This window comes from Loxodonta africana, chromosome 5 (assembly GCF_030014295.1).
Source record: "Loxodonta africana isolate mLoxAfr1 chromosome 5, mLoxAfr1.hap2, whole genome shotgun sequence".
In the NCBI taxonomy this organism is placed as follows: domain Eukaryota; kingdom Metazoa; phylum Chordata; class Mammalia; order Proboscidea; family Elephantidae; genus Loxodonta; species Loxodonta africana.
The window spans coordinates 106,889,419-106,961,507 of NC_087346.1; the positions used below are offsets into that span (position 1 = coordinate 106,889,419).

Below are 72,089 nucleotides of genomic sequence, written 5' to 3' on the forward strand. Positions count from 1 at the left end.
CTTGCCCCACAGCTGTCTGCGTTAACATCTTGAGTCTTTGGATCAGGGCCTATATTATTATTTAAGAAAGTCTTTTAGCCTTTGCTGACCCACTTGCATGGAAAAAAAGAAAAAAAGCATCGCGGTCAAGTCTGACTCATAGCATCCCTATAGGGAAGAGTTGGCCTGCCCCATAGGATTTCCAAGGAGTGCCTGATGGATTCAAACTGCCACCCTTTTGGTTAGCAGCTGTAGCTTTTAATCACTATGCCACCAGGGTTTCATTTAAATACAGTCTCTATCAGTGGTGTTGCTAAGGTACTTTGTCTGCACTTGTCAGGAGCAAAATGCTAGCTGCTTGATGAGTACCCCAAAACAGCTTCTTTGTCCGTTTACTCAATGTTGTCTAAACCCAGTGCTGTATGCTCTCATTTTATGAGCTTCATTTTGTCCTTTGTTTTGTTCAGGACTTGGCACAAACACAGAAATAGTAACATATGTTCCCTGCTTTGTAAAGAACTTGAAGCCTAATCAGGAGTAAAGTATATGTGCATGAAAAATAAAATAACACAAGGTAGTGTGTAATTCGCCATCTGCTTCTGAAAGGTCACGGCCTTGAAAGCCGTATGGAGCAGTTCATTATCAAATGGGTGTCAAATCAAATCAGTGTAATAACAGGTGAAAAGAGAGAGTAAGAACAAGTTATAATGATCAGGAGGAGATGGGACTGAAATTGGTTCTTAAAGATTGGTAGAATTTGGAGAGATGAATTCGCAGACATGTAAGGCAGATGAGCAAGTAAATAAACAATTTCAGTGTAGTGTGATACATATGATCCTCATGCAAAATGTGCTTGAGAATCACAGAGAGGGGCGCAGAAGCCAGAAATCTGTGATATGGAGAAGGATCAAGAAAGACTTCTCAGTGGAGATATCCCTTGAATGAGTTGTTAGTGGACAAGCAGGAGAATAGCTGGATTAAAAAAGGAAATGTTATCCACATAATGCCTGCAAAGGTACAGAGGCATTATGAACTCGATGGGTTCAGGCAAAAAGATGGGAACTGCGAATTTTGCACATGGCTAGAATGAAGGATAAATTCATGTGAGGGGCCGGGAAAACATGGCTTAAAGGATGTAGACTGGAACCAGAAGGTAAAGGGCCTTATGTGCTAATATAAGGAATTTGAATTTTATCCTGGAAAGGATTGGAGAATTTTAAGTATCAGGATGGTGAATGACATGATCAGATTTGTATTTTAGAAAGATCACAGTAGAAACTGAGGAAACAATGTAGGGTGCCTGAGAGGTTTCTGGCTGGGTGATGTATGATTCACTGAGGGAACACATGAGAAGCAGACTGGGAGTAGAGTCTGAGTTTGATTTTTTGATGTGTTGAGCTTGAAGTGAATGAAAGTCTTCGTAATCTGACTAGTACTCCAGTCTTGGAGGCTCTGCTTTGTACTTCTAAGTGCTAATGATATGCAACAGGCAAAAGGAAGTGGAGAATTAAAGATTATGCCATATGGTAGAAAGAGCAAAGACTTTAATCAGATGGACTTAGGTTCACTCTTGGTTTTTTGTTCGTTGAAAACTTTGTCAACTATTTAACCTCTGTTAGCCTTGATTTCTTCATTTGTCAAAAGGGGTAATATGACCTATTTTATAAGACTGTTGGGAGAATTAAAGACACATTGCCAGGCATGCAGTGGACTCTAAATATCATTATTTTAGAAAACAAGTTTGAAGATAATACATTTGGGAATGATCCACAATAGATAGTCACGTAAGTTTTTTTTGAAGAGTACGCTAAACGGCATCAAGGAGAATAATGGGGTGTCCTCTTAGAGAGACGGAAACCAGCTATGGGTTATCCAGGAGAAGGTGATAGCCAGGACCATTTGACTTCAGGAAAATCAGTTACCAGGTATCTCACCACTTAAGTGGGAGGGAAGTTGGCAAAATCAAAGGCGAGGCTTCTCTTCCTAGAAACTGTGGTATCAGGCAGATTTCTAAGACATTTATGAAGTCTCACTACTGTGCCAAGCATTGGAGATAAAACAATGAGCAAGATATAGACCTTCCAAATAGAGCTCATTATCTTTTAGATGAAGTCAGATAGGTAAACAGATAAAATGTGGTTCCAACATTGGGGAAAGAAGATATGCAGGTTAAGGTTCAGCTAGGTACTGACGTTAGCCAAAATCAGGGAAGAGAAAAGATTACTAGGGGTTTTGGGTTTTTACTAAGTGCCAAACGAAAACGAACCTGTTGTGTCCAGTCAATTCTAACTCATAGTGACCCTGTAGAACAGAGCAGAACTGCCCCCATGGGGTTTCCGAAGCTGTAATCTCTACAGAGCAGACCGACACATCTTTCTCCCTCGGAGCAGCTAGTGGGTTCCAGCTGTCAACCTTCGGGTTAGCAGCAGAGTGCCTTAACCACTGTGTCACTAGGGCTCCTTTACTATGTGCCAGATTATCCAGTTTAAGCTTCACAGCAATCCTCTGACATAAAGTAGGCAGAGTAGCGAGAAAACTGTTTCAGTTACCAAAAAGCGACACCTAATTCCTAGAGAAAGGAAATCTTGGCCAGCTGGTCCCCTTGGTGCTTCCGGCGGACTTGGACAGCTCTAGGGCCCATAGGGGAAACCCTGATGGAGGAGTGGTTAAGTGCAACGGCTGCTCACCAAGGGGTTGGCAGTTCAAATCCGCCAGGCGCTCCTTGGAAACTCTACGGGGCAGTTCTCTGTTCTGTAGGGTCGCTATGAGTCGGAATCGACTCCACGGCACTGGGTTTGGTTTAGGGCCCATAGGTGTTTACTAGGAGTGATTTCAGCTCGATGAGGAACACTAGCACCTTGGTTGCTACTGCCTTCACTGCATTTTTTTTTTTCTAAAAAAAAAAAAGAAGATTAGTCTATTGTATTGACAACAAGCAGCAACTAAGCTGTATTCGAGCGACTAGTACAGCTGAGTGGCTTCCTGGTGTGCAGTATATACCTGATAAATTAGGTTCCCAAGGATATACATTGTCAACACTACTTCCAACACCAAATGGTAATCTCGCCCCCAATACCACGGAAAACAGAAAAAGACTTCATAGTCCCTTCAAAGTTAAGAGGGATTCAATCTCCTTCTTGAGGACTCTTTCAAGATCTTAGCTGCCTAATTTGCAATTTGTTAACTTCTGTCCACGTTATCACCACCCCCGTCCTTGACCACAGGTATTCTCCATAACGCCCCTTCTCACCCTAGCCTGGGAGACCCTGGCCCGTGAGGCAAGGAGGGCGCTACTGCTCCGGACGGCATCAGCCCTCAGTGATGGGGGCTGGAAGAGAAAGGGAGAGATGTCCTCTGTATTTTGAGGGCTCCCTTTCGGGAGAATTCCGAGGCGGCCTGAGCTCGCGTGGAATCCTCATCAGGCCCCTTCGGCAAGACGCACCCCGAGGCCACGGTCCTGGGCCCAGAAGCCGTGACGGAGCCTGAGCCCGCACTCCTCACTGGCTCCGAACCTCCTTCCCGAGGGCAGGGGGGCGTGAGCGGCCGGTGTTCCCCTCCCCCCCGTGTCCCCCACCCCACCCCCACCCCGCCACACCACCGGGGCGCAGGCGCAGGCGCGCGGGCACTGCCCCGCGGGGAGGGCGCGGCGCTGCGGGCGCGGGAAGATGGCGGCAGCGGCGGTGGCTGCGGCGGCCGAGCAGGTCTGTGAGCCTCGCTGTACTCGGGATTAGAGGAACCGGGGAGACCCGGGTCCTGCCCCTACTGGCGCGGTACGGCCGGCCGACCGGCCAGGCCAAGAGGGCAGGCCGAGGCCAAGCTGCTCTGAGCCGGCGGGCCGGGAGGTACCGTTAGCTGTCAGCAGCCCGAGATGCTGTCAAAGCCCGCGGATCCTGGGCAGGGGGCCGGCCGGGGGCCGGGGCGGGTGAGGGGGAGCATGCCCCGGTCCTCCGCCTGGCCTAGCTGCCCCCTTGACGAGGGTGAGGAGGGGTCGCCGTTCTCAGAGGCTGGGTGGTGGCTGTGCCAACCCGGAGCCTGCTCCAGGACGTGTCGGGGACATGCAGGGCTGGGCGGCCAGCGCAGATGCCTGTAAAAATAACCTCAGCCCCCTGAGCCAGGAGGCTCCCCTGACACCAGCCAAGAAATGACCAGCTGTTGCCTTTTCTTGTCTCTGTCGTTCCTGATGCCCAGTCATCCCATGTTCCCCCTCCCTGTTTGGTTTTGGAGATTTAGTCACTAGTATAAAACTGTCTCCTGTTCTGTGGTTTAAAATCATTTTTTAAAAATGCTTTAATCAAGTATCTCCTGATTTGCATTGTAAACTTCTAATTTAGAATACAGGCATCCCTCAGGTTACTGACATCCGACTTACAGGACAACTCAGACTTAAGAACGACTGCCTTAATACCTATTAAAAATTTCAGTTAAATATAATGGTTCGCTATAACAATCACATATACTACTTTGACGCTTGTGAAAACATTACTGGCTTGGAAGTGTTTCTTAAGGGTTTATATGCAGTAAATTTTTTTTTTAAGTTCCCTTCGAGTTGATTCTGACTCATAGTGACCTTACAGAACAGAGTAGAACTCCCCCAGAGGGTTTCCAAGGAGCAGCTGGTGGATTCGAACTGCCAATCTTTTGGTTAGCATCCAAGCTATTTAACCACTATGCCACCAGGATTCCATAGAAATGTAAAATATATGCTATGTACTAAGACAAACATTTGACTAATTGACACTAAATGAGAAACATATGTACCTGTTCCAATTTACCTATGAATTCGACTTAAAGATAGACTTAGGAATGGATCTTGTTGATAACCCGGGGACTGCCTATAGTTTAAAAGGCTTTTCCCTCCAAATCAAGCTTTCAAAAAACCTTTTGCAGTGGTCAAGTGGATTCCGACTCATAGTGACCCTATAAGGACAGAGTAGAACTGCCCCCATAGGGTTTCCAAGGAGCGGCTGGTGGATTTGAACTGCCGACCTTTTGGTTAGCAGCCAAGCTCTTAACCAGTACACCACCAGGGTTTCAAGCAAGCTGTACATGTGCATGTATGTGTCTGTAAATATGAATGTACATAAAGTTGCTATTTTTATTACAATAAAAATGGTTTGCGGTCACTTACTTGTTTAAAAAAAAACTATGATAGTTTCTCTAGAAAAAGTCTAATTCTTCAACATTGCTGAAAAAATAAATATCTGATTCAAGTTGCCAAAATTGTTTGACCTTTGGAAAGGTTTTCTTAGATAATTATAAAGACTATTAAATCAATGTCACTGGAGAAGTCATTCTAAGGGGCATAAAAAGTAGAAGACATGAAATCTGCCCTCAAGAAGCTTAAAATCAAACTGCCAAATAAAGGCAGAAAAACCAGCTAAAGATAATAGGCAAGCTGCAGATTCATAACATTAAGGTAAATTGTAAAGGAGCAAGTGAAAATGAAGAAGGCAATGCTCCTTGGAGTTGTTGAGATAATACTTGTTCTTGGCTTTCCTGACTTCCCTCTGATTTATCAGCTTCAGTTTTAGACAGGTTCTTTTTCCATCTACTTCATACATATTAATGTTCCTTGATGTTTTTATCCTGTAGTGTGGAGCCGTTGGGTGAGTTTGAACCTTTCGGTTAGCAGCCAAGTGCTTAACCATTTCCACCACCCTGTTAAAACAGTTACAACCATCCATTCACTTGGTTAACCTAGCCTGAAACTTGGGAGCAGAGCAAGCTTAACATGCATGTGACCTGTCTAGTCCACCTGCCCCATGCTCAGATGAGAACGGTGCTATGTGGTCCCAGTCTTGATATTTGAACAAGGGGCCCCATATTTTCTTTTCGCTCAGGATCCTGCAAATTATGGAGCCAATCCTGTCTAGAGTCATCTTAGACCCCTCTGTATCATCTTTACATCTAATCACTAGGTCCTGTCAGGTCCATGTAACAGGCCTGTCCCCCATATTCTCTTCATCTCCAACACCATAGTTCAGTCAGGCCCTGCTGTCGATATCTTGGTCTCTAAGCTGTTCTACTCCAGTTCATTTCTTTTTGGTAATTTTGCTGCAATGCAAATCTGATTGTATCACTAACCTCTTTGAAATCTTCAGTAGTTCATCATTGCCTTCAGGATAATGTCCATTGCTCTTGAGATGATAGTTGTGCCCAGTCATTTACTGGCCCTTAATCACATCTCACATTTTTTTCCCCCATTCTTATATCTATCCTCCTCACCGCTCACATAAAGCTACTAGAATAAGTTCCCCTAGAAGATAACTTGTGCTCTGCCTAGAATATCGTTCAGCTTTTTTGCCTGTCTACTTCCTATCTATCCTCCAAGATTCAACTCAACCCTCAGCCTTTCTCAGAAGCCTTCACTGATGCCCCTTGCCTGCTAAATGAAGCCATGTTCCTCTTTGGTACTCTTTCAGTATTGTATCCATAGCTGTACTATAGAACCTACCATATTGTACTGCAATTGTTAGTGACTTATCTACCCTACTGGGCTGTAAGTAAGCTCCTTGAGGGTTAGCAATTAAAATTGAGAAATTTTTAGACAAGCACATGTTCCATTAGCCATTAGAGTGATGACATCATCACATGTAGTCATGTAGCCTCTGGAAAACTCCACGGCACATTGATGAGAGAATGAGAGTAAAAACAAATGTCTTGGTATTATTTTGGAGATATTTTTGACCTTCCAAACCCCTGAAAGGTTCAGAGGGTCCCCCAGGGCTCCCCAGCCTATACTTTAAGAACTGCTAGTCTATCTATCTATATATGTATAATAAGAGCTCTGGTGGCACAGTGGTTAAGGTGATCAACTGCTAACCAAAAGGTCAGCAGTTTGAAACCACCAGTGGCTCCATGAGAGAAAGATGTGGCAGTCTGCTTCTGTAGAGATCTACAGCCTTGGAAACCCTATGGCGTCACTGTGAGTCGGAATCAACTTGACGGTAGTCTGAGATGGTGTTAGTTTTAGTCAATAGGAGTGATAAACAACAAAGTATGTCAGCCTTCCAAATCCTTTTCATGTAAATGAAAAAAATATATAAGTAAACAAATGAGTAAATAATTAATAAAAAGATTACTTATTGTAGAATGTGCATGTCAACTGTGACAAGAAATGAGCTGTACACTTTGCTGACAATAGGACTACTGGAAGCAGAGCAGGAAGATATGTGATCAAATAGTCACACTGACGGTTCTTCTGTCCTACGCCCTCTAAGGACAGTAATGTCCTTACTTGGATCCTGCAAGTCAGTATGACAGGTAGTTTCCATGACTTCCAGTTTATTAGTGGAAAATATTATCACTAACCAATTCAGTTTTCTTTTGTTATGAATTAGCACTTAATAAATAAATGCATCAAAAGGCGAGGGGGTGGCTGTTTCACTGTGCTGTGTTTTGTTTTTAGCAAAGTTCCAATGGGCCTATAAAGAAGTCTATGCGGGAGAAGGCTGTTGAGAGACGGAATGTTAATAAAGAGCACAATAGTAACTTTAAAGCTGGATATATTCCAATCGATGAAGACCGTCTCCATAAAACAGGACTAAGAGGAAGAAAGGGCAATTTAGCCATCTGTGTGATTATCCTCCTCTTTATCCTGGCCGTCATCAATTTAATTGTGAGTAGATGATATAGAACATCCTTTTTTAAATTACCATGGGCGGTTTTTCATCTGCTTTACAGTAAAATCATGAACTTTGTTTCTATGATTTCTCTCACTACTGTCTTACTTTCTGCTTTCCTACACATATGTTATACCTTTGATTAAACTTTGATAATTATTTTTTATGTAAAAAATCTAATGTACTAATATTTCCATGTGTTACTTCATCTGGGAGAGAAATGTTCATGGATTTTTCCATTTAAAAAACTTACTTTTAATAAGGGTAGTGTGAACTCAATAGAAGAGACATTTGTCAGAATGATTTTATCGCTTTCACCTTTCCTGGAAAGATACAATGCTTTCTGTTTTCATTTAGCTTTTCCTGCACTTAGTCTTGCCTCCTCAGCTAGATTTTAAAATTGGGCAGTGAATGGTTATATTTTGTAGTCCTAAGTTCCTACTGTTAAAGTATGAAAGGATCCGGTAGACTAATTCACACTAAGGTATTGAGGACCTGGTATGTTGCCTTTTCCAAAGAAAGTTGCTTTTTTTAAAAAAGTAAGGCTTTTTTTTTTTTTTTTAATAATTTTTATTGTGCTTTAAGTGAAAGGTTACAAATCAAGTCAGTCTCTCACACAAAAACCCATATACACCTTGCTACACACTCCCAATTACTCTCCCCCTAATGAGACAGCCTGCTCTCTCCCTCCACTCTCTCTTTTCGTGTCCAAAAAGTAAGGCTTTTTAATCTAAGGTCGTGACTATCAGAGGGTTAAATTTGAAAGCCTCTGGCATGTGCATGGCTATATTCAGGGTAACTACTGATATACCTATGACTGATCATGAAAATGGTCTGCAGAATTTCTAAAATGATGACATTTATGTTATTTTGGCTTCTAATATTCTCACAAGGATCCCTGGTGGCACAATGTTTACATGCTCAGCTGCTAACCAGAAGGTCAGCAATTCAAACCCACCAGCTGCTCCCTGGGAGAAGAGACCTGGCAATCTGCTCCCCTAAAGATTACAGCTTAGAAAACCTATGGGGCCATTCTACTCTGTCCTATGGGGTCACTATGAGTTGGATTCGACTTGATGGCACACAACAACAATAACAATACTCTCAAACCAATCCTTTGCATTTTATTTGCACCCAAAAGATTTGTCTAATTCCTCCCTTAAAATTAGAAAGAGCTGATACTATTCATTTTATAGTAGTACTGTAAATAGCTTTACTAGGAGCACATATCTCAAATGTATTTTATACATTTATTTTATTGGAGACTTCCTGTTTTAAGATGGCAGAATAAAGTAATTTTCTTTTTCTTCTTTCAAAAGCTCATCCCAAAACACCAAGGTCAAGAAACAAAACTATCATTGAGGAAACTGGGAGACAACTGAAATTGAACCATAAAATATGGAGACAAAATGTAGGAGGAATGGCAAATAATTTATCAGAGAGGACAGAGTTTAGCTCTAATTGCTTGTGGGTGTGTTGGTGGAAGTGCCTCACACAATCCTGAAAAGCCTTGGGAACTGGAAGTACCAGTACTTTGGAAAGCAGGGGTGAGGCTGAACTGAAAAGAGAGAGCTTGTGTGAAAACTCTCTAAGGAACAGTGAGATCCTCAGGCCTTCCTTCCCTTCCAGTCAGCAGCTGGGCAACTGTTCCTCCAAACCCCTATGCAGAACTAGAGGTCTCTTCTCTAGACACGCTGAACCAGGAGGTTTCTGCATGAGGATATTGCACAGAGGGTGGAGGTGGGTTTCCATGTGGAAAGCAGGGAAGTCTGGGTACTGAGCAGTGAGACGGCCTTTCCGGTGCTCCCTTGTCCCATCCTCCAGCTCCAGACCCTGGCAGGCAGGTTTATGTCCCCCAGGCAAGAGCTAGGTGAGCCTTCTCTGGAAAACTGAAGCACCAGAGGGAAAAACTCTCCGAGGCTATTGACATTTGGCAGGTCCCAGTGAAAAAGCCATCTAATCTGCTTACCACAAAGTCACAAACCTAACCTTACACAGAGAACTTTCCATGGACTTTTTGTAGCCTCACTGTTAAATATGAACACCAAGCCAGGGATCCATAGATTTTTGAGGAAAACTGTCAGAATTAAAGAATGATAGAAACCAAAACACTCACACCAGGGGAGGGAAAGTAGGAATTCCAAGAGAGAAAATGAATGGGAGAAAATGCGGGGAAAAAAACACTAAACTGAACTAAATATCCTCAGAAAGTAAGAGGATATAGTATCCATGAAATAAAAATAACATGCTATTATAAAAGAACAATTAAAGAATAGGATGAACTCATGGAAAAAGTATATATGTATATGTGTGTGTGTGTGTGTGTGTGTGTGTGTATTTATATATGTATATATAACCAGTGGAGCCCTGGTAGTATTAAGTGTTCAGCAATTCAGATCCACCAGCCACTCCTTGGAAACCCTGTGGGGCAGTTCTACTGTGTCATATAGGGTTGCTATGAGTCAGAATTGACTCGCCAGCAATGGGTTTGTTTTGGTTTTGGTTTTATGTAACCAGTTGCCATTGAGTCAGCTTCGACACATGGTGACCCTGTATGTGTTTGAGTAGAACTGTGTTCTGTAGGGTTTGGCTGATTTTTTGGAACTAGATTGCTAGGTCTTCCTTTTGAGGCACCTCTGGGTGGACTCGAACTGCCAACCTCTGGGTGGACTCGAACTGCCATCCTTTGGTTAGCAGCCAAAAACATTAAACATTTGCACCACCCAGGGACTCCATATGAATGTGTATATGTGTGTATATATATATATATATATATACACACACACATATACTATATACACAATACTGCATACATACATACATATATAGGGACTAGAAGATAAAGAAAAGGAACTCTTTCTGAAAGTTCAACAAAATTAAATTAATTTCAAATCTAGAAATGAATACCAAGCCAGACATAAAGGATTATAAAGACAATTTTAATCAGGCACACTCTCAAAAGAACTTACTTCCGTATGGGCTCTGCCCAAAGAAAACACTAAACCAAGAAAGTTGAAGACAAGGATCCAGGACACTGGGTATCTAGCACAGGAAAGAGACAAAAGGAAATTCTCAGCGTGAAAGCAGGTTCAGAGAGTGACCAGCCCAGATGGGAGCAGGAAGTTAGGGGTTCCAGAAAGATTTCCTAGGGGAGAAATACAAAATTACGATATTACCTGAGAGGTTTGGCCTTACAAAACAATTTACAGAAATGTTGGAGAGTTTGAAAAGATTTAGTCAAAATTTCAAAGAAACTAAGGAGATTAAAAAAAAAAAAAAAGATGAATACTAAACTCTATGAAACAAAAAAGTTCGAGAAAGGAACTGTAATCATAGCACACCATTTGGCTTAGCAGCGAACAATGTTTACGTCACCATAACACTGAAAATATTGAGCATGGATTTAACCAAACTTGAGGTTGGAGTTGGGGGAGAGAAGAGGTATAAATACGCTAAAATTTTTATCTGCCAAAATAGGAAATTAGTAGATAGAACTTGAAATTTATGAATGAAGAAATAACGAAGTATATGTATTATTTAGAAATATGGAGATAAATTCTAGACAAAAAAAGCTACAATTGTCAAGATGTGGAGGAGGGTAGAAGAAATAAGGGACTGCTCCTTTTTTTTTATTATAGACCATTTAGCACTTCTTGACTTTTAGCTATTTGCATATAATAAATGCTTTGATAGAAATAAGATTGGTTTTGTTGGTATGTCCCATTGATAGGTCATCGAGATGATGAAACATGTTAGAAGCCTTTAATCCCTCTGACTGTGATGCCCCCGCTTCCCAATGGGCTTGTTTTGTTTTCTAGATCACACTTATTATCTGGGTTGTGATTCGCATTGGACCAAATGGCTGTGACAGCATGGAGTTTCATGAAAGTGGTCTGCTTCGATTTAAGCAAGTATCTGACATGGGAGTTATACATCCTCTTTATAAGAGCACAGTAGGAGGAAGGCGAAATGAAAATTTGATCATCACTGGTAACAACCAACCTGTAAGTTACCACGTTAATTAAAATACAGTAGGAATGGGAGAGGGATAATAGAGGAGAATTCTTTGCAAAACCAACATATTTATTTTATAAGAAAGATAAGTGTTCATTTTTGGAAGTCAGTTATTTTCCTTTACAGAAAATTTATAAATATATTTAACAGTATAGCTGGACTTGTCACCTGTTAAGGTTAGATATGATTGTTAATCATCTAGATTTTGTTCAGTGATAGCATTTTCTGTGACAAATATAATTTGTGTGGGAACACACTGTTTACTCATTTCACCTTCCTACTAAAACTAGTCGCCTTGAGTCAGCTCCGACTTATGGCCACCCATGTGTGTCATAGTAGAACTCTGCTCCATAGGGTTTTCAATGACTGATTTTTTGGAGGTTGATCTCCAGGCCTTTTTTTCTGAGGCAATTCTGGGTGAACTTGAACCTCTATCCTTCCAGTTAGCAGCCAAGTGCGTTAACCATTTGCACCATCCAGGGACTCCACCTTCATACTAGGAAGCCATTGATAAAGCACCTTCCCAGGTAGAATACCCTGTGCTTTCTGGGAGTCTGGCAGAAAATAGGCCAGTCTACTCAGTGGCAGCCCAGGCTCAAGTGGCTCCTATGACACAGGTTTCAATTGAACAGAAGCTCAAGGAGATAGTCTTACTTGCTGCTCATCTTAGACCTTGGGCCATGTGTCATGTGACCCATGCAGAGCAGTATAAGCAAACAAGTCTATAAGCCTTCATTTTAAAGAACTCTTCTCCCTAGAGGGAAACCCTGGTGGCGTAGTGGTTAAGAGCTACAGCTGCTAACCAAAAGGTTGGCAGTTAGAATCCACTAGGTGCTCCTTGGTAACCCTATGGGGCAGTTCTACTCTGTCCTATAGGGTCATTATGAGTCAGAATCGACTCAACAGCAGTGGGTTTTGGTTTCTGCTTTTCTCCCTAGAGAGTGAAGAGGGGACGAATGCTGTTAAAAGTATTTGAAGTTGGTCTGTTGTTATAGAATGTTTTGATAATGTTCTCCATGAATTTTGGTTGCAGTATTCTTTGAAAACATACTCACAATAAAGTCTTTTTCTGAAGGTTGTTTTTCAGCAAGGGACAACGAAGCTCAGCGTAGAGAAGAACAAAACTTCCATTACTAGTGACATTGGTATGCAGTTTTTCGACCCAAGGACTCAGAATATTTTATTCAGCACAGACTATGAAACTCATGAGTTTCATTTGCCAAGTGGAGTGAAAAGTTTGAATGTTCAGAAAGCATCTACTGAAAGGGTATGATTTATTTTCTTTGCCTTTCCTTGGAATAACATTTTAATGTTAGAAAGTTATTGTCCAGAGTCGTGCTGGGTGGGAAGTTTCACTGTCTTATAGTGAAGTGAAAGGATATATTCCAGAACAGTGGAAAGGGTTAGTTCTGGGTCTGTCATCACCAGATCACACTAATCTGTGATTATTATCAAGCCATTTCTCTTTGTCTCAATTTCCACAGCTATAAAATATAAACAAGAAACACTTGCCTCTCATATCTCATAGTTGAAACTCTTATTTCTCTTAATCTGTGCTAATAATTCTCATATTAATTTAGAAACCCTTTCGGCACTTTTTTTTTTTTTAATATTTCAGATTACCAGCAATGCTACTAGTGATTTAAATATAAAAGTTGATGGACGTGCTATCGTGCGTGGAAATGAGGGAGTATTCATTATGGGCAAAACCATTGAATTTCGTATGGGTGGTAATATGGAATTAAAGGCTGTGAGTATTAAGAGTTTGAGAGAATTTAATATGTATATTCATATAATAATGCATTATTGGATAGATAAGCAAATCTAAAACATTTTTATGTTTTAAGCAAATCTATATAGTTCAATAGTTTGCAATTTTTTTTATATAGTTCAATAGTTTGCAATTATTAAAATGATGGTATAGTTGCATATTTTTTGACATGGAAAGAAGCTCATAATAGGTTGTTAAGTGAAAGAAAGTTACGAAACAATTTGTGAAATACCCCATTTTTATTTTAAAAACACACGTATGTTTATAAAAACATTGAAGAGTATGCCAAATGTCAACACCAGTTAGCTATGAATAGCAGGATAACGGATTATTTTAATTTTATTTTTATTTCTGCTTGCCAGTATTTTCTAATTTTTTCCTGTAATGATCACATGTATAATTTAAAAAGGAAAAAGAATCCATCTAAAACAGAATTCTGGAAGATCAAAGTTAAGTATCTATGCCCTGAATTTTTTTTTTTTTGATTGAAGATTTTCATATCCCTTCTTGGATTTCATAGCCAGTGTTGTGAAAAAAAAAATAATTAGCAAATGGATAACATGTATTTTTATTTATAGTTCTGTTATTAATTGTAAAGGAAAAAGGTTTTGCCTTTATTTTGGCTATTAAGAAGTGAACATTTTTTTGTGCTTCAGAGATTATATTTGAACCTTAATGAGTATCATATTTCATATAAAGGAGCCACAAGTCCCAAATACTTTGTATCTGTTTACAATTCTGATCAAAGCATAATTATTCAAATACATTTTGGGCACCTGTGGTACAAAGGGTTTGCACTTGACTGCTAACCTAAAGGTTGGTGGTTCAAACCCACCCAGTGGTAATGCAGAAGAAAAAGGCCTGGTGATCTGTTTCCATTAAGATTATAGCCAAGAAAACCCCATAGAGGAGGTCTACTGTGTAACACATGGGGTCGTCATGAGCTGGAATCGGCCTGATAGCAACAAGCAACAACACTATGTGCTATTATCTAAAGCTAATTAGATTAGTCCTACCAAGCATTAAATGACAAAAGTGAACTTAAACCTTAAAGCTTATAAATAATTCTTTTCCTTTTTAAACACTTAATTTCATAATTTTTAGAAAAATAAGCTTTAAAAATTAATTAATTCCTATATTTTCATAAACAGCTTTTCCCCTAAAGTATGTATTCCCATCTCTCAGTGAGAAAGATCATAAGTGTGATTCTTGTAGAAACTTAGCAGCAATGCAGGATAAACTTTACATGGATTGTGTTAAGAAGCCATTCCTCTGAGAGTTATACTAAAGAATGGCCGCAGTGGGCTGTTGTCCTCCGCACCAGGAAGTTAAAAAAGCAAGAGACATGAGTGATTTTCACAGAGACCGTTAGCAGGTTACCTAAACTTTTTTTTTTCTACCTGAAATTTTTGGACTCATAATTCTTGCCCCTTCCTACCTTGTTGTTAATATAGCAAATATTAGAATACTTTAAAACGCACACACGCACACATAACCGTTTCTCCATAGTTGAATTTTCAATATTGAAAAGATAATTAATTTTATAATTCAGTTAATATCAGTGGTAAATTTTAAAGTATATAAGCTAATTATTACGAAGAATTTTGTTAATTAAACTGCTTTTAAAAAACAGACTGCTTTAGAGTGTAATTTGAAGAGAGTTAAGATTAAACAACCACAAGATGGCAGCATAGGAACAAAACCAGAAAATTAGTCTCCCAAGAATTATGTTTATTCTCCATACTACCACTACATAATCAATCAGCTGTTTTTATTACTTTGTAACCAACTGTTTCTCATTGCTTTAAATGCCCTCTTTAAGCTTATGACTCCCAGATTCGTAACTCCTGCTCTAACCTCTCCTCTGAACTAAGCCTTGAAATTTCCAGCTGCCTACTCACCTTCTCCCCTTGAATATCTAATAGAACGAATCTAAAATGAGGCTCTGAATATTCACCACCTCCTGCTTACCTGCATTTCTTTCAGTCTTCCCATCTTATTAAGTAATACCCACCAGTTCATCAGCAAAGCCCTCTGGCTCTACCTGTAGATGATGTAGAGCCTGGCTGCTTCTAACCACCTCTACCACCACCACCATGGTGTAAACCACCATCATTTCCTGCCTGAACTGTTGGAACAGCCTCCCAACTGGTCTCCCTGCTTCCACGGTTTCACCCCATAGTCATTTCTCCACACAGCTGCCAAGGTGATCCTTTTAAAAAGATCATGTCACTTCTCCATTCAAAGCCCTTCAAATGTTTTCCCATTTAATTTGAAACAAATTTGAAAGCCCTTTCCCTGGTCATAGCACTCTAGCCCCTGGTTATTTCTCTGACTCCTCTCCTACCAATTTTCCCCATCACTAACGCTGCTTCTGTCGCACTGGCCTCCCAACTGTTCCTAGAACTCCAAGCATGTCTTTACCTTGGAGCCTTTGCATGTCTTATTTCATCTGCCAGTGCTCTTCCCAGTTACCTATGGCTTACTCCCTCACTTCATCCGGGTTTTTCTTTGAGTGTCACATTATTGGAAGGCCTTCCCTGACTACCCTATGTAAAACAGAATCCTCATCTGGTCACACTGTCTCTACTTACCCTGCTTTATTTTTCCTCATAGCTTTTATCCCACCTAATGTCCTGTACGTCTCATTCATTTGTTTATTTTCTGCCTGCTACCCCATTAAGGGAGCCTTGGTGGCACAGTAGTTAAGAATTCGGTTGCTAACCAAAAAGGTCAGCAGTTCAAATCCACCAGATGCTCCTTGGAAACCCTATGGAGCTGTTCTACTCTGCCCTATAGGGTTGCTACGAGTCAGAATTGACTCAACTGCAATGGGTTAACCCCATTAAGATGTCAACTCTGTGAAAACATGGACTTGGCCTGTTTGTTTACTGCTATGTCCCCAGCAACTAGAATAGTGCCTAACACAGTAACACAGTAGGCACTTAATAATTATTTGTCGAATGAATGTAAGGTAGAAAGAAAGAGGAAGGGAGGGAGAAAGAGGTTTTGGTGTTGCTCTCTGTTGTGGAGTCAGCCCCCAGCTCATGGTGGCCCCATGCACAACCAAACAAGAGAGACACTGCCTGGTCCTGTGCCATGTCCATGATCAGTTGTGGACTGGACCAGAGAGAGGTTTAGCAGTCTCTGAAAAGAAAGAGTTTTATGGACGTACCCTACAAGAATTTCCTGGAGCTATGGGCTTGAAGAAGAGAACCTCTATAAGCAGTTTTCTTTGGGTGCCTAGTCTTCAAAATTATATGGTTTGAGTCTTTTCATTTATGGTAAGGTAAATACATTGAAAATTCAAATTCTTTCTAGGGGAAAAACATTTCCCTTATGATCATCAGGAACTTATTAATCAGTAATTTTGTATATTGAGATGCTTAGGAGTTAACAAATGAAAATGATCTGAGACTTTATTGAAATCAGTTGTATCATATAGTTAGGAATTTTGAGTCATTTTAACTAACAATTGAAAAATAAATTCTGTTGCAAGTTTGTTGACATACATTGTGGATGAAATAAGCTAAGAGGTCACTAGTTGAATCTTGACATTGGTTTTATTTTTTTGGTCATGACTTTGCACTTTCTTGTTGCTCTATTTTCTTGTTAATTTTCCATCAAGTTTTGTTTATTAACCTTTGTTCTAGCCCTACTTGCGGAGGTAAATAAATTGTATTATTATTCTCCTAATAGGAAAATAGCATCATCCTAAATGGAACTGTCGTGGTCAGCACAACTCGCCTGCCCAGCTCGTCCACTGGAGACCAGTTCACTAATGGTGACTGGGTACGCTACAAGCTCTGTATGTGTGCTGATGGGACTCTCTTCAAAGTACAAGTAACAAGCCAGAACATGGGCTGCCAAATCTCAGACAACCCCTGTGGAAACACTCATTAGAAGAGCCCCAGAGGTCATCAATATGTTCATATCTTGACTTAGTTTTTTTTAAGAGTATGCATGCCAGTCATTGTTTTTCCAGAGTTTGTAATAACTCAGTGTAATTATTTTGTCTGCAGAACACTACTTTATCTACTATGTTATCTCCATACTTAAAGTATTCTGAGAGCCAAAATTCCAATACATTTTATTAAGTTGCACTGATCTTGAAATTACAGTTCTCTAAAATAGTTGAGAGAAGTGAGTAAAAAAAGAAAATCATTTAAAGAGGTGTTTTTAAAATTCCACTATTGCTTGCCCAAAGGATACAGGGCTGAGAACTGTTTCAACTCACTATAAGTAAGCTCTTGGTAGCTGTAATGGGGATAGACCCACTTAAGATGTTTAAAAGGTACTCCGTCAATAAGTGTTACATGCTGTCTTTTGGCTTCTGAAAGGAAAGACAGATTTTGAGTGCATTAGCTTTGAACCATACTCTCTTACACACAAGTAAAGTCACTACAGACCTTTACATACTGAGGTAGTAAGAAATTGGTTCCTTAGCTTTGCACTAGGGAGAAAATATAATAGACTGTTTACTTGAAATAATGATAACTTTTTATTAAGTGTTCACGATGTGGTAGACATTAAAACACAACCTCAGCTTTAACTTTTAAATAATAATAATGATAGCTGTCGTTTATGGAGCGTCTTATGCATCCTAGGCATTGTCCTAGGCCTTGCGTGTTTAGTATCTCTAATTCTCACCACAACTCTGTATTATTGTCCCAGTTTTACCTATTAGGAAACTGAGGATCAGAGACGTAAAGAAACTTGCCTGAGTTCACATAGTAAGTGGCAGAGTTGGGATTAGAATCCAGGTGCTATTCAAGCCTAGGGTATCTGATTCCAAATATCTTCTTTTCACTGTCTGCACTGAATTTTTAATTATTTAAAACTCTAGAAAGATGAACAAAAACTAATTCAAACTTCCCTAAGCAGATAAGAATAAAACAAAGCAAGTGTGCTTACTCAACCCAAAACCAAGTTAAAATAAATCTCATGTCAGCACAGAATGACCCATCACTGTCAGATTTTAAAATGTCTTAAGCCAATTCCAAAATATTATACGTTACAGAGGTCAAATTCGCCTAGCTGTGGGTTACCCCAATTTCCCAACTGATGGGTCTTGGCACACTGGAGTACCTGAATGGGTAACAATATGCCAAGATACCCTTGGGGTACCACAGTGGGAAGTGGGGAGACCATAGTTGCTGGGTACATCCTGCTGGCTAGGAGTGGCCTGGTGGGGTTAGTCCATTGTGCCATACAAATATTAAGCATGCCTTGAAAAAAGTAGGGAAGCACTGGACTAAAAGGTGCTAATGCAGGAGATAATACAAGTAATTTTTAAGTATGAGAATTTATCTCTGCTCCTAATATCACCATCCCATTGTACTTATTTACAACCCTCCACCTTTTTTTTTTACCCAGTGGATTTTTAATGTATTTTATAGTTGACTTGAGAGAAACTCTGGTATTTATTATTAATACACACACATCCTCAGAGACAGGGACCCTAAAGTAGTTTGCTATGAAATGGCAGTAGAAATAATCATAGGCCCCACCCTGCATTCGAGCACAGCAATATTCTACCATGGTCACTTTGAACTGTGTAGATAAGAAAATAAATTCAGAAAACTAATGGTATTCAATATTGTTACAGTTCTCTCTGACAGAAAAACCAAATACCTTAGAGATTATGACGAATCATTAAATTATACTGAAATAGGATTGATTTCCCACCTCATACTGAGTGTAGTTTTTAAATGAAAAAAAAAAAGAGATTTATGACCTCTGAGTGTTATTAGTTGTAATGATATTGAGAATCCATTTGAATATATCCACTGTCATAAAGTGTCTGAATGATATTTAGAACCAATCCATTGGAATTTTCATTTAGATGTTCAGTATCTTTTTAAATTGTACACTCATTACTTGTCTGCGCTGTGTCGATTTGTTTTGAAAGTTTCTTTAAATATTTTTGCAAAAACCCCAGAACACTATATTACAAAGTATTATTTATTGAATGTAATTCATGAAATAATCTATTTTTACTCCTCTTTGACCCATACTTGGGTTTTTGATACATTTCCATTAAGTACTTTTGACACGAGAGAATATTTTGATGCTTTTATAGAGTTGATTATTAAGGTGACAGGTAATAGCATTTTAGGACACCTAACAGGCAGGGCTAGCTTTTTCACTGCAACGTAGTCCTGGAAAATACGTTGGAAAGCAGAAGAACAAACCGCCCATTTTACCTGTGACCTATTTTGATTAACATAAAGCTTCAGTTACTCATCTTGCCACCAGGTGGTGCTTTTCTACAAACTGAACCCCTAACTTTGTCTCTTCCAGCTGAAAGTTCATCCCTTCAGTGAGCATTGATAGGACAAGCAGCTGACTTGGGGATGGTGGATGGTGAAGGCAGGTTCCCAGGAGGGGGAAGACACATGCTTGTTAAAATAGTTGTAGTATTTTAGAGGTGGATTGCAGTGACGAAGGGGACAAATAAAGAAATGCAAAATATTTTTAGAGACTGTCTAATGAACAGATAGGAAAAATGCAAAACAACACAATGTGGGAGCTGCCCATACACGGTCTACAATATTTAAACATCTTTGTATTCTTTTTGCATTATTAAAAAACAAAGTTTGTGACAGATTTGATGATGAAAGGTAGAAGTTCTACCTAGTGTTTCTTAAGAGGGTGAGAATGACCACTGAAATGCTGATCATTTGAGTAATCTTTTTTTAAAAAGTGTTGAAAGGGGAAAAGATTACAAATTATGCTGTACAAAAATAAGCCTATAAATCTGATTCAGATGGCAAACTTGAGTTTCAGTTAATTTGTAACAACTATTAATGACCTCTCTTTAAAATAAAGATTCTGCCAATTGTTTTTTGTTCCTTTTTTAATGGTTTAACAGGATTCTACTTAACCCTGCAAACCTGATGAATTTAAATGATTTGAGAATGGGACATCATCAGTGCTTATAAAATCTTTCTGGAATCCTAGAACTCAAAATTAGAAAGTTGTACAGCCCCAGGTTGGATAACCCCACTCTCTGCACTGCAGAAGTCTTCTCTGCCATGTCCCTGGGGAATGTGTACACCATGACCACAGCAAGCGGGGAGCCTGGGGATGAAAGGGTGAAGGTTTGCCCCAGAATGGGCTGGATAGGAGGGTGGGTGGAGCCTCAAAGGCTCAGGTCTAAAGTCCCCACTAAGCCAGAAATAGACCTTTGAACGCTACCTAAGGACCTTAAGGTATGCCTTTGAAACTATGCTATTAGTGTGTTCTTTCTGCATCTTCAGTCATCACCAAAGATAGCCTCTTTTGCTTTTTTTCTTCCAATTGTTTTGTCAACTCCTTTTTTCTTTCTTTTGCATAAGAACGGCCTCTTCATTTCCTTTCAGCTTTCTATGGGTGGGTGGGTGTGTGTGTATGTTTACTGCCTTATCCCTATCCCTTTCACTCTGACACACACACACAATATTTCTAACTGCTTCCTCACATTTCAGCCTCAATATGTACATTTAATGATTTACATTTTACTTAATTGTTTCCAATTTCCTGAGGAACTTTTTCTGGAGTTTGTCAGTGATTTCTTACCTCATTTATATATGTTTGTATATAGAATATATAATTTTTTTTTTACACATTAATGCCTTTCACTTTAAGACGAGATTATTCTTATCCAGTGTATTTTTTTTTTTTTTTAGTAGTGTATAGATTCCTTCAACTTAAAAAACCAGGTCAATGAAAAAAATTTGTATCCCCTTAAGAAAAAGTGTTTTTCAACCACATCTTCTCTTCAATACTGCAAAGTACTGTGCCTATGAATGGTGACCACATTCTTTCGCTGTTGGTGTTACATTAGCTTGGTGTACAGCTGTGTATGTATAATGATTGCAGCTTTGAATATGGAAGCGAATAACTTTCTGACTGTAGATTAATTCAGTTTCTAGTGTTGCGTGAGAGGCACACTGTAAAAAGAAACCACTCCTCCACGTCGTAGGACACCTTTGCAGTTCATGTCCCTGTGCACCTGAGTTTAGATGCCTTTCAAATTATGGGAGAATTGACCTTAGGTGAGACAAAAGCTACATGGCAACATTTCCTTCACCCCCATTTCATTCAAGCGAGCAGTCCAGTGACAGACCACAAACCTTTAAAAATATAAAACATGGAAAACATGGCCCTTCTGAGTGCTTACAGACTTAGTTGGGAATTGAAAACAGACGTAAAAGAAAACAACAGGAATGCAGGATAGTATTAATATTCTGTCAAACTGAATGTTACTAACAAGCAGTCATTCTTCAATTAATATTTACCAAAGGATTTCTAGAAACATAAAGGCAAAACGGACACTAATGCAGGTAAAAAGGCCTTGAAATCACAGGAGTTGAGGTGAACTGTGAAAGGTACGTAGGGTTTGTGCTGAAGAGAGGAAGCGGCATGGAGCTTGGAATTGGGGATGAACTAAAAGCTAATTCTAGCATAAAATAAATATGTATAGTTTCTTTACACAAGCCAGTGCCTGGCAATTGCTCCACACCAGCTTATCAAATAAATAATAAGGTTAAACAGATAATGCAAAGGTTTAAATGCCAACTTGAGTGATTTTGACTATAGGCAGTAAGGAATCCTTTGAGGTTTTTCAATTAGGGAACAATATGAGTAAAACAGTGTTACGGGAAAATGATCCTTTGGAATCATCTAGGATGGATTAAGAAGAAGGAAAATCAAGAAGCAGAGGCAGGAAGATCAGTTAAGCCACTCTAGTATTTCAGGCTGTAGTGATGAGAATTAGGACGGTTGCCCCCAGAACAGAAAAGAAGGGATGACTTTCCATACTGAATAATGTGATTTGTGCACACACTGGTTTTTATTGTTTTAGGTTTTATATTCAGTTCTTTGACCCATTTTGAGTTACTTTTTGTGTACGGTGTGTGGTATGGGTCCTGTTTCATTTTTTTTTGTACAGTTGGAGATCCAGTTTTGCTAGCACCAGTTGTTAAAAACACTATCTTTTCCCCATTTAATGGACTTCGGTCCTTTGTCAAAGATCAGCTGACCACAGGTGGATGAGTTTTCGTCTGGGTTCTCCACTCTGTTCCATTGGTCTATGTGTCTGTTATTGTACCAGCACCAGGCTGTTTTGACTACTGTGGTTCTGAAACTAGGTAGCATGAGGCCCCCTACTTTGTTCTTTTTCTTCAGTAATGCTTTGCTTATCCAGGGCCTCTTTCCTTTTCATCTGAAGTTGGTGATTACTTTTTCTATGTCATTAAAGAATGCTGTTGGTATTTGGATTGGGATTGTATTGTATCTGTAGATCACTTTGGGTAGAATTGACATTTTCACAATGTTGAGTCTTCCTATCCATGATCATGGTATGTATTTCCACTTACATAGGTCTTTTTTGGTTTCTTGCAATAGTGTTTTGCAGTTCTCTTTGTATAGGTCTTTTATGTCCCTGGTTAGATTTATTGCTAAGTATTTTATCTTTTTAGGGACTAATATAGATAATGGTATTATTTCCCTGACTTTCTTGTCCAAACTCTCATTGTTGGTGTATATGAATTCAACTGATTTTTGTATGTTGATCTTGTATCCTGCTACTCTGCTGAATCTATTAGTTCCAGTAGTTTTCTTCTGAAATCTTTGGGATTCTCTGTGTATAGGATTGTATCATCTGCAAATAGGGATAAATTTTCTTCTTCCTTTCCAATTTGGATGCCTTTTATTTCTTTTTCTTGCCTTATTGCTCTAGCTAGGATTTCCAGAGCACAATGTTAAATGGGAGTGGTGATAAAGGACATTCTTGTCTTGTTGCCATTTTCAGGGGGAATGATTTCAGGCTGTCTCCATTGAGAATGATGTTGGCTGTTGGTTTTGTATAAAAACCCATTGCCTTCGAGTCGATTCCAACTCATAGCGACCCTATAGGACACAGTAGAACTGCCCCATTGAGTTTCCAAGGAGTGCCTGGTGGACCCGAAGTGCTGACATTTTGGTTAGCAGCTGTAGTACTTAACATCTGCACCACCAGGGTTTCTGTGGTTTTGTATAGATGCCCTTTATTATGCTGAGGAATTTCCTTTCTATCCCTGTTTTATAGAGAGTTGTTTTTTTTTTTTTTTTTAATCAGGAATGGGTGTTGGATTTTATCAGACTCCTTTTCTGCATTAATTGAGAGATCATGTTATTCTTTTCTTTTGTTCTATTTATGTGGTCGATTATGTTGATAGATTTTCTAATGTTGTATCCTTGTACACCTGGTACAAATTTCACTTGGTCATGGTGTATTATATTTTTTATATGATGCTGAATTTTATCGGCTAGAATTTCATTGAGAATTTTTGCATCTATATTCATGAGAGATATTGGTCTGTAGTTTTCTTTTTTTGTAATGTCTTTGCCTGGCTTTGGTATCAGGGTTATGCTGGCATCATAGGATGAATTCAGGAGTGTTCCTTCCTTTTCTGTGTTCTGAAATAGTTTGAGTAGTACTGGTGTGAACTCTCTTCTATGTGTTTGGTAGAATTCTTCCATAAGCCGCTGGGCCAGGGCTTTCTTTTTGAGGGGGGTAGGTTTTTTTTTTTATTACTTCTTCAATCTCTTCCCTTGTTATGGGTCTGTTCAGATTTACTACCACATTTTGTGTTAGTTGAGGTAGGTAGTAGTGTGTTTCTAGAAATTTGTCTTTTTCCTCTAGGTTCTCAAATTTGTAGGAGTACAATTTTTCTTAGTATTCTCTTATGATCCTTTTATCTCAGTTGTGGGTTATTTGCTTCCTTTCCTGTTTTTCTTTTGTCAATTTGGTCAATGGGTTTGTCGATTTTGTTGATCTCTTCAAAGAACCAACTTTTAGTCTTGTTGATTCTATTGTTTTTCTGTCCTCTATTTCATTTATTTCTGCACTAATCTTTATTATTTCCCTTCTTCCGGTGCCTGTGGGCTTCTTTTGCTGTTCTCTATTTTTTGGGGTTGTAGGGCTAACATTTTGATTTTGGCCCATTCTTCTTTTTTGATGTGTGCATTTATTGCTGTAAGTTGACTTCTGAGAATTGCCTTTGCTATGTCCCAAAGGTTTTGGTATGATGTGTTTTCATCCCCTTTTGATTTAAGAATATTTTGATTCCCTCTTTGATTTCTTTTGTCACCCAGTTGTTTTTAAGCAAGGTGTTATTCAGTTTCCATGTATTTTATTTTTTTCCGTTGCTCTTCATGTTATTGATTTCTACTTTTATGGCACTGTGATCAGAGAAGATGCTTTATATTATTTTGATGTTTTGAATTTCATTGAAAGTTGCTTTGTGGCCTAAAATGTGGTCTATTCTAGAGAATGTTCCATGTGCATTGGAAAACAATGAATATTTTGCTGCTGTTGTGTGAACTGTTCTATATATGTCTATGAGGTCAAGTTGGTCGATTTTGGCCTTTAGATCTTCTGTATCTTTGCTAAATTTCTTTCTAGATGTTCTGTTCATTATGGAGAGCGGTCCGTTGAAGTCTCCTACTGTGCAACTGTGTCTTTCTCTTTTCAGTGCTGTTAGAGTTCCTTTTATGTATTTTGAAGCCCTGTCATTGGGTGCATAGATGTTTATTAAGGTTATGTCTTCTTGGTGGATTGTCCCTTTAATCATTATATAATGTCCTTCCTTGTCTTTTATGGTTGATTTTGCCTTACGGTGTATTTTATCTGAGATTAGTATTGCCACTTCTGCCCTTTTTTGGGTACTGTTTGCTTGATTTGTTTTTTCAATCCTTTGATTTTTAATATATTGATGTCTTTGTGTCTAAGGTGTGTCTCTTGTAGACAGCATATTAATGGGTTAGTTTTTTAATCTGTTCTGCCACTCTCTGCCTCTTTACGGGTGCATTTAAGCCATTTATATTTAGTGTGCTTATCACTGTCATATTGTTGTGCTTTTTTTTTATAGTGCTGACATTTTCTTTGCTCCTCTTACTTTCCTGTGCTGAGTTCCTTTTGTCTGCAGATTTTCTTTTCTTTTGTTATTATAGATTTTGTGTTTACTGAGCAGTACTGAGAGTGGGATGCCACTCTAAAATATACCTAAAATGTGGAAGCAGTTTTGAAACTGTGAACGTGCAGAGGCTAGAAGAGTTTTAAAGTGGCGTAGTGGATAAGTGCTACGGCTGCTAACCAAGAGGTCGGCAGTTTGAATCCGCCAGGCGCTCCTTGGAAACTCTATGGGGCAGTTCTACTCTGTCCTATAGGGTCGCTATGAGTCGGAATTGACTTGACGGCAGTGGTTTTTTTTTTTTTTTTTAATAGTAAAAGCCTAGATTGCACTGAACAGGCTGTTGGTGGAATTATGAACATCAAAGACAATTCTGGTGAGGACTCAGAAGGAAGTGAGGAGAGTTGTTACACTGGAGACAGCACAGATGGTGAGAAGCCGCAGCAAAGAAATGGAAGCAGCAGAACCAGGAGACCAGCATGAGACAGCGTTGGAGCCAACCCATGGAGTGAGGAGGGGACTTCCTGGTGGAGTAGGGTGCCACCGGCACTTATCATTGGAGCTAGGCTTGCTGACCCATAGAGCAAGAAAGCTGAGCGCCTTGTGGCCAAAGGTTACTGGCAGAGTAGGGTGCCTACAGGCACTTGTCGATGGAGCTACAGACCTTCGGAACACTTGCCCCAGCAGGGCAGATGCAGCAAGGCCTGAGTAGTTGTGAGGCCAAGGAACCAGGAAGCAGAAGCTGAAGAGACAAGAAGCACAGGAAGCAGAGCTGCCCCAGTCTCAAAGGGTAGGGCCATGACCTCTAGGATCTCAAAGGGTGGAGTCACCACTCAGATGGACCAGGAGAATGGGGCCACCCAAATGCAAAGGAACAGTTTTTCTGTTCCAGTGGGCCTGGAAGGTGGAGCCGAAGTACAGGGCTGAGGGGCCTCCATTCAGAATCCAGAGAGTGTGGCCAACACCTAGAGTCTGGAGGGCAGGGTCATTGCCTAAATGGTCTCAGAGAACAGAAGATTATTTTCAAGCCTTGAGAGTTAATGTAATGTGTTTTTCTGACTTGCTTGGTGCCTGTTATCTCTCCTTTCCCTCCCGTTTCTCCCATTTGTAATGGAAATGTCTACCTTGTGCCTGTTCCACTCTTGTACTTTGGAAGCAGATAACTTATATTCAAGATGTCACAGATAAGGGGAATTTTTGGATTTGGGGCTTGACGTTGATTTAAGACTTTTGCTGTGATATAATGGGGTTAACGTGTTTTACCTGTGGCAAGGACATGAATTTGGGGGTACCAGAAGGTGGAATGTTATTGAATTGTAGACCCCTAAAATGCATGTCAACTTGGCTAGGCCGTGATTCCCAGTATTGTGTGATTTTACACCACTTTGTCATCTGATGCCATATTCCTGTATGTTATAAATCCTACCTCTATGATGTTAATGAGGTGGGATTAGAGGCAGTTATGTTAAGGAGGCAGGACTCAATCTACAAGATTAGGTTGTGTCTTAAGCCAATCTCTTTTGAGATATAAAAGAGAGAAGCAAACAGAGAGATATAGGGACCTCATACCACAAAGAAATAAGAGCCAGGAGAATAGCGTGTCCTTTGGAACTGGGGTCCCTGTGCTGAGAAACTCCTCACCTGGGAAAGACTGATGACAAGGACCTTCCACCAGTGCTGATAGAGAGAGAAAGCTTTCCGCTGGAGCTGGCACCCTGAATTTGAACTTATAGCCTCCTAGACTGTGAGAGAAGAGATTTATCTTTGTTAATGCCATCCGCTTGTAATATTTCTGTTATAGCAGCATTAGAGGACTAAGGGAAACACTGGTGGCATAGTGGTTAAGTGCTACGGCTGCTAACCAAAGGGTCAGCAGTTCGAATCCACCAGGCGCTCCTTGGAAACTCTATGAGGCAGTTCTACTCTGTCCTATAGGGTCGCTATGAGTCAGAACCGACTCGACGGTACTGGGTTTTTAGTTTAGAGGACTAAGACATTGAGTTTTTATGTTTTTCCTCTTTTTTATTCTGATGCGTAGGTTCGTTAACTTTCTTTGTGGTTAGCTTGAAATTTACCCTTCTCTTCCTAAGTTTGAACAAGTCTTTTCTTACTTCATATTGCCTTGACTTCCTATTCATTTGAAAGTTCCATACCTACGCCATTTATTCCCCCTTTTATTGTTTTGACATTGTCATCATTTACAGATTTGACCTCTCCATTTCCCTATTTCAAGTCTTTTAGTTTTGTTTATTCTTGAGAGTTCTTTACCTAGATTGGTACCTAGCTGTGTTCTAGACTTTGGTTGTCTGATATTATTGGTTCTCTAACCGAAGGACTCCCTTTAATATTACTTGTAAGTTTGGTTTGGTTTTTATGAATTCCCTTAATTTCTGTTTATCTGGAAATGTCCTAATTCACCATCATATTTGAGAGAGAGTTTTGCAGGATATATTATTCTTGGTTTCCAGTTTTTTCCTTTCAAAATTTTATATATGTTATCCCATTGCTTTTTAGCCTGCATAGTTTCTGAGCTCAGTCTTACTGTTTCCCCTTTGTAAGTGACTTTTCATTTTTCTTGAGCTGCTCTCAGTATTCTTTCTTTGCTTTGGTTTTGGCAAGTGTGATTATGATATGTCTTGGTGACTTACTTTTGGGTTGTATCCTATATCGGGTTTGTTCAGCTTTTTGGATAGTCAGCTTTTTGCCTTTCATGATATTTAGGAAATTTTCTGCCACTAAATCTTTAACAACTTTCTCTGTGATTTCCATTTTCTTCCTGTTCTGGAACTCAAATCACACGCAAATTTTTCCCCTTGATTGTGTCCCACATAGTTCTCAGGTTTTCTTCCACTCACTGGTTTTTAAATGGAGTGTAGTTTAATTAAAACAAATCACCAAAATTATCCATTTAGTTTTCCTTTTGAATTATTTCTTATGTATACATTCAGTCATTTTAATTTGTAGACACTTGTTTTGAAACTTTCAATTGCTTCTTAAGAATTTTTGGTGAAAAAGATACTTGATATTTCTATATCTTATAACATCTTTGTGGTTCTGAGGCTGATCATTCTTTTTAGAATCCACTTATTTATGTTGTATTTATCTAAATTACTTCAAAATTATTTGAAACGTCACAAAAGCCACAAAGGCAAGCTTGTAGTTCTTCTAGTCATAAAAAAAAAAAAAAAAATTAAGAATCTCTCTTAAGAGTTGAACTTTATACTCATATCGTAATGGGAAGTTCCAGTTTAGTATAACAATGGCATGTCATTCATGTAATAAACCGCATGGCTGATTACAGCACTGTAGATAAGCATGATAGACTTTGCTCAGTACTAATGAACAGCAAGGAAGTAGAAAATTCTTTAATCTTAGCAATGTTTCATTCCAAAGCAGAATGCAGGGTGAACGATGTTGGAAAAGCAGACACAAACACAGAGGTGAGGCCTAAGTAAATGTGTGTTTTCTGGAAAGTCATAGGAGTGCTTTCTTTAAAATGTGACATGAATATAATTTTATACTGTCTTTCTAAAAAATCAAACATCCACTTAAATTGGCAGTTGAGGCTAGATAACTTCCCTCAGTCTTAAATTGAAAAATTGTTTCTTATTTGCTGTTAGTTTTTATATGTTATTTTGAATAAGTGAATTTGTTTTCTCTTTTTCTAGGCATTATGAAAAACCTCTATTTCAGAGTCATTACCATGGTGATAGGTCTTTATTCTACTGGAACAATGGCAAACGCATCAAGAAAAAGCAATATTCTATTCAATTCTGAGTGTCAACAGAATGGTTATCTTCTGAAAAATTGTTCTTTTACTAAAAAGCATGCTGGACATGGGGACACATCACAGACATCAGTTACACTGGAAGCAAGTTTCAATTTCTTTGAACTTCTCTTAGAGTCTTACCTGAAGAAAGAAGAATGGAAAATAAAGCATCTGGACCTCAGTGACAATCTCATACCGAAAATAACCTTAAGCGCTCTTGCGTGCTTACACGATTTGGAAATAGTAAACCTCAGCAATAATGCCATCCACTTAATTTCACTGGATCTACCAAGTCGTAAGTCCTCGTGGGTGAAGCACCACAGGTGCAGAAATGGCCTTCCATTTCTAAAGGTGCTAATTCTTCAGAGAAATAAACTCAGTGACACTCCCAAGGGTGAGTACAGTTTTAAAAGAATGACTAGAGCAACAGTGAGTATTTGGAGAGTTAATGTTTTATGTCAAGATGAATCCCATGTTTGTTTTCAGTTTCAAGGGAACAGCTGAAAGCAAAGCAATTTGATCAGAGCAAATATAATAAAGGGGGTTTCTTGGTGGAATTTGAAATGTGACATTATAATATGTAGGATTTATAGCCAATGCAGTTTACTCTCCTGTTAGTATAAAAAAAAAAAAAATTTTTTTTAACTTGCATTAATGTTATATGGATTTGTCAACAGACATTAGGAAATATTTAAGTGCTAAGTAATAATGCACAATTTTAACTTGTCTACTTTATCATATATTTGTTACTAAATATAGGAAAGCACTGAAAATAACTATTTCAGATACTTCTAATATATGACAATTCAAATTAAATATGCTATCATATGTATAGTTTTTGTTTTCTTAGAATACATTTTGCCTCTACTCAACTACTTGTTCTCCAAAGGTAGACCAGAAATAAGCTAATATATTTTGTGTGTAAATGTTCTTATTATAAAATCAGAATTCTTTATCTTAGCTTCTACCAGAATACTTCCCGTATCCTCTAATAAGTTCTCATCCATTCTGGCTTTCAATAGTCTACATGTTGGATTTTCTTAACTAACACAACCCGATGTTTTACTTAAGAAAGTATCAGGTTCCTATGCCGAAACTTTCTTTGCTCTTTTTATATTCCAGAGTTCTAGACAATTTCCTTTCCTTGTTAGTTTTTAGTCTTGGACACTATTTGCTAAGCACCTACATTATGTAAGACATTATGCTAGAAAAGGAAGTATATTATCACCTTTTTCCATTCCAAATTATGCACATTTAGTTTTTCTAATTTTTCAGTTCTTACATTTCATATTTTCACTTTTTGCTCTTTCTCCAGCTTCTGGCTTTGTTTTTAACATTTTGGCAATTATAGCCTGGCAGGTGAAGAAACAACTATTCCAGTCTATCATCAGCATGATGTGGGAAGGGTGGGGATCTTCTCTACCGGCCCTTTTCCATAAAAGCAATGGTGTTTTGTTTACTATTTTCAGAGCAAAGTGTAAACTGATCACATTTTATTGTATTATTCTTAGTATCAGAGGAATACCAGTTAATTGTCAAACATTTAGACATTTAAAAAAATTAAAAGGAAAAAATTAAAGCCAACCATGAATTACATATTCTGCCAATTTATTCTTTATGCCCATTTTTCTTTTAAAATTGGAACATACTGTCCATAATATTGATAGCTTGTATCATCATATCACAGAATACTTTGCACACCTTTTACATCATTAAGTAATCTCATAAGCAACATTTTAAATAGTTGAATAGTTTTTATTATAGATATTTCATAATTGTTTAATCAAACAACGTTCAGGTTGTTTTCCTTTTTTTTTTTTTTTCCATTTGTTTGAAGAACATCCTTATACCTACACATATGCATGCAATATATCATATCTTTTAACTCCTACGGTAGATATTAATTTCAATCCATAAATTCTATAAATTTTTTTTTTTTTTTTTTTTATTGTAACAACGTATTTTCTGAGTTCCTGTTCCACTGGAACCAATGGGGGAGTTATTGTAGACTACTTAATCTTTCATGGACTTTCCCAGATTTGTACCTAGGATCTTATGCCCTGACAAGCAGTGTGTGTGTGTGTGTGTGTGTGTGTGTGTGTGTCTTTCCCTCATCTCCACTAGCCAGAGGAAATTTCTTTCCAGTCATTACAGTTTAGAGAAAATTCTTCCCTCTTTTGTTTTTCCAAAACCTTCTATGTCTAGAAATTTCTTTCCTTTAAAGGTTTAGGCTTTTGGAAAACGAAAGTCAGAAAGATTGTAGACTCCTCTGCTTTCTGCCCTCCCATTTGCCTTCCCTGGGTCAATGAACACAGAGCCATCACCCCTAAATATCATTGTTTTGTGTTTTCAGCTTATCACTTATTACTGGATAAGCAAATGGACAAAAAGGGAAAGAGGAAGGTATAGGGAGGTAAAAGTTTAACAGGTCAAAATATTATCTCTCCACGAGAGTACATAAAGAAGTGCTAGACTGTTCTCCTTAAGGCAGATTAATTCCAGGGATAACTGGGGGTTAGAACTAATACAATTCCACATAAGAACCAAATGCCCCTGTTAAATTAAAACACAGCCCCTGTCTTCCCCTTGCAAGTTAAACTTTTGCCTCCCAAAATATCATGAAAAATGTTAACTTTGCAAAGGAGAAACAAAGAAGTGAAATGAGCAAATCCTGTGTCTGGTATTCTATTAAAATTCTAGCAAACAAAATCAGAGAGATGAAGGAAGTGAATAGATAATGGAAGTCCAATGTAAGCCCCGAACTAATTAGGTATAATTTAGAGTCCTTTTATCCATTGTGATTTGAATTATTTTCCCATAATTATTATACATTTTCAGTTTTTACTCAGTTGAGTCCCTTTTTGCACCCCCTCCCATTTTATGATTCTGGGATTATGGCCGGGGAACTCTGACTTTGAAATGCCACTGTGGAGCGAGAACACTGGTAAGAGAGAGTGCTGCCTGGAGTACCTCCTGTTTCTAGCCTTCCCTTTGTTCTTTGCTTATTCCTTTACTCTGAGCCAGTCTAAAGGTAATATCTGGATAATGTAATACTTACTCATAGAATTATTGTGAGTATTAATGAGAAATAGATCTCAAGAACCTAATCTACCGGCATTCGGCATAATGGTGGCTATTAAAATATATGAAAAGTACTTGGTAGAATTGTGTTTTATGACTATTAGTTACTGTTACTCTCTTGGCGCAAATTAAGAATAACGGTCTTCTTAGAAACAAATAAGGATTTTTTTTCTAAATTTCAAGTTATTTTTTAAACTGTTAAATCAACATTGCAGTGGATGGGACTATCTCACAATGAATTATTTGTCTAACTTTATCTATATGGGTGCTTGCACCCATCTCAAATAAATTCAGAGATATCTCAGAAAGCAGCAATCAAGCAACCAGCCCTTGTAGCACATTGTATCTTTATAGTGCCTTTCCCACTTGTTTTAAAATGGTGACTGTTTATGGAACGAATGAAAGGCTGCATTCACTCAGGAAAGTCCACTTTTGTGAGGTGAATGGTCACATCCGTAACCCAGTGTCAGCTCATCTCCTATCTTCTGAGTCAGCTGTGATGTCACCAATGAGCTTCCTGTTGGGTAAACACTCAGAGAAGGTGCCGTCCAAGGCAATTTATAAAACAGACACCAGCACTGAATTAACCTTAGTGATGGGTCCACCTTCCTCTCGTATTTTTGGAGTACATCGTTGATACCTGAAAAGTCAGTCTAAATAAATTAAGAACAATGAGCTAGATTTCCAGTTAAATTGTCCCACTCATCAAGCAGTATTTTCAGGGTCCCCACGGAGTACTTGGCAATGTATTAGGACTACTTCTTATGGGGATTCCAGTTAGGTTGACAGACCAGATACAACAGCTTCATGTTAACCCACTAAGTTCCAGAAAGTCAGCGATAAATATGTTAGAAATAAGATGAAATAATACTTGACTTTTGAAACTGGTAGAGTCAAAAAATAACCGGTGTACTATAAAAACAAAAGTATGTTGTATTCTTTCCTTTGTAGGAAATTAAACAGTTTCATCCTCATTGCTTATGGGTTATGGAAATACCAATAATCAATATTCTCAAAACAATTCCGGTTCTAAATTAACAAAAAAATGTATGTAAGTCATTAAGCTGAGAGGGACAGGCCTTCAGCTCACCTATATAATTTAACCTCATTAAGAGCTGACTTTATGGGTTAAACGACTTACCCAGGACCATTTTGAACTCTACTTCAATTCTTAATACTCTGTGTTTTCAGCTTATCAGACCTGGAAAAGCAGGAAATGCTTACTAAGGCAGTGTAAATGTCTGGGGATCCCCGCTGTGGCCTTTTTCCTAAAAGACTCAGATAATTTCTTGGAAATAATAAAACTACCTCTGGCTTCTTAAAGGCAAAGTCTAATCAAATTCCTACCTGCCATGGTCTATGTGATCATCAAATATCAGCTCGATAAAAAAGAACCCTCACATTTTCCTCCCCAGCATTTGACTCTCCTCTCTGAATCATGGAATCTACCTTGTGATGTCCGAGCTCCAGTCACTAATGTACTTCACCATCCCCGTCACTCACTAAATACCCCCTGAACATTTACTCACCAAGCAGAGTTCTTTAAAAGAACGTATTTCCTCCCTTGAGAAACACAGCCAAGCATCATGGAAGATTTTACTCAAATGTCCCAAGCCCATCTTGAAAGACTCTAAGAGAACAAGGTCTCTTATAGGAATCTCACCAGTTCCCTTAATAAAATAAAACCTCAAATCTCCAAAATTGGAAGTAGAGAAAGAATTTTGTTCTGTTATACGTAAGGTCAAAGGAGACGTGGTGGCAGAGTGGTTAAGCGTTCAACTGCTAACCAAAAGGTTGGTGGTTCAAACCCAGCAGCTGCTCCATGGGAGAAAAATGTGGCAGTCAGCTTCCGTAAAGATTATAGCCTTAGAAACCCCGTGGGCGAGTTTTATCCTGTCCTACAGGGTTGCTATGTGTCATAATCGACTCGACAGCAACGGGCATACATAAGGTCATCATGAGTCAGAGCCTACGTGATGGCAACTAACAACAACAACAACTGAACTTCAGTCTTAACTTCCAACCCCAGAAGCTCACCTTCTTCTCGGGGATCTTATGATTTTTACGAAGGACATTGGGTAGGAGGGTTTCCTTGTAACTCTCTGCGTTCCAAATCCTTCCCCTGATGCTTGGGCATGTTCTGGTCCCGTTTTTCTTATTTACTCTGTGACTTTAAACAAGCCACTTAACCTGAAAAGAAGCCCTCGTGGTGCAGTGATTAAGCACTGGGATGCCAACCAAGAGGTTGGTGGTTCAAATCCACCAGCCACTCCTCATGAGAAAGATATGCCAGCTTGCTTCTTTAAAGATTACGACCTTGGAAACCCTACGGGAAGGTTCTGCTCTGTCCTAAAGGGTCATTATGAGTCAAATTGACTTGACGGCAACAGGTTAACCTGAAAAAGCCCCCTGATCATTATATTTAACTTGGGGTAATGATATATCTAAGGTTGTCGTGAGGATTACAGATAGCATGTGTAAAGACTATAGCACAGTGACAGATGATGTATGTATATACAAACATCTTTCATAGTGCCTGGTACATACCAGGAAACCCTGGTGGCATAGTGGTTAAGAGCTACGGCTGCTAACCAGAAGGTCTGCAGTTTGAATCCACCAGGTGCTCCTTAGAAACCGTATGGGGCAGTTCTACTCTGTCCTATAGGGACTGTATGAGTCAGAATCGACTCGACAGCAATGAGTTTGGTTTTGATTTGGGTATATAGCAAGTGCTGAAAATATTAGTTTCCTTTTAGTGCTCTGCGATCATCCTGAGTCTCTAATTCTGTTTCCCATCCCCATCTGTGCTATAATGGTCACTTCCTTGTATTTCTGTATCATTAATAATTCTTAGTCACTGTCTAAAAATGTTCAGTTTATAAGAAATTTCAGAGTCATCATCAACAATCTTGTTGCTATTGTTCATACTTCCATAGGTCTGCATAATGCTGGGGGCCTCTGCTCCTCTTTGTTCTGAGATGTTTAAATTTGTCCTGGGAATCCCTGAGTTGTGGCAGTGGACAGAGGGTTCTCACTCTACCGGGGGCCAACCTGCCGAGCTCTCCCATATTGCACGTGTGTCCTCACTACAAGTGACCCCACTCAGCATCCCTCAGGATTGCAGCAGCTCAGGGTTTCCTGGCTAGCTGGGCCTTGCCCACCGTCACATGGGTTAAACTTTGTTGGAGGATCATCTCTTTATCCTTGGTGCATAATGCAAAGCCCAGCACAACCAGCCAACCAATTGCCATCAAGTTGACTTTGACCCAGGGTGACCCCATGTGTGTCAAAGTAGAATTATGCTCGATAAGGTTTTTAGAGGATGATCTTTCAGAAGTAGATTGCCAGGCCTTTCTTCTGAGGTGCCTCTGGGTAGACTCAAACCTGCAACCTTTTGATTAGCAGTCATTAACTATTTGCACCACCCAAGGGCTCCATCTAAAACAAAACAAAACCCACTGCCATCGAGTCAATTCTGACTCATAGCAACCGTATAGGACAGAGTAGAACTGTCGCGTAGGGTTTCCATGGAGCAGCTGGTGAATTCAAACTGCTGACCTTTTGATTAGCAGCCAAACTCTTAACCACTGGGCCACCAGGAGGCATATATAACTTGGGATGGTTATTGAGGCTATTCAGGGACACTTAGGGTGTACATAAATGCCTTTAAGATCTTTAGGTTTTCAATAAAGAGAGATTTTGTTGAGAAATAAATTTGAAGGAGGAGTTCTAGAGGCTCCATATTGCTCATGAGCAATAAGTCACCTGTCGTAGTTGAGGTCAGACAGGCACAGCCAGAAATAAATTACCCATGTTAAGGTACATTCTATAATCTGTAAGGAAGCTACATATTTACTTAGGACATTGGGCAAAACAAATGACCTCTTTAAAGTGTTGAAAAGCAAAAATGTCACTTTGTAGACTAAGGTGCACCTGACTCAAACCATATTTTTAGTCACCTCATATACATGAGAAAGATGGACGATGAGTAAGGAAGACCAAAGGAGAATTGATGCCATTGAATTATGGTGTTGGCGAAAAATATTAAATATACCATGGACTGCCAGAAGAACAAACAAATCCGTATTGGAAGAAGTACAACCAGAATGCTCATTAAAAGCAAGGTGGCAAGACTCCATCTCATGTACTTGGACATGTTGTCAGGAGGCACTAGTTCCTGGAGAAGGACATCATGCTTGGTGAGGTAGAGGGTCAGCGAAAAAGAGGAAGACCCTTGAAGAGACAGATTGTCACAGTGGCTGCAACAATGGGCTCAAACGTAGCAACAATTGTAAGGATGGCGCAGGACCAGGCAGTGTTTCGTTCTGTTGTCCATGGGGTCACCATGAGTCAGAATCAACTCGATGGCACCCAAAAACCACATAACAACTTATGGCTACTCTCTGGGTCTAGAATATGTTTTATTTTGTGTTTTACAAGACACATTTGCTCTTATCTCCAAGAGAAAGAAGTGATCATTCTAGAAAAATGAGAACTTCAGAAATTTTTGTATAAGATAAAAATCACCCTCCCATTGTTAACTTCTTAGTGTATGTCACCTCTGTCTTTACACATACCCACACACACAGAGAAATGCACATTTATTTTATTAAATTTTTTAAAATTTATGTTCATATGGTAAAAAAAAAAAAAAAAATGTTTTTTGAGAATTTGGCCTGTATCCTGAGCATTTTCCTATATCTTGAAAATAGTCAATGCTTTTCTTTTTGATGCACAATGTATTCCATGTGTGGATGGGCTGTAACTTATTTTTTTTTTTAACAAATTTAATGAGATGCACAAACTTAAAGTGTATAAACGTTTTGACATATGTAAACACCCATGCAGCCTTCACCACTATCAGAATTATGGATTATCCTTCATCCTTAGAAGTTTCCCATCCCTTCCACCCTTGCCCAGAGAACCACTGATCCACTTTCTATTCCTATACGCTTGTTTCCAGTTTCTATAATTTTTGTATGAATGGCATCTTAGGGGATGTATTTTTTTGCAGGTCTATCAATAGCTTCTGTCTTCATCCTCACTCCAGCATCAACCCTTTCACAAAATAGCGTGTCAACACTTACTAACTTAATCCAGGGAAATTCACATGCAATACCTGAGGCAGGTAGTACTATGTGCCAGATCTCACTAAAGAATTTTGATTCTATAATTATCCAAATTCTTATACCTGGCTCCCATTGGGCTCAGAATACTTGAAGATAATAGTATTAAAAGACAGACCTCAATTCCAGCTGTGAGAAACAATGTTTAAGTGAGGAAACTGAGGCACGGAGATCTTAAAGTGATGTTCCCTGACTCACCAAAAGTCACAGAGCTGGAATAAAGCTCATTCTCTTAAATCTCACTCCAGGACTCTATTTACTCTATGACAAAAATAGAATCACCAAACAAGCCCAATATACTTGGCAAGTCCACCGTGTAGTTCATGGCCCACACCAATCTCTTGCCTAGAGAATCCTCCCCCAGCCCTCTTCCCCTTTCTAAATTCGAGCTATGTTTTAAGATATGTTGTTGTTGTTAGCTGCCATGAAGTCATCCCCCCCGCACTCTAAATGGAATGAAACACTGCCTAGTCCTGTGCCATCCCCATGATAAGCTGCAGACTTGACCGTCGTGATCCACGGGGTTTTTATTGGCTGATTTTCGGAAGTACATCACCAGGCCTTTCTTCCTAGACCATCTTAGTCTGGAAACTGCTGAAACCTGTTCAACATCATAGCAACACGCAAGCCTCCACTGACAGATGGATGGCGGCTGCACATGAAGTACCTTGGCCAGGAATCGAACCTGAGTCTTCTGCAGGGTATGGGAGAATTGTACCACTGAACTACCACGGCCATCATTTTAAAGGATATGAATATGGTTAAAAGGTAATAGTTAACAGATCCAGGTTTCAATCCCAGCTCCACCTACCATGACACTGGGCAAGTTCTTAACTTCTCTCAGCCCAGGTTTTGTCATTTGCAAAATGAAGGTAATTTCGCAGGTCTTTGTGAAGATTAAAAGAGATGTTTATAAAACTCTTTGAGCATAAAGAGTGCTCAATTAAATAGGAATTTAAAACTAATTTCTTCCCTCCACTACAAAGCTAGACAGGATCTCCCCCTCCACTGAACTTCTAGAGTACTTATTCAATTCAATTAAGCACTGAGATATTGTAGGAATTATGAGTTCACCTCCCTATATAGGCCAGGCAGGTACCATGAAAATGTTAATAAAACTATAGCTTTTTTCATATTGGTGCATATGTTTGCATATTAAAACATGTAGGAATATTCTTCTCTCTACCAATAAACCTATTCTCTCAAGGGCTTATATTCAAAATATCCAACAACAGGTCTTCAGCCTGAACTCCCCAATTAGATGCCTCCTGGCTGTATTGCTGGAGCAAGAGTCCTGATGGATTGTGTTGGGTTATGGGGTTAGGGAGATAGGATGGATTGCCTAAGGTAGTGGGCAGCAAGCAAGAGTTTGGGCAATGGTTATTGATGAACCAACAACGAAGAATTTATTACTAACATGCCAGCTGAGTCTCAGCCTTGGTTCTCTCCCATTTTTCTTAAATATTGCAAGCTTCTTGCTCTATCCTTTGTTTTCCTGTTTTTGATGAAGACACGAGTACAAAGCAATAACACTTTCCTGTAAGTACATACCCGATCTAAAGCAGGCAGCTCTCATTCAGCTCCAGCCAAGTGCTGTCTTGTGCCAGTTGGAAGTTCCAAGTTTTCAAGAGAAGCCAGAAATGCAGATTTTTGTATGAAATCTTTAATATTGGCTCAATCACTTTTAAATCTCTGTGTAAGCCAAACACTATGATCTCTGGTCTATTGAATGTCTTATTGAATGAACCTTTGCAGTGGTTCAGAGATGTGAATTCTGCACGGAGGGTCTGATCATCGGATGGAGAAGCGACAAATAATGGTTAATTTATAGGTGAATGGTGCTTATGAGGAAGTGCTTTGCATAACTAGTAAATTTTTCTTGTATTTTTGTCTTATCTCTCAACCAGGCTATAAACTTTTTAAGGGCAAGAATTCTGTGCTTTATTTATCTCAGCACCACATGCCTTGCCCATGTTTTCATTGATTTGTTTTCCTCATGGTTCCTGCTTAGTCTATACAACAGAAACGAACATATGACACTCTACATGGTGAAATCATCTCAACTAAGTCATAAAAAATACCTTGCAGATAGCAGGCAGGGCATAAACCCTTCTGGAATTTAACCATCGTGATCTGTTAATGTAGTAGCTGGTTAAAGACACAGACTGTATTTGAGAACCGAGCCAAAGGAAGTGGGATAATGCAGGTGTTTCCTTGCAAGACTCATGAAAAATCATATCTGGGAGACTGCTAAGACTGGCGCTTCATTCTGAACCTTTATTTTCAGTGCCAAGTGGGCCTGCTGGTTACCCTCTGAATGAAATGAAATGCAAAGGTAGAGACCAAAACTCAATTCAGTGATTTTTTTTTTTGCCAGAAAGCAAAATCTAGCTCTCACTTCCTACCTTTGAAAAATGCAAAAATGCTTAGAAAATAGTCATAGCATCAACAATAGTAAGTAATTAAAAGAAAGAAGATAGTTACAAAATAGAATTTAAAAATCTTAAAGCTGGAAGAATTCATCCATATAAATGAAGCATCAAAAAACTTTTTCCTCTGTCATCCTTGCTTGGTAGAGTGGAGGGTCAGTGAAAAAGAGGAAGACCCTCAACGAGATGGACTGACACAGTGGCTGCAACAATGGGCTCAAGCCTAACAACAATTGTAAGAATGGTGTGGGACTGGGCAGTGTTTCGTTCTGTTGTACTTGGGGTTGCTGTGAGTCAGAACCAACACAACAGAACCTAGCAACAACACCCTAGCAAGGTTATTCAGTTTTACCCATAGTTCAATCAAATAAACCAGTATTTACCTGTCACCTCCTTCAATCATGGTTACATTTTAATTGATGCTTTTATTACAAAAGCAGCACATACTCATTAGAAGAAAGAATTCAAAAGTGTAAAAAGTAAAACAAAGTTTTCTTCCTTATCCCACCCTACCTCCTTCGATCACCCAGCTCCTGAGCAGAACCACCAAACCACTTGCTGTCGGGTGGGCTCCTACTTGTGGCAACCCCATGAGTGTGCTAGTAGAGCTGTGTTCCATAGGGTTTTCCGATGACGTTTTTTTTCAGGAGTATGAGGCCTTCCTTTCCAGGCGCCTCTGGGTAGACTTGGACTGCCAGCCTATCAGTTAACAGCCAGGCACACCAACCGTTTGCACCACCCAGGGGCTTCACTCCTAACTATAGCCTTGTAGTCTTTTTTTCTGGTCACTCAAAATGTATGTATGTGTTTGTATGTGTTTTTTTTTTCCCCAAAAACATTGGAATTTTATACTTCATACTGTTCTGCAACTTAATATTTTCCTTCTTCCTACTTTGGAATTCTGTTCAGTCAGTTCATGTTGATCTACCCCCATAGTATTTCATAGCATTGACATACCATACTTTAACTATTTCTCTATTGGAAGTCATTTTATGCTATAGTGGATATTACCAGTTTAGACTTTAATTTGCTTTTTAATTTTAACAGGACTGTGGAAACTGAGGTCATTACAGAGTTTGGATCTGTCATTCAATGGGATATCGCAAATTGGTTTGAGTGATTTTTATAACTGCCTACAACTGGAGAATCTCTATTTAAAGAGCAACAAGATCTTCAGAATTCACCCAGAAGCCTTCAAGAATCTCAAAAAATTACAGGTTCTAAAATAATTTTTATAATATTCCAAATATGCAAACATATGAGCAATTGCATTATAAGAATATTTCTACCAAGGAGTTTTCTTCACATCCAGTAGGACTGGCTATGAGTTTAAAAAAAAAAAAGTGTATTTTAAGATCCCTAAAAGAGCTGAAGTCTCTTTCTTGCCTTAAAGTCAAAGGCCACAGTAATGGGCATGAATTTTACTCAAGCATAATACTCAGCTGTAAGAATTGGCGGATTAGTTTTCTGAACCAAATTAAATCCAACTCCAAGTTTCCACTTGCCAGGTAGCAAAAACTGAAATCTTAGTTATTAGTGAGGCTCCCAGGGTGGTATGCGACCTGGAGCACTTGTGGGTCCCTCTCAACCACTCTGGCCAATGCTGGGTTGTCAACAGTCCAGATCTACATAAGCCTCTGAAGACCAGCGACCCTGTTGCTTCCATACCCAAAATTGGGCATGAGGTATTGGTAATGATAATACTACTAGCTCTTACTTGGGTAGCACTTACCATATGCCACACACTGTTCCAAACATTGAACCCATGTTGAGAGGACCCATGACATATTTTGGAGCCATACAGGCTACATCTCAGGCACCATGCAGTCCTGACAGCTGTGAAGATAAGGAACCCCCTCCCAAAGCCCTGCTCTAGGTTTGGCAGCATCAGCCCCTTTTCCTCCAAGCACTTGCTTTCATCCCTTCCCCTGTGGGAGGATATTGAAAAATCTCCCCTCAGTGATCCTTTAGAAATACCAAACTGGCCTCTAGTGGTAGCATCCAGAGGTGGCTTGGGAGAGGCTTTAGTCCCCCAACCCCACAACATCCATCACACAACCCCTGGGTCTCCAGATTAAATTAGGTTCCCCTTTTATACACACTTACAACATGCTATGCTTTCTCCTCATTACATTTATCCCAATTGAAATTTTTTGTTTTAGGTAAGGTTATTTGTTGATGCCTGTTATCTCCCTAACCCTTCTACTAGTCTATAAGGTCTTTGAGGACATACATCAAGTCTGTTTTGTTTTTTTTTTTTCCTCGTGCTTAGTATATGCCTGGTATATAATACATATTAAAATCACTTGTTGAATAAACAAAGGAATGAATGAATTGGTGATGTTCATGGGTAGGTATATTAGTTATCTATTCCTGTGTAATAAATTACTGCAAACTTAACAGCTTAAAACAATACACATTTATTTTCTCATAGTTTCTGTGGGTCAAGAATCCAGGCCATGGCTTATCCGGGTCCTCAAGGAGCTGCAGTCAAGGTGATGGCCAGGGCTGCGGTCTCACCTGAAGCCCCAAGTGGGGACCTTAAAAAGAAAATAGCCTCTTAAAATATGGGGTGCATAGCCTGTTGATATAAGGCGAGGCCAGGCAAAAGCAAAGACTCTTTTCTTCCTCATCCCAGTCTCTTAGTTCCTACTTTTGGTAACTTTTCTTGAGAGTCAAGACTGCTTGCCAGTGTGGTTGCTCAACACAGGAAAGGTCACCTCACTACCTAAGTTTAGGGTGATTTCTGATTCTATAGGTAATGGTCTTGTTTGTGAAGCTGTTTGATGACTTGTTTGTACCAGTTCTTCTTAGGAATTTGTATAACCCAAAATGTCAATGCTGACATTTTTTCCTGATGTTTACAAAACAGTTGGCCTTGATAACATTCAGCTTCTCTTGTTTTGACCCACAACACACTTTCTTTTTTTTTTTTAAGCAAGGCTCATATTTCTTCTTTTATGGTTTTTCTCTTCCATTAATAAGCACCCCACCCCACCCCAACAAACCCCATGACCCTACCCTGGTGCCTCATGCTCAGGCCTGCTCTGCCCAGCCCTGCAGCCCAGCAAGGTGGTGGCTCAGACTCCAGGAGGGTGTGTTCTGTGGTGGAAAGCACACAGCTGTGGGGCTGGATCAGGTCTCAGCTCTGCCTTCACCATTATCCACTGAGCACATGCTGTGTACCAGGCCTCTGTGCTGAGGGCTACATGGGAAATGCAGTGTGGCCTGTACGTATTTCCTCCTCTGTAAAAAGAAGGAAACGAAGGCTGTGTCGGGAGGATTAACGATAATGTATGTAGATAGAACTTGAAAGAGCACAATGCTCAAAGCAGACATTCTATCTATATGGTATGGAATTGACAGCAGTAACTTGAAAGATCAGATAGGAAACATAGGGAGCAGTGAGGTTATGTTAATGGAGAAGGAACAACTCTGAAAAGGAGGGTGAGAATAGTTGCACCACTCAAAGAATGTAATCAGTGTCATTGACTTGTACATGTAGATGTTGTTGAATTGGTGTATGTTCTGCTTTGTATATTCTCAACAACAACAACAAAATAAAATATTAAAAAAATAATGTGTGTAGAGCAGCCACAGAGTGCCTGTGGCTGCTTTACGTATATTTACAACTTGTGGGGTTGTGAATCAGGTGTGACAGGAAAGAGGAGTCAGGGAGGCTGTGAAAAGTAACCAGGTTTATTATACTGCATTTCCTGCAGACAGGGAGGCACAGCCTGCCATGACGCAGGGCCACACGGGGGTCACACCCAGGGACAAGGTAACAACAAGCTAGGATTGGAGGGGAGGGCTTATGTATGTCAGGCAGGGTGGGGTTAACTAGGTTTCCCAGGATTCCTGGAGATTGGGCATTTTGAATCATTCTGCAGGCTCAGAGGGCACAAGGGTTTTTGCTTAGGTGTTTGGTACCTGTCCCCCAGAAGATTAGGACAGGCACATAATGACTCAGACGTGTAAGAACCTGATGATGAGGGGAGTGGTTGAAGAGTGGACGTAATAAGTTGCTCAAGAAGGGGAATGAGAGGCAGGGCCTGAAAACTGTGTCAAGACAGCATTTAGAGCAAATAGGATTACAGCCCAGTACATGGCAAAAACCAAAAAAAACAAACCTGTTGCTGTCAAGTCAATTCTGACTCATAGTGGCCATTCTATTGAGAGTAGAACTGCCCCATAGGTTTTTCCAAGCAGTGGCTGGTGGAACTGCCCTGAACTCTTAGGTACATGGCAGTGCCCTGCAAACAGTAGTTAGAGCTACACATCTCTGTGCTCTTCCTGCTGTTTCAGGCCACAGCCACATCCATCTTATATCAGGTTCTGCTCTTCGTTTCTAAAGCCACTGAATCCTTTTTGTTCCTGGCTTACCCTTCATTTCTGATTAGATTAGAAGAATGAGTCGCCTTGTGTGTACTGAGCAGCTGTGGATGCAGACAAGTGTGTTACCTTTTTGCTAATACTTGCAAAACTCTCTTTGCCACTTCTGGTCAACCACAATTCTTCTGAGTTCTGTCCTCACCTCTCATTCTGTATTGTCGGCCGCTTTCAAGATCATAGTGCTTCTAGAAATTCTAGATCTGGTATCCAATTCTAGATGTTGACAACAACGCGTAAGTTTAGGTTTTACCCAACAGTACAAATTACAACTGATATGAAAGAAAGAAGGAAAAATGAAATGAATGGGCATCTAGTCTAGGCACCATACACAGAGCTTTCACTTAATCCTTACAAAACCCTGGGAAGGAGGCTCACGGAGATCAAACAATTTTGCTGCGGTTCACAGAGTCGTTGAGGGCAGAGCAGAGATTTAAACTCAATATTTGCTAATGCATATTGCCCTCATAGAGATATCAACAATGCCTTTCTGTAGTTTATCTTACCTCTACATGTTATTCACAGATTTTTCCTAACTTTGTTTCTTCTCAAACAGGTTGTAGACCTCAGCAGCAATGCTCTGACCACCGTCCTGCCGATGATGGCCATCGCTCTAGAACTTCCCCACCTGGAGGCTGACTTGGCTGACAACCAATGGCAGTGTGACGATAGCATGGCAATCTCCCAAGATTTCATTTCTGAACCCTGGAGGAAAAAGTGGAATGAAATTTGCAACAAGTCTATAGGTAAGTCAGTAGTACCTCTTTGCTCTCGGAAATGGTCCCATTTTAGTCTCAGTTAAAACAATGACCAAATCAAAACCAAACCTGTTGCCGTAGAGTCAGTTCCAACTCATAGCAGCCCTGTGGGACGGAGTAGAGCTGCCCCATAGGGTTTTCGAGGCTGTAGTTTTTACAAAAGCAGACTGCCACATCTTACTGCTATGGAGCACCTGGTAGGTTTGAACCATAGATCTTTCGGTTAGCAGCTGAACGCTTAACACTGCACCACCAGAGCTCCTAAAACAATGACAGTTCCATTGATAGCAAGAGTTCTGGCCCACGTGTTTGTTAGTGAGACTTGGGTTATGTCATAGAATAATCATTGGTGCCTGTTTTCTTAAGTTCATGAATGATTTCCTATATGTGGTCAAAGAAGCCTAGTTCAAATAGCTCAGAAATAATTAGATTTGGTCAAGAACAGAAAATTCACTAGGAGGGAGTTTTGCTCTAAAACCCCAATATGTCCTATTTTTATTCTAATTCTTAGCAAATAATTAAAGAAAAAAAGTTTTAAATTTAAAATATCCTTATTTTAAATATTTGCTGGTATTCTGAAAGTGTGACCCTACATATTTCAAAAGTATATTTTTCTTTGATTTGTTCACTGCCACTCTCTCAGTTTGCAAGAATATGTTACTGGTATTGAACATTCTGGATTTTTTTTTTTTTTTTTTCATTATTAACTATCTTTGCTAAATCTCAGACTCCTAACTGGAAACAAAAAATCATTATTATTATTCTGTGTTTAATGAGTCCTGGACTTTGTTCTATTCAGGCCCGCTGTTAAAACAGAAACATGGCTATGCTTCCCAGGGTTAGAAGAAATCCCTGAAGATCAGAGAGAAGTCTTAATGTTGTCAGCCACGCTTATTTCACTTTGTTGTAAAAGCCACAACTGGCACTTGGATTGTGAAGGGCAGAATATCAGAAACCAGTAGAGAAATTTAAATATTTTTGTTATTCCCCAACACTGGAGAATGGTGAGGAAATAATATGCAAAGACAGGTAGGGCCAAGGCAGATTTTGCAGGGGCTGAAAGAATGTTCTCACAGATGTGGGTAGGTGAGGGTATGGGGCAGTGAGAAGCGATGTGGCCATCCCTCCTCTGTCTCTCTTCTTCTTCCAATCGGCAGCAGTCAGGCAGGAAGCTTAAGAAACATACAACCTCCTGGGCCTAGGAGCAGCAGTCCTAAGCCTGTTGTTAGTTGACATCGATTCTAACTCATGGTGACACCATGAGTGCAGAGTGGAACTGCTCCATAAGGTTTTCAGTGCTGTGACCTTTTGGAAGCAGATGGCCAGGCCTATCTGCTGAGGCACTTCTAGGTGGGTTCGAACTGTCAACCTTTCAGTTAGTAGTACAGCACTTAACTGATTGTACTACCCAGGGACTCTGTAAGCCATGTAGCTGTTTGTAAACGTGCTTGAGCCATATATATATATACTGTTGGCATTAGACTAAAAGAAGAAGCTGTCTGGAAACTGCTTATCATCATGGAATGTGCACTTTACAATATAACTAGATAAGGACTGAGAAGGACTCTTGAAACCTTTTAAAACCACTAAAGTCTTATTTTAATGTCTGCTCAATACGTGTTTTATCCTCCCACTTTCAGGGAATGAGGAGGCATTCTGGTGGACTCCCAAAATCAGAGTTTCCAGGAAGACCCACCTCCCTCACATTCATCTGAATCATATGAAAAAACTTCTACCAAGCCAAGCAGAGAGGTCCCAGGAAGGAATATCCTTGAGCTTTTCCACTTCGGAGAAGAAGGAATATGTCAGCTCTGATACCAACAAGAAGCAGAGACGTCTGCCAAGATGGGTTAGAAATGCCCGGGATGATCAAGATCTTGACGAAAACAAAGGCCCTTCCCAGGACCTGACCCTGGCGGTCTGCCTGTCAGTGTTCATCACGTTCTTCGTGGCTTTCTGCCTGGGAGCCCTGGCAAGGCCTTATATTGACAGACTGTGGCAACAAAGATGCCAGAACAAAAGCCCGGGTTCAAAAAATACGTATTCAAATGAGGGCTTCCACAATGAAATTGAAGCTGCGGGGAACATACAACCCCCAACCACATTTCTGCACCAAGATTTTCATGGTCTAAACCTCTATGAGAACCAGGACTCTGTCTTGGTGATGCCAAGGCCACACACTGCTGACGCTTATGAAAGAGCTCTTAGAAGCAGCAGAAAGGGGGCTGGCAGCCAACAGAGCACCACACAGTGTGGAAACAACACGGGAACAGGAAATAGAAATGATAGCCTGCTTCCAAATGGCAGCGCAGCCCATTCCATTCTCCCCAGACATCCAAAGGCTGATGATAACAAACCAATTTCAGCAGCGCAGGATCACATCTATAGCAAAGATATTCTCGAAGAGTTAAATTATGACACTATACCCCAGGAAGATTCTCTCGGTGAGCACTCAACGAGTGTCTCTTCAGTAGCTAGCAGATTACAAACTGTCTCTGGTTCAATCCATAATGAGCCTAATGAATTAAACCCATCGCTCTCAAGAGAAATGACAGCTCCTGTCTCTAAAATGCAAATGCATACCAATGCCCAGAGGACTGGAGAGAATGAGAAAGGAGGGGGCACTGAACAGTTACCTTCAGGAGCTCCAGCCTCTCCGCTGGAATTTTCTAAGGAAATGCAAATGAGCACATATATTAATTTACTGAGCACACAGCAGCAAATGCTTAAGGAGATGAGTCCTGAGGAAGAGCTTTCGGCCTACGACAGCACAGCCACACACAGTGATCTGGGAGATGCGGACCCATCCATCTTTCCTCCAAGATGGGGCAGTGAGGTGGATGTCACTCCTGCCCACAAGGAACCACTGCAGAACTATGTTCCTTCTGACACTCAGTTTGAGTTGGAGACCAACTACGATTCTGATGAAGGGTCTTTATTTACTCTAAGTTCAGGAAGTTCGGAGGGTACAAGGAATGTGACTGAAGACGAGACATATGGCGAGGAGAGCTATAGGGAGAAAGAGAACACAGGGGGAAGGACAGACAACGTTAGATCAGTAGAGAGTCTTGAGGACAACATCACCTTCCAGAACATTCTGGGGAAACGTGAGAATCAAGAAGATCATTTTGAAAAGCTCCGCATTTCTGGTCCAGACTTTGGTTTGTTTGAGACTCATCAGGAAATTGCCTCTAACGCCAATAAACTGGAGGATCCATTAACGTTGCCCGAATCCCTGAGCAACAGTCCTTTAAGTGTGGAGATTCCAGGCACGTTCATTTATGATTATGTCATAGCTCCTGAGTCAGAGGCAAGAGAATGGCATTGTTCACTGAGAGACCTAGAATTTTCAAATGTGGATATTTTACCACAAACACCACCACCTTCTGTTGACATTCCTTTACAAACTGATCAGCCTGCCTGCTATGAATGAGACTCAGACATTTGTAATTATGAGCCATTCATTCAGGGAATAGACACAGTTCAAAAAGACAGTCCTCTCAAGATCATTACAGGGAAAAACTTAAGACCCTCACAACAAGATTCCAAAGAGCACAACATGGAATCCAACCCAATGGACACTGAGGCAAATGAGTTTGTATGTCCACTTGAGGACGATGATTTGAGTAAGGTTATAAGCCAGACACAATGTTTACAATCCTATGGTGATGAACCTGTTCTGTGTAAGAGAGGAGGGGGTGAATATTTTGAAGGCTGTTGCAAGTGCCAGGGACTGTTATTCCAAGAGCTTCCAAATAAAACCAGTTCCCCAAGAACACAAGAGCACTTCGGTGATAGAGATTGGGGTGAATATTCAGAGGACAATTTGTTGCGGTTAGAAAAATATGATTCTAATTTTTATACTCAAATGCAGACGTGGAGCAATCAGATGGGAGTTGGTTCTGTCTGTGAGAAACAACTCTGCTATGACAAAGGCAACAATGTTCAACTTGATAATCCAAGATGATCCAAGTAATATTTTTAGTATATCATGAAGTATTTAGATGGAAATGCTGAACAGATTGTAATGAATTCTGCTCAAAGACTAGCACAACTTTTGGAGGTCGATCACAGAACTGTAAAATTAAAAGGGTTCAGAGCAATTCTAAATATTTTTAATAAGTTTTGTTAAAAGAGAGACCCTTTTCTAGAATTAGCCATAAATTAAAAAATCAATTTTCCAGAAAAGAAGTGATGTATTCTGTAAAAGAAAAAGGTCCTCCGCCATTATTCTTGATTAGCTCTTCCTTGGTGTAACGCTGACCATTCTGGGCTGTCATGAGCTGTATTTTTCTGTTTACTCTCCTATTTCTATGGCATTTTCTCATTTTTCCCTTCTGACACTCCCCCTCTTAAAGACAGCATTCTTCAAGGCTCCATTTCTAGTCTTTCTTCACATCCTCTTTGTCACTTGCCTTAGACCCCACTGCCTTAACCACGAGCTCCTTATAGATGATGGCAGACCCACATGACAAAACCTACTCTCCTCCCCAAGCTCCAGCCCCATGTTCTTAACCCCCAATTGCCTAAATCCACATAGATCCTCCTGACACCTAAAATGCAGCATTTTCTTCCAGGAACACAATTTCTCATATTCTTTTTTGTGGTCAACAGTATCATGACATCCATCCCATAAACCCAGTCAAAATTTCTGCCTGGTCCCCGGCTTTTCTCTTTCATTTCTCACATCTGATTAGCCTCTAAGCCCTGTGTAGTGGAAGTTCCTGGGTATCTATACAGGCAATTTGTGTTAAACCAATGTTTACATAGTAAGCACCCTGTTTTTATTTAGAGTCTATATATTTATTTAGTGTAGATTTATTTAAATTCAGGGTAGATTGAGGTAGAGGGTAAAGGAGTTTTGGGGATGGCCCTAAGATGTTTCCCCTTTTTGCACTTCCAAGTCCTCCCTAGCTAACTTTTCCTGCCCACGGGCTATAAGCATGTTCAAGTCCCTGCAACATTAAAATTAAAGAAAACTTCACGGTGTAGCTCCCTCAAAATTCTACCTCCTTCTTTTCGCTTTCATCACTAGGCTCCTTAAAGGAAGGGTCAATGGTTCCCATCTGATCTTCAGTGCACTGTGATGAGGCTTTGTCCCACCATTCCTTTAACCTGTGCTGGTAGAGGTCAGCAACAAGCTCCAACTGCCACATACAATGGCCTCTTTTCAGTCCTTATCAGGTAAAACCTCTGTGGCATTTGACACTGTCGGTTACTCTCATTTTGAAACTATTCTCTGGCTTTTGTGAAAGTCCTAGCAGAACACAGATGGCAAGAAACAGGGATGACCGGAGAGTTTAATGAAAGAACTATTTGCAAAGTCTGGGAGGCTTAAGGGAAACTAGCAAGGGGAAGTGAAGAACCTAAGGGCTAGCAACAGGGGAGAGCCTTTACCACCTGTGGGGACAAGGGGAGTTGCAGGTATGAAAGCTTGGTACCCTTGAGCCACAGAAGAGGTCATCCACCAGGAGCTGTGTATGGTCTTTAATTGATTCCGACTCATAGCAACACTATAGGACAGAGTAGAACTACCCCATACGGTTTCCAGGGAATGGCTGATGGACTTGAACTGCCAACCTTTTGGTTAGCAGCAGAGCTCTTCTCCACTGCACCACCAGGGCTCTGTGGTCTTTGGAGGGGAACATATAGCCACTAAACCGTACCTCATCTGCCTGGCAAATATCTATTCTTCTTTCAAAACACACCTCCTCCATGAGCTTTTCTCACCTCATTCCCCCAAGTGAAATGGGCTGCTTTCTCCACTGTACGGCTTGTATATTGTGGAAGGCACAAGGTTTCACATGGCTTGACTGAGATCTACTAGAGACTCTTTGGAGCCCTGGTGGTGCAGTGGTTAAAGAGCTCGGCTGCCAACCAAAAGGTCGGCAGTTGAAATCCAACAGGCGTTCCTTGGAAACCCTGTGGGGCAGTTCTACTCTGTATAGGGTCTTTATGAAAAAAAAAAGAGAGAGAGAGAGACTTTATTGGCCAATTTCCAATGTTGGGGGAAAATCAGTTCAGAGTCGATGGAGCTGAAAGTCATGTCAGAGCTTAGAGTTATTTAATAAAGTGAAAATTTACTATTTATTTCTACAACTGAGAGAAAAATATGTACAATTTTGACTCTTTTTTGTTTGTTTTTGCCCAGACATCCAAAGAAACTCCTGGTAGTATGGCTTAAGCACCACAGGTGCTGCAGTTAAGCAGCTATATTTTTCAGCAAGCCCCTGTGTCTTGTAAAAATAAAATTTTAAAACCTCTCTTAAAATGTCTAGCATTGTTGTCAGTTGCTGTCAAATTAACTCCAACTCATGGCGACTCTATATACAACACACAAAACATTGCCCAGTCTTGCGTCATTCTCACAATAGCAAGCGTGTTCGAGTCCCTCATTGATTGTACCAATCCATCTCACCAAGAGTCTCCCTTACCCTCGTTGGCCTTCTACTTCACCAAGCATGATGTCCTCCGCTAGTAATTGATTGATCCCTCCTGATGAATGTCCAAAGCAAGCCAAGTCAGACCATGTTCTGTTGTGATCCATAAGGCTTTCATTGGCTAATCTTCAGTAGTGGATTGCCAGGCCTTTCTTCCTAGCCTATCTTAGTCTGGAACCTCCACCGAAACCTGTCTAGAATGGATGATCCTGCTGGTATTTGAAATGCCAGTGGCATAGCTTCCAGCATCATAGCAACACACAAGCCACCACAGTGCAACAAACTGACAGATAAATTTGCATAACGTGAGTGAGATTGGAGGCCTACTGACTGCAGATTTTCGGACATCTTACTTTTAGGGTCTGCCCCCAAAGTGCCTCAGACTTCAAATTAATTAACATCCATAGATTCTCCTTACCTCAAATGTTCTGTCTGTTTTAGTCACTTGTTTCGACTACGTCAGAACTTGTCTTATTTCTCATTAAGATAAGCCTTTTTGCAATTCTTTAGCAGAGTAACTCAGACAACTTTTTATCAGTCTAAAATTCCACATCAGCATATTTTAGTCTAAGCAACATTAGGAAAAAAAAAATTCCTGGATTATTTACCTTTACAGGTTTCTAAAGCCATTATATAAGTCCTGGACCATGGCCACAGACCGAAATATAAAACATTGATATCTTCTTCTCCTTGAAGATCAGTAAGTACCATAGCTGAATTGTCTTTGCAATGCTTATGGCCAGTGTACCTCTTGCATAGCTACCACTGTCAGTGTAGGCTTGTGTGTTGTTATGATGCTGAACAGGTTTCAGTGGAGCTTCCAGACTAAGAAGGACTAGGAAGAAAGGCCTGGCAATGTACTTCTGAAAAATCAGCCAATGAAAACCCTGTGGATCACAACCTGTGGTGCATGGGGTCGCCATGAGTCAGTTATCGACTTAATAACAGCTAACAACAACATCCACCAAGGATAGCCAGGAATAACTGCTAGAACCACCAAACAGCAAATAAATACTAAGAAGCAGAGTTCTACATATTTACGATCTACTTAAAAGGCAAAATCCACTTCACTTCAAGGCTACAAATTGTCTTCGAAGTGCCTTCACACTCAGGGTTGTAACCTAATCCATCAAGGTCAGTTGAGCTGGATGGGGCAGGGAGGGGAAGAGAGGTTCTTATATCCTATGACTTAAAATTTTTGATACCTTTAATTAGAGACGTGCAATAGATTAATACATCATCAAAATAAATGTCTTTTAAGACTTAAGTAGGCGGTCTCAGGAGCCTGTCCACTAATAAGTAAGAAGAAAGCATCCCATCTTTCTGCTGCCTGAAAGTTCCGTCCATATTCATGAGAACTTAAGGACAAGACCTCTGGCCATCAGAATCTAGTTGCTGCATAAACCTTAGCCAGTTTTTTTTTTTTTTTTTATTCTCAACTTATTGGTGTTACCTGAAAATTCTAGGTTATATGGGAAATGAGGAGCCTTGGCAGCACAGTGGCTAACCAAGACATCGGCAATTTGAATCCACCAGCTGGTCCTTGGAAACCATCTGGAGCAGTTCTACTGCATCCTATAGGGTTGCTAGGAGTCAGAATCGACTCGATGGCAATGGGTTTGGTTTGGTTTTAATGGGAAATGAAAATGGTATTGAATTTTAAGGCCTTATAGATTTTTTATAGATTCTGTTTATAATTTAGCATGTAATAACTGTACCTAAGTCACCATATGAACAAGGATGTCCCAAACCTGGGTATAAAATATTTTCAATCTTTTGTTGACATGTATTTCATCTGCCTTCGTGTGTGTGTGCGTATATACAATCCTGAAACTACTCATATGATTAAACATGAATAACATCTTTGCTTTTTTTTCGGTTTAACATCTTCGCTTATTTAAATAAAAACACCCCAAATATAATACCTTTTATTTGAAAAGAAAAAGAAATTCTCGTTCATTTTCTTTGAATATCATTATTGATCCTAGCTTTCCACAGATTCAACATATTCTAATTAACCATCATTTTTTATTTTTATTATTTTTTGGTGCTCAAATTGTCACAACTTGGCTTATGGGATCAGCTTTGAGGCTAGTGTTATGGACTGAGTTGTATCCCCCCAAAATGTATATCAGTTTGGCTTGGCCATGATGCCCCATATTGTGTGGTTGTCCACCATTTTGTCATCTGATGTGATTATCCTGTGTTGTAAATCCTAACCTCTGTGATGTTAATGAGCCAGGTTTAGAGGCAGTTATGTTAATGAGGTAGGACTCAATCTACAGGATTAGGTTGTATCTCATTTTATATCTCATTTGAGATATAAAAGAGAGAAGCGAGCAGAAAGGGAACAGACCTCCCACCACCAAGAAAGAAGAACCAGGAGGGGAGTGTGTCTTTGGGCCTGAGAAACACCTAGACCACGGGAAAATTGATGACAAGGACTTCCCCCAGAACCAACAGAGAGACAGAGACTTCCCCTGGAGCTGACACCCTCAATTTGGACTTTTAGCCTCCTAAACTGTGAGAGAACAAACGCTGTGTGTTAAAGCCATCTGATTGTGGTATTTCTGTAAAGTAGCACTGGATAACTAAGACAGCTAGTTTCTGTGTCTTTTCAAAACAGTCCTTCTGAATATCTAAAATATCCTTGCTTTCTGACAATAAATGTTCCCAGCCAGTCTAAAATAATACCCTAAGAATGGAATCAGCTTCTGTCCAAGTAGCCTTTTAGTGGAGGATAAATATTCTCCTTTTGGTGGAGAATAAACAGTTCAGATTGTTCTGCTATAACGTGAAATTTGCATTACTGAAAAGCCTCACGTTCTACAAAACCGCACACTAAAAACCACGGGGTTTATGGGATTAATAAAGTTGGGGAGACCACTCAAAAGGCCGGCAACCTTGTAACCAGAGCACTAAGTCTTCGGTACCTTGGGAATCAACTCAGAAGGCCTGGGCAGGCAGCTAAGCATGGCTAAAGGCTACAACAGAGGCTATTAACGATTCACATAAACTAAGTGGAAATGCTGGCTACAGTTCAGTTACAGCAGGCCTAGGGGTGCTGAGACAATGCAGATTGAAGGAGCTCTGATCCACAAGTGGCGCTGGAGGGAGTGCACCTCTATGGGCTTCCTCTGTGGGCTCATTTTTAATCTTCTTAAAACACAGCTAGAGAAGGCGGGGCCAAGATGGCGGACTAGGTGGATGCTACCACGGATCCCTCTTGCAACAAAGACTCGGAAAAACAAGTGAATCGATCACATACATAACAATCTACGAACTCTGAACAACAAGCACAGACTTAGAGATGGAAAACGAACAAATACAGGCGGACAGCGACAGTTTTCAGAACTGGGAGCCAGCGTACCAGGCAGGTGACCTTCGGAGCCCGATCTGGGGCAGAGCCCAGGGGGGCAGACGGCACAGACAAGGGGCCCAGCCCTACCCCCCCGAATCCATCCCGGGAGAGAATCTAGCTGGTTGGCGCGGGCGACGTAGTAGCGCAGCCGGAGGGAGAAGCACCCGGGAGGCAGTGACTGATCTTGGAGCGGGGAGAGCAGCGTCCCAGCAGGGGAGCCATCCCGCTGGGAGTTTGGCGAGAAGCGGGCGGGGCGCAAGCGGGGGGTGGTCAGCTATATTTCCCTAAAGCGACCCCGGGGCGGGGCCCACACGTTCGTGCGGGGGGACGCCCACCAAGTTTGTACGTGTGGCGCGGCGCACCGGAGGGAGAAGTTCCTGGGAGGAAGTGACTGGTCTCAGAGTGGGGAAAGCAGCATCCCAGCCAGAGAGCCATCCCGCTGGGATCTTGGCGAAAGCTGGCGGGGCGTGAGCGCGGAGTCCAATTATATTCTCCTGAATAGACCCTGGGGGCGGGCCCACCCGTTCGTGCAGGAGACACCCACCCAGTTCGCGTAAGCGGTGTCGCGCACCGGAGGGAGAAGTCCCCGGGAGGAAGTGACTGGTCTCGGAGTGGGGAGAGTAGCGTCCCAACTGGGGAGCCGTCCCGCCCGGATTTTGGTGGATGGGGGCGGAGCGTGAACGCGGTGATCAGCTCCGTATTCTGTGGTGCTACACTCCTAGCTCTCTGATCCCTCCCCCACCCTCCCCAGACGGCTCCATTAACATCCGAATAACTGGAGCCAGAGGGAGAATTCAGATAGGGATTTGACTGCATTTTTTTTAGCTGATTACCTGGAAAATCTAGTTTCCCAGTGATGGCTCGGAGACAGCAGTCCATATCAAACCACATAAAGAAACAGACCATGACAGCTTCTCCAACCCCCCAAACAAAAGAATCAAAATCTTTCCCAAATGAAGATACAATCCTGGAATTATCAGATACAGAATATAAAAAACTAATTTACAGAATGCTTAAAGATATCACAAATGAAATTAGGATAAATGCAGAAAAAGCCAAGGAACACACTGATAAAACTGTTGAAGAACTCAAAAAGATTATTCAAGAACATAGTGGAAAAATTAATAAGTTGCAAGAATCCATAGAGAGACAGCATATAGAAATCCAAAAGATTAACAATAAAATTACAGAATTTGACAACGCAATAGGAAGTCAGAGGAGCAGACTCGAGCAATTAGAATGTAGACTGGGACTTCTGGAGGACCAGGGAATCAACACCAACATAGCTGAAAAAAAATCAGATAAAAGAATTTAAAAAAATGAAGAAACCCTAAGAATCATGTGGGACTCTATCAAGAAGGATAACTTGCGAGTGATTGGAGTCCCAGAACAGGGAGGGGGGACAGAAAACAGAGAGAAAATAGTTGAAGAACTCCTGACACAAAACTTCCCTGACATCATGAAAGACGAAAGGATATCTATCCAAGATGCTCATCGAACCCCATTTAAGATTGATCCAAAAAGAAAAACACCAAGACATATTATCATCAAACTTGCCAAAACCAAACAGAAAATTTTAAAAGCAGCCAGGGAGAAAAGAAAGGTTTCCTTCAAGGGAGAATCAATAAGAATAAGTTCAGACTACTCAGCAGAAACCATGCAGGCAAGAAGGGAATGGGACGACGTTTACAGAGAATTGAACGAGAAAAACTGCCAACCAAGGATCATATATCCAGCAAAACTCTCTCTGAAATATGAAGGAGAAATTAAGATATTTACAGACAAACACAAGTTTAGAGAATTTGCAAAAACTAAACCAAGACTGCAAGAAATGCTAAAGGAGATTGTTTGGCCTGATGACCAATAATATCAGGTACCAGCACAATACAAGGTCACAAAACAGAACGCCCTGATATCAACGCAACTCAAATAGGGAAAGCACAAAAACAAACAAATTAAGATTAATTCTAAAAAATAAATAAATAAACAAAATAATACACATAACAGAGAATCATGGAAACCAATAGGTAAACAATCACAATAATCAAAAAGAGGGACTAAATATAGGAGGCATTGAACTGCCAGATGGAGAGTGATACAAGGTGATATAGAAGGATACAAGTTAGGTTTTTACTTAGAAAAATAGGGGTAAATAATAAGGTAACCACAAAAAGGAATATCAATTCCATAACTCAAGAAAAAAGCCAAGAAAAACGTAACGACTCAACAAACACAAAGTTAAACATGAAAATGAGGATCTCACAAGCTACTAAGAAAAACGTCTCAGCACAAAAAAGCATGTGGAAAAATGAAATGGCCAACAACACACATGAAAAGGCATCAAAATGACAGCACTAAAAACTTATTTATCTATAATTACGCTGAATGTAAATGGACTAAATGCACCAATAAAGAGACAGAGAGTCACAGACTGGATAAAGAAACACGATCCATCTATATGCTGCCTATAAGAGACACACCTTAGACTTAGAGACACAATCAAACTAAAACTCAAAGGATGGAAAAAAATATATCAAGCAAACAATAAGCAAAAAAGAAGAGGAGTAGCAATATTAATTTCTCACAAAATAGACTTTAGACTTAAATCCACCACAAAGGATAAAGAAGGACACTATATAATGATAAAAGGGACAATTGATCAGGAAGACATAACCATATTAAATATTTATGCACCCAATGACACGGCTGCAAGATACATAAATCAAATTTTAACAGAATTGAAAAGTGAGATAGACACCTCCACATTTATAGTAGGAGACTTCAACACACCAGTTTCGGAGAAGGACAGGACATCCAGTAAGAAGCTCAATAGAGACACGCAAGACCTACTTACAACAATCAACCAACTTGACCTCATTGACTTATACAGAACTCTCCACCCAACTGCTGCAAAATATACTTTTTTTTCTAGTGCACATGGAACATTCTCTAGAATAGACCACATATTAGGTCATAAAACAAATCTTTGCAGAATCCAAAACATCGAAATATTACAAAGCATCTTCTCAGACCACAAGGCAATGAAGCTAGAAATCAATAACAGAAAAACTAGGGAAAAGAAATCAAATACTTGGAAAATGAACAACACCCTCCTGAAAAAAGACTGGGTTATAGAAGACATCAAGGAGGGAATAAGGAAATTCTTAGAAAGCAACGAGAATGAAAATACTTCCTATCAGAACCTCTGGGACACAGCAAAAGCAGTGCTCAGAGGCCAATTTATATCGATAAATGCACACATACAAAAAGAAGAAAGAGCCAAAATCAGAGAACTGTCCCGACAACTTGAACAAATAGAAAGTGAGCAACAAAAGAATCCATCAGGCACCAGAAGAAAACAAATAATAAAAATTAGAGCTGAACTAAATGAATTAGAGAACAGAAAAACAATTGAAAGAATTAACAAAGCCAAAAGCTGGTTCTTTGAAAAAATTAACAACATTGATAAACCATTGGCTAGACTGACTAAAGAAAAACAGGAAAGGAAACAAATAACTTGAATAAGAAACGAGAAGGACCACATCACAACAGAGCCAAATGAAATTAAAAGAATCATTTCAGATTACTACGAAAAATTGTACTCTAACAAATTTGAAAACCTAGAAGAAATGGATAAATTCTTGGAACAATACTACCTACCTAAACTAACACATTCAGAAGTAGAACAACTAAATAGACCCATAACAAAAAAAGAGATTGAAACGGTAATCAAAAAACTTCCAACAAAAAAAAGTCCTGGCCCAGACGGCTTCACTGCAGAGTTCTACCAAACCTTCAGAGAAGACTTAACACCACTACTACTGAAGGTATTTCAAAGCATAGAAAAAGACGGAATACTACCCAACTCATTCTATGAAGCTACCATCTCCCTGATACCAAAACCAGGTAAAGACATTACAAAAAAAGAAAATTTTAGACCTATATCCCTCATGAACATAGATGCAAAAATCCTCAACAAAATTCTAGCCAATAGAATCCAACAACACATCAAAAAAATAATTCACCCTGATCAAGTGGGATTTATACCAGGTATGCAAGGCTGGTTTAATATCAGAAAAACCATTAATGTAATCCATCACATAAATAAAACAAAAGACAAAAACCACATGATCTTATCAATTGATGCAGAAAAGGCATTTGACAAAGTCCAACACCCATTCATGATAAAAACTCTTACCAAAATAGGAATTGAAGGAAAATTCCTCAACATAATAAAGGGCATCTATGCAAAGCCAACAGCCAATATCACTCTAAATGGAGAGAACCTGAAAGCATTTCCCTTGAGAACGGGAACCAGACAAGGATGCCCTTTATCACCGCTCTTATTGAACATCGTGTTGGAAGTCTTAGCCAGGGCAATTAGGCTAGACAAAGAAATAAAAGGTATCCGGATTGGCAAGGAAGAAGTAAAGTTATCACTATTTGCAGATGACATGATTATATACACAGAAAACCCTAAGGAATCCTCCAGAAAACTACTGAAACTAATAGAAGAGTTTGGAAGAGTCTCAGGTTATAAAATAAACATACAAAAATCACTTGGATTCCTCTACATCAACAAAAAGAACACTGAAGAGGAAATAACCAAATCAATACCATTCACAGTAGCCCCCAAGAAGATAAAATACTTAGGAATAAATCTTACCAAGGATGTAAAAGACCTATACAAAGAAAACTATAAAACTCTGCTACAAGAAATTCAAAAGGACATACTTAAGTGGAAAAACATACCCTGCTCATGGATAGGAAGACTTAACATAGTAAAAATGTCTATTCTACCAAAAGCCATCTATACATATAATGCACTTCCAATCCAAATACCAATGTCATATTTTAAGGGGATAGAGAAACAAATCACTAATTTCATATGGAAGGGAAAGAACCCCTGGATAAGCAAAGCATTACTGAAAAAGAAGAAGAAAGTGGGAGACCTCACTCTACCTGATTTCAGAACCTATTATACAGCTACAGTAGTCAAAACAGCCTGGTACTGGTACAACAACAGGCACATAGACCAATGGAACAGAATTGAGAACCCAGATATAAATCCATCCATGTATGAGCAGCTGATATTTGACAAAGGCCCAGTGTCAGTCAATTGGGGAAAAGATAGTCTTTTTAACAAATGGTGCTGGCATAACTGGATATCCATTTGCAAAAGAATGAAACAGGACCCATACCTCACACCACGCACAAAAACTAACTCCAAGTGGATCAAAGACCTAAACATAAAGACTAAAACAATAAAGATCATGGAAGAAAAAATTGGGACAACCCTAGGAGCCCTAATACAGGGCATAAACAGAATACAAAACATTACCAAAAATGATGAAGAGAAACCCGATAACTGGGAGCTCCTAAAAATCAAACACCTATGCTCATCTAAAGACTTCACCAAAAGAGTAAAAAGACCACCTACAGACTGGGAAATAATATTCAGCTATGACATCTCAGACCAGCGCCTGATCTCAAAAATCTACATGATTCTGTCAAAACTCAACCACAAAAAGGCAAACAACCCAATCAAGAAGTGGGCAAAGGATATGAACACACATTTCACTAAAGAAGATATTCAGGCAGCCAACAGATACATGAGAAAATGCTCCCGATCATTAGCCATTAGAGAAATGCAAATTAAAACTACGATGAGATTCCATCTCACACCAACTAGACTGGCATTAATCCAAAAAACACAAAATAATAAATGTTGGAGAGGCTGCGGAGAGATTGAAACTCTCATACACTGCTGGTGGGATTGTAAAATGGTACAACCACTTTGGAAATCCATCTGGCGTTATCTTAAACAGTTAGAAATAGAACTACCATACAACCCAGAAATCCCACTCCTCGGAATATACCCTAGAGATACAAGAGCCTTCACACAAACAGATATATGCACACCCATGTTTATTGCAGCTCTGTTTACAATAGCAAAAAGCTGGAAGCAACCAAGGTGTCCGTCAACGGATGAATGGGTAAATAAATTGTGGTATATTCACACAATGGAATACTACGCATCGATAAAGAACAGTGACGAATCTCTGAAACATTTCACAACATGGAGGAATCTGGAAGGCATTATGCTGAGCGAAATGAGTCAGAGGCAAAAGGACAAATATTGTATAAGACCACTATTATAAGATCTTGAGAAATAGAAAAAACGGAGAACACATACTTTTGTGGTTACAAAGGGGGGAGGGAGGGTGGGAGGGAGAGGGTTTTTTATTGATCAATCAGTAGATAAGAACTGCTTTGGGTGAAGGGAAAGACAACACTCAATACAAGGAAGGTCAGTCTAATTGGACTGGACTAAAAGCAAAGAGGTTTCTGGGATAAAATGAAAGCTTCAAAGGTCAGCCGAGCAGGGGCTGGGGTCTGGGGAACATGGTTTGAGGGGACTTCTAAGTCAATGGGGAAAACAATTATATTATGAAAACATTCTGCATCCCACTTTGAAATGTGGCGTCTGGGGTCCTAAATGCCAACAAGCGGCCATCTAAGATACATCAATTGGTCTCAACCCACCTGGAGCAAAGGCAAAGGAAGAACACCAAGGTCACACGACAACTAAGAATCCAAGAGACAGAAAGGGCCACATGAACCAGAGACCTACATTATCCTGAGACCAGAGGAACCGGTTGGTGCCCGGCCACAATCGATGTCTGCCCTGTCAGGGAGCACAACAGACAACTCCTGAGGGAGCAGGAGACCAATGGGATGCAGACCCCAAATTCTCATAAAAAGACCATACTTGATGGTATGACTGTGACTAGAGGAATCCCGGAGACAATGCTCCCCAGACCTTCTGATGGCACAGGACAGGAACCATCCCTGAAGACAACTCATCAGGCATGAAAAGGACTGGTCAGCAGCGGGGAGAGAGATGCTGAGGAAGAGTGAGCTAATTAACTCAAGTGGACACTGGAGAGTGTGTTGGCAACTCTTGACTGGAGGGGGGATGGGAAGATAGAGAAAGAGGGAAGATGGCAAAATTGGCACGAAACGAGAGACTGAGGGGGTTGACTCAATAGGGGGAGAGCAAGTGGGAGAAGGGAGTGGGATGTGTGTAAACTTACATGTGACAGACTGATTGGAATGGTAAATGTTCACTTGAAGCTTAATAAAAATTAATTAAAAAAAAAATTGGAGAATGCGGATCCAAGATGGCAGAATAGACAGACGCTTCTGACGAGGCCTCTTACCAAAAAAGACCTGAAAAAACAAGTGAAACAAGTATATTTTTGACAAGCAAGGAGTCCTGAGCATCAAAGGCAAGCTTAGAAAACAAACTTAGGGGAAGGGGGAGGAAGAGACAGTTCAGAAGCAGAGAGGAGTTATCAGACCTGAATCATGGGGAGCCCTCAAGCACCATTCCCAGGAGCAGCAGTGGCAGGATGGTACTAGCTTTTGGCCACAGTTTCCTCAGGAAGAAGCAGCCAGCCACACAGCCTACTCACACCTCTGGAACCAGAGGAGAACAGCGTTCCAAGCAAAAGCTAAGTACTTGCATATGTTTTACCATGTCCCCCCCAACCCCACTCCCAAGTCGGCTTCAGTGGCTGATTTCCCTGGGCCTGAGATAGGCCCTGTTGAGAGCCTACAGCCATCCTCCCAACCTTGGAGGAGTAATAAATTTGCAATTGGGGGAAAAGATAATTCACCAGCTGTACTAACTGGGGGAACTCAGGACAGAAGCAACTCCTGTCCAGGCATAAACGGTCCGTGGACTTTGAGCACCTTTTCCCTCTGCATGGATGTGTGTGGGCATATCTCAGGAGACTAGACCCTTGTTTGCAGACTCCAACCATTTCAGCTGTGAGGCAGGGAAGTGGGTGTTTGATCTTTCTCAGGGTCCTCACCTACCCACACGTGGGGCCTAAGGACTGATAGCTCCATTCAGGTCACCCAGCCAACCACAGCAGGGGTCCAAGGATAACTGGTGCCTCCCAGCCCTTACAACCAAAAACACTGGGTGCCCATGTTCCGTCTACAGAACCTACCCACCTGTACACTCTAGGGAATAGGGACATGCTTTCCTCAGAAACTTGGGGGATGATTCTTAGCCCCCACCTTGCTCAGAGCATGACCCCCTGCTGCAATCAGATACTGGCACCTACACCAATCACTCCTGCCCCTCTAAGACTGTAGGACAGAGCCTGAACCACACACTTGATAATCAGCTACCTAGAAACCTGAGCTGAATTCATATAAGAAAAGTGAATGGACTCCTAGAATGATATACCTGATAACAGCTCTAGCCATCTGGGGACAGGACATCAGAGCCCCAAAGGCAAAAATAATCAAGCTAGCTCACTCAAGCAACCCATCTGGGCATATCAAAACAAAACAAAGCAAGAAGCTACAACACAGTAAGCAAACATAAAATAAACTAATACAATAACTTATAGATGGCTTGGAGACAACAGTCAATATTAAGTCATATAAAGAAACTGACCATAATTGCCTCAACAAGCTCTCAAAACAAAGAATCCAGGGATCTTCTAGATGAAGGTGCCTTCCTAGAATTACCAGAGGCAGAATACAAAAGATTAATATACAGAACCCTTCAAGACATTAGGAAGGAAATGAGGCAATACACAAAAGAAGCCAAGGAACACAAAGATAAAGCAATTGAAGAAATTAAAAAGATTTTTCAGGAACATAATGAAAAATTTAATAAGGTGGAAAAATCCATAGACAGACAGCAACCAGAAATTCAGAAGATTAACAATAAAATCAGAGAAGTAGAGAACTCAATAGAAAGTCAGAGGCGCAGAATTGAGCAAGTGGAAAGTAGAATTTCTGAACTTGAAGATAAAGCACTTGGCACTACTATATTTGACGAAAAATCAGATAAAAGGATTTTAAAAAATGAAGAAACCTTAAGAATCACATGGGACTCTATCAAGAGAAATAACCTACAAGTGATTGTAGTACCAAAACAGGGACGGATTTGTTGGCAGAAACCTCCCTGATATCAAAAAAGATGAGAAGCTATCTATCCAAGATACTCATTGAACTCCACATAAGTAGATTTTAAAAGAAAGTCACCAAGATATTTTATAACCAAACTCAGCAAAACCAAAGATAGAGATTTTAACAGCAGCTAAAGATAAAAAGAAAAGTCACCTACAAAGGAGAGTCAATAAGAACAAACTCGGACTACTCGGCAGAAACCATGCAGGCAAGAAGGCAATGGGATGGCTTATATAAAAAAATTGAAGAAAAAAAATTGGCAACCAAGAATCATATATCCAGCAAAACTGTCTTTCAAATATGAAGGTGAAATTAGGACATTTCCAGATAAACAGAAGTTTAGGGAATTCATAAAAACCAAACCAAAACTACAAGAAATAGTAAAGGAAATTCTTTGGTTAGAAAATCAATAATATCAAGTATCAACCCAAGACTAGAACATTGGGCAGAGCAATCAGAAGTCAACCCAGACAGGGAAATCACAAAAATAAATCAAGATAAAAAAACGCTCAAAACAGGGAAACAGCAATTTTATTGTGTAAAAGAAGACAACATTAAAACAATAAAGAGAGGCTAAGAAATGTAGTCATAGATCTTCCATACAGAGAGGAAGATAAGATGATACAAAGAAATAAAAGTTAGGTTTAAATAGGGGTAAATAATAAGGTAACCACAAAGGAGACAAACTATCCTACACATCAAAATAAAATACAAGAAAAAAATAGAGACTCAGCGGAAACAAAATCAACAACAATGAATATGAGGAAAGGACAATATATAAAGATAATCTACTCAGCACATAAAATTAAATGGGAAAAAGAAACTGTCAACAACACACAAAAAAAGACATCAAGATGAAAGCACTAAATTCATACCTATCCATAATTATGCTGAATGTAAATGGACTAAACACATCACTAAAGAGACAGAGTGGCAGAATGGATTAAAAAACATGATTCATCTATATGCTGCCTACAAAAGACACACCTTAGACTTAGAGAAAAAAACAAACTAAAACTCAAAAGATGGAAAAAATATATCAAGCAAACAGCAATAAAAAAAAAAAGAGCAGGAGTGGCAATATTAATTTCTGACAAAACAGACTTTAAAGTCGAATCCATCATAAAGGATAAGGAAGGGCACTATATAATGATTAGATGGACAGTATACCGAGAAGGGAAACCCTGGTGGCATAGTGGTTAAGTGCTATGGCTGCTAACCAAGAGGTCAGCAGTTTGAATCCGCCAAACGCTCCTTGGGAACTCTATGGGAGAGTTCTACCCTGTCCTATAGGGTCACTACGAGTCGGAATCAACTCGACCGCAGTGGGTTTGGTGTTTTTGATTTGATACCAAGAAGATATAACCATATTAAATATTTATGCACCCAATGACAGGGCTGCAAGATACATAAAACAAACTCTATCAGCACTGAAAAGTGAGATAGACAGCTCCTCAACAATAGTAGGAGGCTTCAACACACTACTTTCGGTGAAGGACAGGACATCCAGAAAGAAGCTCAATAAAGACACGGAAGATCTAAATGCCACAATCAACCAACTTGACCTCGTAGATATATACAGAACACTCCACCCAAGAGCAACCAACTATACTTTCTTTTCTAGTGCACATGGAACATTCTCTAGAATAGACCACAAATTAGGTCATAAAGCAAGCCTTAACAGAATCCAAAACATTTAAAATATTACAAAGCATCTTCTCTGACCATAAGGCCATAAAACTGGAAATCAATAACAGAAAAAGCAGACAAAAGAAATCAAACAATTGGAAACTGAACAATACCCTGCTCAAAAAAGACTGGATTATAGAAGACATTAAGGATGGAATAAAGAAATTCACAGAATCCGATGAGAATGGAAACACTTCCTATCAGAACCTTTGGGATACAGCAAAAGTGGTGCTCAGAGGCCAATTTATATCAATAAATGCATATATCCAAAAAGGAGGGCCAAAATCAAAGAACTATCCCTACGACTTGAACAAATAGAAAGAGAGCAACAAAAGAAACCCCCAGGTACCAGAAGAAAACAAATATGATAACAATTAGAGCAGAACTAAATGAAACAGAAAACAGAAAAACATTGAAAGAATTAACAAGACCAAAAGCTGGTTCTTTGAAAAAATCAAAAAATTGATAAACCATTGGCCAAACTGACAAAAGAAAAACAGGAGAGGAAGCAAATAACCCAAATAAGAAATGAGAGGGATGATATTACAACAGACCCAACTGAAATTAAAAGAATCATATCAGATTACTACAAAAAATTGTACTCTAACAAATTTGAAAACCTAGAAGAAATGCATGAATTCCTAGAAACACACTACCTACCCAAACTAACACAAACAGAGGTAGAACAACTAAATAGACCCATAACAAAAGAAGAGATTGAAAAGGTGATCAAAAAACTCCCAACAAAAAAAAAAGCCCTGGTCCGGACAGCTTCACTGCAGAGTTCTACCAAACTTTCAGAGAAGAGTTAACACCACTACTACTAAAGGTATTTCAGAGCATAGAAAAGGATGGAATACTACCAAATTCATTCTATGAAGCCACCATATCCCTGTTACCAAAACCAGGTAAAGACACCACAAGAAAAGAAAATTACAGACGTATACCCCTCATGAACTTAGATGCAAAAATCCTCAACAAAATTCTAGCCAATAGAATTCAACAACATATCAAAAAAATAATTCACCATGACCATCTGGGATTCATACCAGGTATGCAGGGATGGTTCAACATTAGAAAAACAATTAATGTAATCCACCACATAAATAAAACAAAAGACAAGAATCACTTGATTTTATCAATTGATGCAGAAAAGGCATTTGACAAAGTTCAACACTCATTCATGATAAAAACTCTCAGCAAAACAGGAATAGAAGGAAAATTTCTCAACATAATAAAGGGCATTTATACAAAGCCAACGGCCAACATCACCCTAAATGGAGAGAGCCTGAAATAATTCCCATTGAGATCGGGAACCAGACAAGGATGCCCTTTATCACCACTTGTATTCAACATTGTGCTGGAAGTCCTAGCCAGAGCAATTAGGCCAGGTAAAGAAATAAAGGGCATCCAGATTGGCAAGGAAGAAGTAAAAGTATCTCTATTTGCAGATGACATGATCTTATACACAGAAAACCCTAAGGAATCCTATAGAAAACTACTGAAACTAATAGAAGAGTTCAGCAGAGTATCGGGATACAAGATGAACATACAAAAATCAGTTGGATTCCTCTACACCAACAAAAAGAACATTGAAGAGGAAATCACCAAATCGATGCCATTTACAGTAGCCCCCAAGAAGATAAAATACTTAGGAATAAATCTTACCAGAGATGTAAAAGACTTATACAAAGAAAACTATAGTACGCTTCTGCAAGAAACCAAAAGAGACTTATATAAGTGGAAGAACATACCTTGCTCATGAATAGGAAGACTTAACGTTATAAAAATGTCTATTCTACCAAAAGCAATCTATACATTTAATGCAATTCCCATCCAAATCCCAATGACATTCTTCAATGAGATGGAGAAACAAATCATCAATTTTATATGGAAGGGAAAGAGGCCCTGGATAAATAAGGCATTACTAAAAAAGAACAACAAAGTAGGAGGCCCTACTTTACCTGATTTTAGAACCTATTATACCGCCATAGTAGTCACAACAGCCCGGTACTGCTACAACAACAGATACATGGACCAATGGAACAGAATTGACAATCCAGACATAAATCCATCCACATATGAGCAGCTGATATTTGACAAAGGCCCCAAAACAGTTAAATGGGGAAAAGACAGTCTCTTTAACAAATGGTGCTGGCATAACCGGATATCCATCTGCAAAAAAATGAAACAAGACTCATACCTCACTCCATGCACAAAAACTAACTCAAAATGGATCAAAGACCTAAATATAAAATCTAAAGCGATAAAGATCATGGAAGAAAAAATAGGGACAACAGTACGAGCCCTAATACATGGCATAAACAGTATACAAAACATTATAAAGAACGTAGAAGAAAAACTAGATAACTGGGAGCTCCTAAAAATCAAACACTTATGTTCATCCAAAGACTTCACCAAAAGAGTAAAAAGATTACCTACAGACGGGGAAAAAGTTTTTACCTATGACATTTCTGATCAGCACCTGATCTCTAAAATCTACACGATACTGCAAAAACAACTACAAAAAGACAAATAACTCAATTAAAAAATGGGCAAAAGATCTGAACAGACACTTCACTAAAGAAGACATTCAGGTAGCTAACATATGTATGAGGAAATGTTCATGATCATTAGTCATTAGAGAAATGCAAATCAAAACTACATTGAGATTCCATCTCACTCCAATAAGGCTGGCATTAATCCAAAAAACACAAAGTAATAAATGTTGGAGAGGTTGTGGAGAGATTGGAACACTTCTACACTGCTGGTGGGAATGTAAAATGGTACAACCACTTTGGAAATTGATTTAACACTTCCTTTAAAAGCTAGAAATAGAACTTCCATATGATCCAGTAATCCCACTCCACGGAATATAACCTAGAGAAATAGGAGCCTTCACGCGAACAGATATATGCACACCCATGTTCATTGCAGCACTGTTTACAATAGCAAAAAGATGGAAGCAACCAAGGTGCCCATCAACAGATGAATGGATAATTAAATTAGGGTGTATTCACACAGCGGAATGCTACTCATCGATAAAGAACAGTGATAAATCTGTGAAACATTTCATAACATGGAGGAACCTGGAAGGCATTATACTGAGTGAAATTAGTCAGTTGGTAAGGGACAAATACTATATGAGACCACAGTTACAAGAACTTGAGAAATAGTTTAAACAGAGAAGAAAAAATACCTTGATGGTTACAAGAGGGGGAAGGGAAGGAGGATGGGAGAGGAGCATTCACTAATTAGATAGTAGATAAGAACTACTTTAGGTGAAAGGAAAGACAACGCACAATACAGGAGAGGTCAGGACAACTGGACTAAACCAAAAGCAAGAAGTTTCCTGAATAAACTGAATGCTTCGAAGGCCAGAGTAGCAGAGGCAGGGGTTTGGGGATCGTGGTTTCAGGGGACAACTAAGTCAAATGGCATAATAAAATCTATTAAGAAAACATTCTGCATCCCACTTTGAAGAGTGGCACCTGGGGTCTTAAACGCTAGCAAGCGGCCATCTAAGATGCATCGATTGGTCTCAACCCACCTGGATCAAAGGAGAATGAAGAACACCAAGGACACAAGGCAATTACAGCCCAAGAGACAGGGCCACATAAACCAGAGACTACATCATCCTGAGACCAGAAGAACTAGATGGTGCCCAGCTACAACCGATGACTACCCTGACAGGGAACACAACAGAGAACCCCTGAGGGAGCAAGAGAGCAGTGGGATGCAGACCCCAAATTCTCATAAAAAGACCAGACTTAATGGTCTGACTGAGACTGGAAGGACCCTGGTGGTCATGGTCCCCAGACCTTCTGTTAGTCCAGGACAAGAACCATTCCCGAATCCAACTCTTCAGACAGGGATTGGACTGGACAATGGGTTGGAGAGGGATGCTGTTGAGGAGTGAGCTTCTTGGATCAGGTGGACACTTGAGAGCATGTTGGCATCTCCTGCCTGGAAGGGAGATAAGAGGATAGAGGGGGTTAGAAGCTGGCGAAATGGACACGAAAAAAGAGAGCGGAGGGAGGGAGTGGGCTGTCTCATTAGGGGGAGAGTAACTGGGAGTATGTAGCAAGGTGTATATGGGTTTTTGTGTGAGAGACTGACTTGATTTGTAAACTTGCTCTTAAACCACAATAAAAATTTAAAATAGAGAGAGAGATTATTCCTTGCTCCACCACTGCCTCTTTCCAGAATATTGACTTGACGGAAACAAGATCAATCGTCCTGCAGAGAGCCCTAAATTTTGGATTTTGCTGATTGCTTCTTCTTGGTGTTATTTTACCTTTTTTTTTTTTTTAATATATTATTTGGGATTTTTGCTTTACCTGTGCTCAGGAATCATGTTTCTCCACTATTTGCTTGTGAAAATCCCAACCACCCACCAAGACTTGCTCTTAAAATCTGCTCTTTCTTTGTGAAGCCTGTCCTGATTGTTCCAGAACCAGTCTTTCTTGTTCCTCTCTGTGCTCTCAAAACACATGCCTTGTAATTCTATTCAGCCTTTATTTCATTTTGCTTTGCACCTTATTTTTCCAACACAGCTCTGTGTCTTGGTAGAGTTCCCTGGATAATCTCTATGGGGAGCCTGTGTCTTCCCTGAAAATACCATTTTATAACAAGACTTTAGGCTTGCTCTAGTCATCAGATTGTTCCTCCAAATTTATTGAGACCGAAAGTGGGCTCCCAGAATTTGTTCTACCAAAGAGTTCCACCAAACTTGGTAAATTTAAGCTACTGTTTGTGAAACAGTAGCTTAAATTTACCAATACACTACCAGTTGCCATCCAGTTGACTCTGACTCATGACGGCCCCATATATGTCAGAGTAGAACTGTGCCTCATAGGGCTTTCAATGGCTGAGTTTTTGGAAGTAGATCACCAGGCCTTTCTTCTGAGGTGCCTCTGGGTGGCCTCAAACCTCCAAACATTTGATTAGCAGCCTAGTGCATCAACCGTTTGTGACGCCCAGGAACTCTACTTAAATTTAGGCCCCGATGTTATATTTGAAGTGTAAGTTTGGGGCTGACTTTTTGGCATACATTTTTATAGGACTGATAAACTATTGTGCCAATGCAGCTCAGCCCTTGAAAACTGACCCTCTTGATGTGAGTCAGGACTCCACCACTGACCCCACAAATAGAGAGGGCCCTCTGGCATTCTCTGCAGGGTAGCTCAAGGCCACAGGATGTCCCCTGGCTTATCAGAACAACTGCTTCCTCTTTCCTCTCTGAGAACACTCTATTCTTTACCTGGAAGGGCTGGCAAAGATGATGTTGAAGCTTGCTGGGATTTACCTATACCGCATGGGGCTGCATAAAGTTCTACTCCTTAGAGAATAAGAACCTGCTTTTTTTTTTTCTGATTACATTCTGGAGCTAGAAAGTTCGTCCTTAATCAGACTAATGCAACCTGTGTCCTACCACAGTTAGACTGTAAGCTCATTGAGAGCAAGGACCATGTTTTATACATTTTTCCCATCCCCCGACCCCCCGCATTCCAAGTTCAAAAAATTGAACAGAATTTACGGAAGGGTCAAATTTCACACAGTCCTGATTTGGTGAATTATCAAAATAAAGCAGACATAGAGCTGACTCTTCAGTTTTAATGAAAAGTATTTGGTCGTAGCTAAAGAACAAGGAGAATTAGTGGAGCCGTAATCAATTATGGATTGAGCACTGTAACCCGCTCAATGGCAGCTGTGGCTAGCAGGGGTGAATTCCAGTTCCTGCAAGTTTTGCCCAGACCCTGGTACAGTGTCTTAGTCATCTAGTGCTGCTATAACAGAAACACCACGAGTGGATGGCTTTAACAAACAGAAATTCATTCTCTGACAGTTAGAAGGCTAGAAGTCCAAAATCAGGGTGCCGACTCTAGGGGAAGGCTGTCTCTGTGCCAGCTCAGGGGAAAAGTCCTTCTCTCGTCAGCTTCTTTCCGGCTCCTTGGAGATCTCTATGTGGCTTGGCATCAATCTTCACCCATCTCTGCTTGCCGGCTTATTTAATCTCTTTTATATCTCAAAAGACATTGACTCAAGACACAACCCACCCTAATCCTGCTTCATTCACTTAACAAGGACAACCCATTCCCAAATGGTATTATAACCACGGGCATAGAGGTTAGGATTTACAACACATATTTTGGGGGGAAACAATTCAATCTATAACATACAGAAATTTAAAATGCTTTTCAAATTGGATATAAAGTTCCAAAATGAATGAAATTATAAAGTAACCCCATCTGTGCCTGTTTTTGGAAAAGAGAACATTTTATTAATACTAAATACTTCCATAAATTCTTAGCATTCATGCAATGGTAATTCCTTCTCTGTACTTGATGCCTTTAATAACTAATACAACCACTGCTCTCATTTCTTATCTTGTAGATTTAAAAGCCTGTTTTCCATTCAAATACCATGCTTTGACCATTTAAGTAGTAGTTACCTGAATACACCTGTGAAAACCTAGAGTTACACTTCCATTGAATACCTTTAGATTCACTAATTACTAACATTTTTGCTACATTTGCTTTATTTCTCTCTCACTCTACATATATATACACAGGTAGCTATTACAAGGTGCCCATAATTATCTTCATTTGAAAAAAAAAGTGAAACAATATTATCTATGTTTCCAAACTCTACTGACACTGTGTTGATACCAAAATCACTAGAAATAAATTTTTGTTTTGCCTCAGCATCAATTTATTAATGCT

At 39.9% G+C, this 72,089-nt stretch overlaps 2 protein-coding genes across 2 annotated transcripts; both read left to right on the plus strand.

The window, feature by feature from the left end:
* The first annotated feature begins 3,639 nt into the window (after window positions 1-3,639).
* Window positions 3,640-20,232, plus strand: SGCB (sarcoglycan beta). Its single transcript, XM_064285819.1, has 6 exons — window positions 3,640-3,680; window positions 7,388-7,597; window positions 11,420-11,605; window positions 12,691-12,882; window positions 13,234-13,365; window positions 17,086-20,232. Exons 1-6 carry the CDS (start codon window positions 3,645-3,647, stop codon window positions 17,287-17,289), a joined length of 960 nt encoding a protein of 319 aa, XP_064141889.1. The 5' UTR covers window positions 3,640-3,644; the 3' UTR covers window positions 17,290-20,232.
* Window positions 20,233-28,998: 8,766 nt separating this feature from the next.
* Window positions 28,999-51,818, plus strand: LRRC66 (leucine rich repeat containing 66). The gene is made up of 4 exons (XM_003415925.4): window positions 28,999-29,488; window positions 40,778-40,947; window positions 44,676-44,865; window positions 46,518-51,818. The coding sequence occupies exons 1-4, from the start codon at window positions 28,999-29,001 to the stop codon at window positions 48,308-48,310; spliced, it is 2,643 nt and encodes an 880-aa protein (XP_003415973.3). The 3' UTR covers window positions 48,311-51,818.
* The last annotated feature ends 20,271 nt before the right edge of the window (window positions 51,819-72,089 follow it).

Bases quoted from the DNA above. Each gene is read 5' to 3' on its own strand.
- SGCB (XM_064285819.1), top strand. From the start codon at position 3,645: ATGGCGGCAGCGGCGGTGGCTGCGGCGGCCGAGCAG. The intron at 11,606-12,690 runs GTAAGTTACCAC...CTTTTTCTGAAG, and splicing joins TCACTGGTAACAACCAACCT to GTTGTTTTTCAGCAAGGGAC. The intron at 13,366-17,085 runs GTGAGTATTAAG...TTCTCCTAATAG, and splicing joins GTAATATGGAATTAAAGGCT to GAAAATAGCATCATCCTAAA.
- LRRC66 (XM_003415925.4), top strand. From the start codon at position 28,999: ATGAAAAACCTCTATTTCAGAGTCATTACCATGGTGATAGGTCTTTAT. The intron at 40,948-44,675 runs GTTCTAAAATAA...CTTCTCAAACAG, and splicing joins AGAATCTCAAAAAATTACAG to GTTGTAGACCTCAGCAGCAA. The intron at 44,866-46,517 runs GTAAGTCAGTAG...TCCCACTTTCAG, and splicing joins AATTTGCAACAAGTCTATAG to GGAATGAGGAGGCATTCTGG.